A 71,672-nucleotide genomic window follows, 5' to 3' on the forward strand; every position below is an offset into this window, starting at 1 on the left:
ACCTCCGTGCAGAAGCACCAGCCCGGGCTGCCTCCAGATCAGAACTGTCCTCAAGATGGAGGGGAAGGCAGCGTCTTACTCCATCATGGATCTGTTCACTCAACAACTGTTAATGGAATACGCCCCCGCCAGGTCTCAGGCATTGAACTAAGTGCTGGAGACAGATACAAATGTTAAAAAAGCTCTCCACCTCGGTTCTCTGTTTTGGTCTCTCTCTCAGTAGTCAAGGTAACCTCTCCACAGATATTTTTAAAAAGCCCCAAGTCGTATCTCCTTCCTACTTCTCAGTTTTTATTGGTGTATCTTAAAAGGGCGCAATGAGGGGGAAGAAGGAAAGAGCTCTGCCAACTTTGGATCTCTGGGCAGCTTGGACCTCACACCCTCTTGCCAGTCATCCAGCCACAGGCAGGTCTCCACTGAGCCAGAATTGTCAGTTGCAGCTCCGGGGTTGAAACTCAAACCAGTTTTATTGTGTCTCTGTGTGTTCCATGGCAATACCCACCAACACTGTATGGAAGCTTCCTCTGCCTCTGTGAAGAAATAAATAAACCAGGAGACAGACACACACACCACACCACCTTCGAGAGGAAGAATGTAGGTCAACATCTCTGCCACTACTCCATGTGAAACGGCCTATGCTCCTGGCAGAAACCAGTAACCACAAGCCCAGCCCAGCCCCCTGAAAATCCCACCGCCTTCCCAGAGCTCTCAGCCTCAGCGAGAAAAGGACTTTCTTCTTGCTCTGTCTGCTCCCCGGCTGTCTGAATTACATTTAAGACTCCGCTGACAAATGTACATCAGCCTGTGCTCCCACAAGGGCAGCGGAAGCCAAGCAGGGACTCGAAGTCAGCTTCACGCATCGTTGACGGAACCAACCCTGTTCCAATTGCTGAAGTCTTAAGAGCAGCAATGACCTAGAAATTGACAGTGGGGGGAGAACCGAAGGGAAGTAAAACGAACTAACCAGTACACAGAAAACCCGATTTCCTAATACCAGGGGAAAGGGAGAGGAGGCAGAGGGGGGAAGAAATTTGGCCTCTTTGAATCTGCAAATGCAATCTTGGCTCAATGCCATAGAGGATACACAGCAGCCCCAATGTGAGTCAAGCCGTGTTCCTGACTCCAGCCCTACAGTTAAGAGGAAGGCGCCAAGCCTCAAACACAAGAAGGTCGCTCCTCTTTGGGCAGGTTCCTACTGTGGACACAGAACAGACAGCAGCTGCCCACAGTGTGGAAACAACCTGTAAAGCGGTCACGTCTCTTAAGGCTGCAGCATCCAATAAAATGTAATTTAAATCAAGCCTCGCATCTGTTCTCAATCCCATTCAGTCTCTGCTTTCCATCAGCCTTCGGACAATCTCTGCAATTACGCTCGTTAACCCGTATAGCCCCGGACACTTTCCAAGCTGCTAGATATAGACCTGTGTTCTCCCCTCACAAATTGACCTCAGAGGGAACAAATGCTCTAGTAAAGGAGTGTGAGACATTCAGACTCCCCTACACACACTAGCAGGTAGTGTTCATTTCAGAGGGCTCTCTCTGTGTGCCCTCCTTCTATCCTGTACCACCTGCCGCAGCCCAGATCACATTGCAGGGATACAGTGGGCAGCATGAATGAAACAGTGGCCAACTGATCATTTGTACACATATCAAGTTCTCAAACCCAAGCCATGTCAGGAAGGCAGGAGGCAGAACTCAGGGAGCAGCACAGACTTGGTCACTGGCTGTCAGACCATTCCTATCACACATGGTTTGCATTCCAAGCATATGCTTGAGTTATAAAAGTACAGCAGTCTCCCAGGGGAATCAAACTTCAGTTTTTTTTTTTCCCCTTCCCTCAACTACCCCAGTCCCACACCTGCAGGCCTAAGGCAGTCAGTGTTATCATAGCGCCCTCTGGTGTCCCCATGACAAATTGCCATTTAATGCCACTGGAAGCCAAACCCAGAAAACTGGGGACTTGAGTAACCATGTGGATTAATTTAACTGAGGGGACTGGAAAAATGAGGTTTCAATGACAATCCAAACCCAAACGAGGGCATCTTGAAACAAGTGGCTTCAGCTGAGGACCGTGGGACGGTTTGGGGAGGAATTTTCACATTGCCTTCTGAAAAGTTTGAGCTCTCTTGCAATGTGATAGCTGAAGAAAACAAAGACTGCAACTTGAAAATAAATATATTCACAATCTGTAGTCACATTCTCCTGACCACCCCCACAACCTTGGGAGTGCCCAGGAAATTCAACAAGTCTTTAAAATGTCACAGTGTGGAAGCATCCGCAACATAACATGAACACAGTACACTCCAAAAAAAAAAAAAAAAGATATCCTTTGATCAAAGTGTCCTCCAAATCTCCACGTCAACTGGCTTATTTGTCTGGAGTCTCCTTTTTCGTTTTGCTTCCTCTGATCCAAAAGTTCTTAAAAATATACCAATGTTTGAGGAGACTAAGAAATCAATATATGAACTTTCGGTAGCATCCATCTGTATACCTGTAAGCATGTTGGTTAGGGGCACACTCAGGGTAGAGGCGGTGAGTGTAATTAAAAAGGGTCTACTTGGTAGTTTGAAATGCATAAATATAATAAAACTCAAAGATATAATTCTGTGCTAATAGTCACGAATCTATAGATTATTTTTTATCAGTTTTAAGTAAAAAAAGGTCATCTGCTTTCAGACCTGAGTGTATAAAGTACTAAAATGAAGACTCCATTGGTCTCTAAATGCCAGCTGGATACTTTCGGGTGGGGTATTAGTAGAAAAGAATTTAAGGCAATCCAGTAGCTAAGATATTTCCAACTAAAGCTTTGTCTTTCAGAGCATGCTCTATTTCCTTCTCTTCAATCTTCAGAGACACCTGCAAGGAAGAGAAAAAGACTTTTTGTGGTGGGGAACTCATAAAAACCAAGTTTTTATTACAGAAACCTTTACTATGTTAAACTTTTCTCACAAGAGTCAAGCAAGTTAAACACTGCTTTTCCAATAACATGGGGGGAAAAATATCTGATTCATACTATAGCCCTATCTTCACACACCTTAAATCCTACCCAACAAACAAAAAAAAAAGTGTTTATCTAACTGTGATCATTTTTAAATCTTTACTTTAGAAAAATATAAGCTCTTCAAAGCGGGACAACTAAAAGCAATGTCACAGAGAAGCAGTTCATTGTACCTTTGTGAAGCGGGTTTCCTTGTTTTTCTTTAATCCGAAGATGCCTCTGGCCTCCAAGAGACCTGAAAGTGACAAACACTCTGACTGGGCCACAGCTGCCACCTGCTGTTTGCGACAGACGTTACTATAGGCTTCGTGTAACTGGAAGGAAACAAGGGAAATCGAATGTCGTTTAAAAGCCCTCTCTCTTCTAACTTTGTAATCTTTTAAAATAAGGTAAATCTGGGTTTGCAAAAGAGTTATCTGAATACCCCAATGCTCTCCATTTTCAATAAAATCCTTGAAAATGCATTCTGGAGGTACCGCCAAAAACCTACACTGTAATGCAAGGAGGAGGCTTTATTGTGTTTCACAGGGAGAGGCAGAAATAAAGGGGAGAAGATTAATGGTAAAGTCTCAACCATAGCCCAAGGGAAATAAAAGTCAGCTGCCTTTTACATGATACCAGTACTTATTCTCACCGTTAAAATCCATTTTTAATTCACATCAGCTGCAGCATCATAGGCCTTTAGGAAATTATCTGCTCTGCAAAGCAGATTCTCCTCTCCACCCCAGCTCCATCTGCTGAGATTCCTGACTAACCTTCCCCAGGGTGACCTCTTTGATTTTCAACCGCCTGGTCAAGAGCAGCAAAGAGCAGACCAAGATCTTCTGCTGGAGGGGGAAGGAATCTTGTGCTCCTTCTCGGCTCAAAGTCATTCTGGTTCCATCAACTTCCGAGATGACTTGTGATATGTGAATGACACCAACCCGCTTGGGAACCAGTGACTCAGAGAGTGATTTACCTATCAAGTAAATAAATCAGGATTAATTCGATTTTTAAAATATTGTATTTTTACAATTAAATATGAATCGAGACAGATGATACTAAGTTTTAGTGGAAGGAGAGGTTCCAGTTCTGTAACGAAAAGTCAAAGGATGAGACACAGTGCGATCCTCAGGAAGATGCCAAAATGTGACATGACTCGGAAAGTAAGGTTATCATCTTTCTGGGCAGAACGGTGAGCTGTTTTATCCTGTATGATGCAATTTAATGTCAAAAAGATGAAATCTACCTCAGGAAAGAATAAGGACCAGACAGAGAACTAATGTAAGGTTCCTAATATCTCAAAGGCAAAGAAGGACAGAACCTTGAATCTAAGATGACTGGGCCTGGTCATTGTTAAAGGCTGGAAAAATTACCTAATATTTCAAAGCAAGTGAGTGGCTAAACGTGGACAGTCCTAAGTCCTCTTGATAGCCTTCCCAAATGACCTTTGAGGTTTGGTTCATTTGCCCAAGCCAATCTCCAGGAGAGCAACAGTTGAGAAAATGTCATTGGATATTTCAGCAGATAGCACCATCTCAGAGGCCGGAGGTTGGGAAACTGCCAAGGAGCCACAGAGGACTGTGGCCTCATTGTCTGGATGCAGGAATGGCAAGACGGAGGAGGATTTGCTCTGTAACAAACTTTGCCTCATGTTACTTCCTGAGACCAAGTCAGTTGTCCCACAGGAGTTTGCTTCGATTGTTGTTGTTCAGCCGCTAAGTCGTGTACGACTCTTTGCAACCCCATGGACTGAAGCACGCCAGGCTTCCCTGTCCTTCACGGCTTCAATTCCATGATCACAGACAGGATGCTACCGAGCACTAAGCATACTGGAGAAACTGGAGTTCAGTGGTCAAGAAGCAGAATCTCACAAAGCTGAGAAGAATTCAGGTTTAGTCTTACTCCCTATCCAATGGCTGAGTCTCTTCACAACAGTTCCAAGAAGAGATCACCTACCCAGCTTGTGTCTGAGTCTCTTCAATACTGGGACACCCCCACTGTGTCAAAAGACCAGTTAGTGCTCTTTACTGGGAAGTGCCTTTTTTTTTTTTTTTGGCTGCACCACGACGCATGTGGGGTTTTAGTTCTCCAACCAAGGATCAAACCCACACCGCCTACGCTGGAAGTGCGGAGTCTTAACCACTTCCCTGGACCCACCAGGGAAGTCCAGGAAAGTGTCTTCTTATATTTAGTTAGTCAGTCTCCCTGTAGCTTTCTAAAGCCATTAAAGCTAACCACATCTACCAACGGTTAAAAGACAGGAATTAGATTAGTTTAATAATTTATGATAAGAAGTCACAAATTCTTTTAGTTCTGTGTGTGTGAGTGGTGCTCACCAGGTCCACTGATAAGCCTAAATGTTACTGGTAGAGGAAAAAAGGAATGATGTAAAAAGTTGAAGAGATACCAGTATCTAGTCTGTGCATTGGCAGATATTACCTACTATCAGTCAAAGCACTGTTTGGCTACTTCTGAAATATTTTTATTAATCTTCTTTCAACAAGTTGATGATAAGGAAGAAACAATCAAATCAGACTGTTCTGTTTCTAAAGATTAACATTGGATATTAACCACAAGATATGCAGTTCATGGCCATTTTACATCCTCTATAGCTAACAGGACAAGGCTGAGGGAAAGGAAAACTAATTTTGTCGTTTTTGTGAAAGCTTGCAGTTTACTGTAGCAATGCTATCTTTGTATCGCCACCCTCTGAGGTTTGTTGAAAGTCTAGCGATATCCCAAGCTGAACTAATTCTTTCCCTGTCTGACTCTTATTTCCTGGGCTTTGCTTTCACCTATATCAAGACCTAAAGTGCACTCGATATAAGTACCCAGAGAGACACTGATCCAATCTTAGTGTCTAGTTTTCATTCCTAGGACTTGGAAAGAAAACAGACTCTGTCCCAACTATTCATGTAACACCCTGGAGAACCCATTTCCAGTAATGCGTGGATTACAGCACTGGCAGGCAAGACTGAAATAAAGTAGATGAAATTGATGAAAAACACAGACACCCATACACAAATGGATAACAGGATTTAACTATGCTCATCTCATCTTTCCATCTCTTTCAGAAAAGTAAAGCTTCTAATTATAAAGGAAAAGGAAACAGAGATAAACTACTCACATTCAGAGGGTGGTTTGAGGATAGTCTGACTTTTGACATCTGACTCTACGATTTCAATGGCCCTTCTGTAAAAAAAAAAAAGTATTTCTAGAGTTAATTTAGGCTGAGCCAAACCAAACACCACACCAAACCACCAAGCCCCAAAACAGGCACATTAACACAAAGCAACATGTTTTATAATTTTAAAACCCAAGAAAACTGGATTATGCCTCAACTCCAGGGGACTTAATTGCCTCGAAATAAATCATGGACGAGGGAATCTGAGAAACTTCAGCACTACTCGATTTCCTCTTACAGAGGCTGAGTAAGTCATCACACATTGAGCCAATGATAATATTTTGGACAAGGAAAACATGTCATGGATAGAAGAGAGGACATGCAGTGTGGGTGACTGACTAAAGAGAGAAAGCACCACCCATACACTCCAGCCCTAAAAGAGGAGCCCGCAGTTATCTATACATAGGCTATGTGTAGGCTAAAACCACACCGGCCTACATGACTCTTGCTCATAGCTGCAGTCTTTATCCAAGTAGTTTGCTGACTAGGAAGAACTTTCAAATCCAGGATCACACCATCTAGCAAGAGGAAGAGCTCACTCTCCCACTGCTCTCTCCAAAGCACTTTGCCCACGGGAAGCCATACACCAGACCTGGATCTTCTGCATGGCAGTAGGGGGAGGTTGGACCAGCGGGCCAACACAGCAAGTGTCATTTTAATGGACCCAGTGTCCTACTGGGAAAGAAGAAATTTCATCAGTCAGCACAGAGGCCTTCCCCAGCAGGAGGGGCTGGGGGATGGGAAGGGGGAGAGAGAGGTCTGGAACACAACTATGGGGGACCACCAGCTGGAGGAAGGGGTGCTCACAAAAGCAAAGGAAGGGGCAAAAAAAAGTCTCAAGGCAAGGATGGTTCAGGTCCATAAATAAACCTGCTTGAGACCAGCTAATGGAAAAGTAAACTGGAGTCTTTTTTAATACAAATGTAATTAACCAATCTATAATCACCACAGGGAGTGCCAGCAACATCTCATTTGTTTCTCCCTCTGTAGGTAATGGACTGATAATGTTTCAGACATTAGCACGGTGGAAATACAGAGCTCCCCACTGAGAAACAAGTCCTCCTTTCTGAACGTAAAAAGTGGCAGAACGGAGCCTCTTAAGCCACATTCATTTGAGTTACACGAGACAATTAACAGCATTTCTTCTTTTTTAATAAAAGCAGCCAACAGTGCCATAACTCACCTGCAAATATCAAGCGCTTTGCGAACATCTCCCGAAACAGCAGAGACTTTGCGGGCGCAGAACTGAATGGCAGCATTGTCTAGGACCTGGTCATTAAATGCCTTTGGACAAGACATAGAAGTTTACAGTTGAAAGTACACAGCTCCTCTTCTGCAATTTAGGTCTCAGACATGAGTACTTTCACACTTAATTCTAAATTTGATTGACCAAGCTTTAGGGTCTAAGAGATGCCTTTTCTGCTTAGGAATGGGAATTTCATACATTGAAGCATTTTGTAGGAATGTGGTAGAGGTTCACAAAGGGGAAAAAAGCAACTGAAACTTAAATTACCAAAACTACACTATACTAAAATCTACTTGGTCGTTTGTAAGAGAAAGTGCTTTCTTGGTCCTATTTTTTAAAAAAATTTTTTGGCCAGACCATGAGATATACAGGATCTTAGTTCCCCAACCAGGGATAGAAGCTGTGCCCCCCCAGCATTGGAAGTGCAAAGTCTTAGCCACTGGACCGCCAGGGAGGTCCCAGGTCCTTTTTTTCCTTTTTTCTATTTCTTTTTGGCTGCGCTGGGTCTTCATTGCTGCGTGGGCTGTTCCGTGGTTGTGGCAAGCAGGAGCTACTCTCTAGTTGTGGTGCATGGGCTTCTCATTGAGGTGGCTTCTCCTGTTGTGAAGCACAGACTCCAGTAGTTGCGGTTGCCAGGCTCAACTGCGCCAAGGCTTTGTGGGATCCTCCCGGATCAGGGATGGAACCCGTGTCTCCTGCACTGGCAGGCAGATTACCACTGAGCCAGGGAAGCCCCCTCAGGTCCTATTTTAAGACTGTTGCATGTGTGTTAGTCGCTCAGTCATGTCCGACTGTTTGCGACCCCATAGACTATATATAGCCTGCCGGGCTCCTCTGTCCATGAAATACTCCAGGCAAGAATACTGGAGTGGGTTGCCATTTCCTGCTCCATGAGACTATTAGAGAAGCATTTGAGTGACTCCTCTCTTATGTTTATTCCAATACTGAAGCACCCAATAAATGGAGCCATGGGTGGAAATTCACACAAAAATGTTCTCACTATGGCCCACAGGAATGCCTTGTTTAGCAATGGAGTCAAAGCAAAATATTTTAGAACCATTGTTAGGTTTCCCTTTCACAGGTGATACAAGAAACAGACACCTTGGTACAGTGCTTGGCACTCACCTGATTCAGTCGATCCTGCAAGATGGTGGCTATCTGATTTTTGGTATAAGGTGGGAAGTTCAACAGCTGTGGCTTGCATTTTTCTCTAGCTTGAAGCCTCGGCAGAATTCTGTCTGTGAGATCCAGAGTATTAGCAATACCTGAGGAGGAGATATGTAACACTTATCATCAGTGGTCAAATCATCCTAAAAGGAAAAATAAACCTTCTGAAAGCTGAATAAAATTTCTAGTCATAATCCAGCATTCCAATTGTTGCTTCCCACTTGTCCCCAACTCTCAATACTCATTAGGTAAGATGTACACAATCATTGAAGAATGTTTTTTATTTAAGTGTTCTTTATTTCTTGGCTGTGCTGGGCCTTCGTTGTGGCATGTGGGAAGAACGCTCTATTCAAATTAGGTTTTAAATTTTGACTACTAGCAGGACCAGACAGTCCCAAAATTGACTGTTGCTGAAATGCAGTGTTATGTCATTTCTATTCAGAGTTAACAAAACTGATTTGATTTGTGAAAGTCGCTCAGTCGTGTGTCTGACTCTTTGCAACCCCATGGACTATACAGTCCATGGAATTCTCCAGGCCAGAACACTGGAGTGGGTAGCCGTTCCCTTTTCCAGGGGATCTTCCCAACCCAGGGATCGAACCCAGGTCTCCTGCATTGCAGGCAGATTCTTTACCAGCTGAGCCACAAGGAAAGCCCTGATTTGATTAAGTTCCCTACTATTTTATAATAACTTTCTTTAAAAAAAAAAAAAATCTTCTTTTATTTATTTTTATTCTTTTTTGACTGAGCTGCACAGTATGTGGGATCTCAGTTCTCTGACCAACTCATGCCCCCTACCGTGGAAGTGTGGAACCACTGGACCACCAGGGACGTCCCTATAGTAACCTTATTATGGTAAGAAAGCAGAAAGCTGGTGTAAGATAAAGTCATAGGTGACAATTCCCTGGAAGTCCAGTGGTTAGGACTACTCACTTTCATAGCCAAGGTTCAACCCCTGGTTGGGGAACTAAGATCCCACAAGCTATGTACACGGTGAAAAAAAACAACAACAACAAAACTCATAAGCCGAAGAGATCTAAAAAAGAAGTCTTTAGAACCACCACATAACATGAACAATAGAACACTAACCAATCAGCACCAACCGAGAATTGCTTAGCCAGGGCCATTCAAACAGTGTGTACAAGACATCCTGCCCTCTGCTGTCCAGCTGATCCATCTCGTCCAACACCAACACACTACAAAGAAAGAAACAATGAGGATCCATGTTCACCTTCTTAACTCTCCAATCTGTTTGATGTGGACTGACTCTAGGTCACATTCCTACAGCTCAAACCAGTTTGAAGGTAGTCATCTACCCCATTTGGTAACATACAGCAATGAGCTTAAAAACATTTTCCCCCAATTTGAAATTAGAAGGTTTTTCTTTTTTTCTTTTCTTCTTTCCTGTTAAGCTTATGTAACTACCTCTCAGAGAGAAAATATAGGAAATGTTCTTTTTATGAGTAAACTGATAAATTCAAGAGACGAGACTGTGAGTTTGTGGGCAACAGATCTTGCAGACTTTCACAAAGCAACATGCAGCAGAGCAACGCTTACATCATGGGGCCCTTCTCTGCAGTCATATGGTTTTCCAGTTTCCTCATCATGTCCTTCCCAGCTGGCCTGGATACTTCTTCCTGACAAATCTCCTGAGCAATGGCTGGGAATACAGCCTGGGCACTCCTCAAGGACATGCAATTCAGCACGATAGTTTTAAAGCCTTTTAGTTCCTTCTAGAAAAATTGCAAACAGGAAAGTTAGTTTGGCCTCGGATAAAATTCTGATGGAATGTGATGTGTCTTTGAGGGTTAATAGCATATAAGAAAATAAGCTCCACTTTCATTTGGAAAGATTTTGACAATGAAACTTAAAATGTCTTATTTGGGGGAAAACTGCAATCCCTGAAGTACTTCCACTTTTTCTTAACCCTTAATAACCAGATGTCATTTTAGCAAGAGCATCATATTTCAGACTCTCAATGTACCTTGAGGTCTTGCAGAATTCGGCTTAAGCAGGCAGTTTTTCCAGTTCCAGGAGCACCAGAAAGATAAAGACTTCCAGCTTTTCTCCCACAGATGTGTTCCCTTAGGAAATTCCTGATGACATCCATCTCCTTTTCCCTGGCAGGCAGCTGATCTGGGACAGCTGTAGTCAGGACCTGTTTCGCTTGCTGGTAGCAAGTGCCTGTGCCAGACATGAAAGGACAATTAGCCACAACAGAGGGTACCGAGAAGACCCACCGCCTTTCACTTGGAATCACCAGCCTTGGTTACGAGGCTGCACTAACAGCTGCCATGAAAGAACCAACCCTCTTGCTTGAACAGTCTCAGACATGCAGATTCTTTCTCCGGCGGACATCTCTGCTCAGAATCGGTTGTGAGGTCCTGACCTTTCGGAACTGAGGAATGTATTTTGTTTGGGTGAACTCTGGTGCGTTCTCTTTTGCTAGGAGACTTCGTTGTCAGCTGATTGTCAAATACCAATCTGCGTCCCTTTGATGTCTGTGAGCGAGGAGGACCATTCTCTTTCTTGCCTTGCTTTGGTGGAGAACAGGGAGATAAACGGGGAGTGTTGCACAGGTTGTCATCACCTGAAACATTTTAAAATCAGAATGGGTCACTTATAGCAGTGGACAGTAAAAGGATTTGGAAAGATCTCTGCATCCGCCCCTCAAAAGGGGGATGAATTTCTACCAGGGTCAGAATCACCAAAATAAAATGCCTCCCATCCAGAAGCAAACATCGGCCACCAGATGGCACCACTGAGTCTTACTAGTTGGTGGAGGTTCTAATGGGAGGAAATTCTAGGATTGCTCTAAAACAGGGCTTTCCAACCTAGGCATCATTGATATCTTGGACCAAATAATTTTTCATTGTGGGGGACTGTCCTGTGCACTGTATCATAGTGAGCAGCATCCACTGTCAGAGGCATCCCCTCAGTTATGACAACTAAAAATGTCTCCAGATACTACCAAATCACCCCTCATTAAAAATAGATGCGCTAAAACAAGAAAGGGAAAAAAGAAAACTTAAAACAAAGAAACAAGAAAGGATTATCAACCACAAGAATTGTCACCTGTTTCTCATAAGTTCACAACCACTGAGGCAAGTTTCAAAATACTATATAACGAACAGTGACACTGATAGAATCAAGTTCAGTATTAAGGAACTGAAGATCAGCCCTATCAAGTAGTTCAGAAAGTGATTTCAAAAGTAGCTTAACTCTGAAGTTCAGTAAGCAGTTAGCAACCATTCTGAAAATAACCAAAGGGAATAGAATCGTCTTAACTGTACTTAGAAAGCTGTTTCGAAGTCATCTTATTATTAAGAAAGAGGTTGAGAGCTACCGGTTAAAAAGTACTCAAACAACGGCTATCTTACCCAGACGTTTTCTGGGGCTAAGAGGCAGAATTTTTGCACAAGAAGAACGCAGGATAGCCTGGGCATTTGTCAATTCTAGTTTGGTGTCACTGGAGCTTTTAGCTTTGTCCACTGTCCGAGATGGTTTCTTTTTTGGAAAACTGATTGTAGCCTGTGACTGGGAACGGGTTCGAGGCATGATGGCAGCACAGCTGGGTACAAAAAAAGGAACAGGACATCCAGTCAATATGTAAAAGTGAAGGAAAAATAATTAACATGGAACTTAAACCAATGATCAACACTCATTTCATAATCAGATTATGTTATGACAATACTTTAGCATTTAATTCTGCTTCATATCCAAATCTATGCAACAAGAAATACCTTGTCTACCTACTACACATAACGGGCTGTCATAAGTATTTTAGGTATTTACTGAGCTTCCCTTGCGGCAGCTGGTAAAGAATCCACCTGCAATGCGGGAGACCTGCATTTGATCCCTGGGTTGGGAAGATGCCCTGGAGAAGGGAAAGGCTACCCACTCCAATATTCTGGTCTGGAGAATTCCATGGACTGTATAGCCCATGGGGTCGCAAAAAGTCGGACACGACTAAGCGACTTTTACTTTCATTTAAGTTTTAGAACCATTTTAGAGGTAAATACTATTATCCTTTTCTTACTGATAAGAAAACTGAGAGGCAGCGAGACCCAACATCATAGCAAAGTAAGATATAAGACCAGGTATTCTGGCTCCAGAACCCAAATTTTTAACCACTCAAGCCATGCAATAAGAAGTTGATCTTAATTGGCGCCTATAGCACTTCTAATTCTCTAGCTCCAGGCCCGGGGTAGATCATTATCACCATTTTAGCGCAGCAGCCTCCCATACTTACAGGCTTCCCCAAGTCCCTATTCCGTCCAACCTCGGCCCCACATAATCCCAGATGTTCGGGGAACATCGCCCTCCTATCGCACTCAGCACAACTGTTAGACCATTCCGAGGGTGCATTCCTCGCTACCGGACCCCGACCTCATCACTTTCCAGCGATCTGAGCTCTCCTCCCGCGGTCCTTGCCCCAGGCTCTCACAAACTCCGCCGCCCCCAAGGAGAGGACCCGGGCCTCCTCTCCTTTCCACCATACAGGGCTGCGTCACCTCAGTGCCGGCTCTTCCTCACGTCTCCGGCAGACAACTTTAGGGACTGTCCACAACAAGCTGCTGGATAAACCCCACACAGCAGGAAAGCCCAGCCACGCTCGCGCCAAATCTGCACAGCCGCAGCTTTCCCGCCTCCCGCCAAAGCCCGGCCACGCTTCTGATTGGGTGTCGCCAGAGCGCAGCGCGCGCCTTGGAGGCCGCCCCCTCCTTCACAGCCAATCAAGCCGGAGGGTACGCAACCAATAAGAGAGCCCCAGGTCTTAGCGCCACCGTGAGACCACGCCCACAGGTCCGTGTACATCCGGGGCCTCTGCGGAAAGACGCGCGGTTGCGCCGAGGCCGAGTGAGTCCGGCTGGCCCCGCCGCAAAGCCCGGCGGGGGATGTAGTCTTTGCAGCTCGCGACTGGATTCCCACGCCCTTTTTTGGTTCTCGTGCCCTTTCTCAGTGTTGCACGTACCCATTTTCATTATCCTAATGGACTAGACCCTGATGCTGGGAGGGATTGGGAGCAGGAGGAGAAGGGGACGACAGAGGATGAGATGGTTGGATGGCATCACCGACTCGATGGACATGAGTTTGAGTGAACTCTGGGAGTTGGTGATGGACAGGGAGGCCTGGCGTGCTGCAATCCATGGGGTCGCAGTCGGCCACGACTGAGCAACTGAACTGAACTGAACTGAACTGAACGGGCTAGATTTTCAGAGAGCTACTACATAATCATTTAATCAGTTCAGTCGCTCAGTCGTGTTCGACTCTGCGACCCCGTGGACTGCTGCACTCCAGGCTTCCTTGTCCATCACCAGCTCCTGGAGTTTGCTCAAACTCATGTCCATTGAGTAGGTGATGCCATCCAACCATCTGATCCTCTGTCATCCCCTTCTCCTCCTGCCTTCAATCTTTCCCAGCATTAGGGTCTTTTCCAATGAATCTGTTAGCATCCGGTGGCAAAAGTATTGGAGCTTCAGCTTCAGCATCAGTCCTTGCAGTGAATATTCAGGATTGATTTAAGATTGACAGGTTTGATCTAACTGCAGTCCAAAGGGACTCTCAAGAGTCTTCTTCAACACCACAGTTCAAAAGCATCAGTTCTTCAGCACTCAGCTTTCTTTATGGGCCAACTCTCACATCCATACATGACTACTGGAAAAACCATAGCTTTGACTAGATGGACCTTTGTTGGCAAAGTAATGTCTCAATGCCTACCATTATTTGGGCAATTCTGGGTGCCAGGTTTGATGCCAAGTGCTTTACTAATGCTCAACACTGCAAGGCACAAAGCAAATCTGCTGAGGGTTAGAGGTCACAAAATTTTTGGTGGCTTTGAGGGCCTAGGATCATTATTTGGTACCAAAGTCAGTTTCTTTGTAAAGTTCTGCATAAATAACACTGCACTTCACATTAGCCCCCTTTTTTGTGTTTCAAAGATGAAAAATAGGGCCAGGCCTTTGCTTTTATTTTGTTATAGATAAGAATATGATATTCTGTGTATCTTCCCATCACTAGTCCCATTGATCCACACAATGTGGGGAGTGGAGAGAATTATGGCCCCTTAATTTAAAAATATTTTTTAATGGCTAAATACAAGGGTTTCAGGACCAGAGAAGACCTCTATAGAAGAGGCAAGCTGAGCTTTTAATGAAAAAATATAAATTAGAGCAGTAATTTACAGGCCAGCTTCCAAAGCTAATAACCCAGTTAAGCCTCAGGCGCCATTAAAAACCAGAACCCAATTCTAGGTGATGGTAAGCATTTATCTCTCATCCTTCTATATCAAATGAAATAGAGCAATAAAACCAAGTAATAGGAAAACAACAATATTACAATCAAGTTAGTTGTAGTTGATTCATATAGGGTATAAAAGCCAATACTTATGTGTATGTCAGGCTTTGAGCTCTGGTATTTTACCTATATCACCCTATTAATTCTCATAGGAACCCCTTGAAGTTGTAATTATTTCCATTTCACTAATAAGGAGACAGAAATAGAGAGGTTGAGGAGATATGCCCAAGATCACACAACTAGTGAGTAGATGAACTGGAATTCGAACCCAGGAAGTCTGAAAGGAGATCAAACTCCTAACCACTTAAAACATCCAAGGAGTAATAGACAGAAAGTCAAAGTTGCTCAGTCATGGCCAACTCTTTGAGACCTCATGGAATTCTCCAGCCAAGAATACTGGAGTGGGTAGACATTCTCTTCCCCAGGGACTCTTCCCCACCAAGGAATCGAACTCAGGTCTCCCACATTGCGGGCGGATTCTTTACCAGCTGAGCCACCAGGGAACCCAATAGACAGATGCAGGTCCTATAGCAGAGAGAGGGCAAGGGAACACATTTGAGGAAGGCTTTCTAGGAGATGAACACTGTAAGAATGAAGGGTATAGGCTGCCACAGATGGCGAAAGTGTTACCATAGAATTGAGGCTTTTTTACCAGCTGGTATTTCTGATCTCTTAATAGGGCAATAGAACCTAGGAAGCAACTTCCATTGTTGATATTTATTTCTATAACCTGGGCACCTAACAATTGTCCTTCATAACCAACGGTAACAAGTGCCCAGCAAGCTTTTAAGGGATGGTGGTGAACAACCTACCTATCTTAATTACAGAGGGAGCAGAAGAACCCATGAGTACTTAATGTGCATACTGGAGCCTATGGAAGCATCCACCAGGAAATACAGCACTGGTCCAATGCCGGGGTCCAGCCCCAGTGGATCCAGGGAATTCGAAGGGTGGATGGAGTCGGCGAGGAAAAAACTTATTTATTAATATAAGATTAGATTAGGGAGAAATAGTGTAGTAGGAAAATTAAGTGGAGAAAGAAGGCTGAATAACTTGGTTTACGTGGGAAGCCAATAAAGTTCCAGACAAGGAGCTTGTACCATCTACGTTAGGCCACTGGCGTCCTCTTGAATATCGGGGGGTGCCCCGCCTTGGGCTCCCCCTCGCGTGGATCTTAAAAGCCGGGACAAGTGAGTAGACATGGTGAGCCTCCACGGCCCAGATGGGAATTCAGCCAGAAATTAGAGAGGAGACATGGGTACCAGTCCAGCGACTGGCCCCATCCTCTATTGTTCAGAAGGCCTTTTATACTTTTGATAAAACATGGAGATCAATGGGTAACACAAAGTTATGCAGCGTTAGCAGCCTCGATTCTTATCAAAACCACGCTTTTCTCTCTGCATACCTAGTTGTATACACAAATCTTAGGTAATTTACATCATCGTCCAGCCAAAAGGGCCAATTAACATTTTACAGCCTTTTTTCTGATAAGGGTTTGTCAACCAGAAGACTTATTTGTGTTGATCTTCCCAAAGTCTGGTGCCACTCTCAGAAAGCACTAAATAAAGTTAACATTCTTACATAGCAAAGATACAACAACTTATAACAAGTAAAAGGAGTACAGTGATTTATAACAAAAGAAAAGTAATTAACTCAAAAGTCTAGTGTTGCTAACATCAAAACTACTATATATCTTTTTCCATATCCCATTTACATTGATTAACATCCTCCCAGGTGCCTAAAAGATAAAGAATATGGAGGCCTGGCAGCCGTCATTGAGTCAACAGTGAAAACCCTCTACCAATATGATTTTTAACTCTTTAGCAAAGGCTCTGTATCTTTAAGATGCTTTAAGCTTTGTGCCTCTCGCGGCTGGGGGGCTGTAAGCAATTCACAAGCTGTAAGAGGTCCAGGGAACCTGTTAGGCAAGCTAGAGAGCTATCAGAGGGGTTTAACTGAAACATCCCTTTCAAATACAGAGGACTAAAGCCCTGATTTGACTTTTTTCAGAGAATATCAGAAGAGCAGAGTACAAAAGCCGGCAGATTTTTTCGTTTTGGGGGTACATGCTCAGGAAATTCCAGGGGGAACCCCTGAAACCTAATTACGTCCTTGAGTTTTGTCAGGCTTCCTTCCTCATGACCTTGTCACAGGCGGGATTCCTCACGCTGGCTTCCAGCAGTCCAAGAAAAGCCTACAAGAGTCAGGGACTACTGGGGAAGCAGGCAGAGAACTGCAGAATGTCCAGGTTGAAAGGTCTCTGAAAGGATACCTACTTGAAACTCTTTCCAGTACTCCAGTAGTTATGATGAGATACCATCACAATGTTTCTTGCTTCTGTGCCTCTTCTGTGCTGTTTCCTGTGTCTGAATGTGTCTGATGCTGCTCACCATCCTTCCCTAGCTAATTACCATAAAGACTCTTAGTATACCTCATAGGTTTCTCCTGGTGGCTGTCCTGCTCTCCTGCTAGACTGTGAGCTCCTTGGAGGCAAAGACCATGTCCTATTCATCCTCATACTGTCAGTGTCTGGCACAGAGCTAAAATATGCAATCAGTGCTTGCTGAATGAATGGAAAAGACATTCCTGCCAAGCGGCTATCCATCTTTTGTGTGAACATTTTTTGTGTTCAGACAGCATACAGTCCTTTAAGTCTCACACCTGCCTAAACCTAGGAGTGGAGAATGAATTGTGTGTAAAATGATCCAGACTGGGCTCCAGTGATGTCAGAGACAAAGCATCTCTCCATCATTATCCTCCAGGGTGATGAGATCCTGAGGTTGACACTTTGGTCCTTTTAACTCTGTCTGCAGAGTAATGGGGAGTCAGAGACAGGCAGCTTCCTTACAGTAACTTGCAGTTTGTGGCTGGGCTGGGTCAGGAAACACTGAAGTGACACTTTCGCTGTAAGCAGGTATGCCCCGGTAATAACTAAAAGTGGGACAGACTAGAGTCCTTATCACCTGCTAATCCACACACAGTATTATGGGGGAAGGAATGAAATCACACAGGAAGAACCTGTCTGGCATTCTTTTGTGAGTCTGTGCGCATGTCTTTGCGTGCCCTGGTGGGTGTGACTAGCAATACCATCCCAAAAGGACAGAGAGAGCTGATAGGAATTTAGAAGTTAAGGGTCATTTAGGCAAGCTCCATTTGAGATCTATTCAAAGGCACAGGAGGAACAAGGACATCAATAAATAGGTAGTTTATTAATCATATTAATAACAATGATGAATCAAAAAATCAAGAATTCGGCCTATCTGGCAAATATGGATGAAAATGAAAGGAGGCCCTTTCCCCCCCTCACTCCCTCCCCCATAGGTTTTTATATCAAAACTATGCGAGTGACTCATCCACACACCCGTTATGAATCAGTCCAGGAAATAATTCCAAGGCCTCTGCTAGTGATGAAAGTACAGGTTAAGCTCATTAAATCCATGGTGATTATGTCAGCTGACCACAGTAAGCTGAGACTGTCTGGTTCAATTTCGACACCTAAAGCCAAAGTTCAAGGAAGTCAGCTAAGGTTTCAACTTAAAAAGGAGTGAAGGAGAAAAGCCAACATCTACATAAAAAAACCGACACACAGCCTGTGTTCTGCCCTCACCTCTTCTTCACACCTCACTGTGAGAATCTACCACGCGTACAGGCGGAGAGAACCATCAGGGATAGAGAGACAAGGCCTGGGGGATCTCCTTGGGCTCCCTGAAACCATGGGCCAAGGAGAGTTAGGTGGCAAATACAAATAATGACCAACTCTCAGAATCACCCGGTCAGCTTGGCGAAGTGGAACTAAGTTTCCAAACACAGCAGGAGAGGAGGAGGGAAAATTCTCAGGAAGCTGCAGGTGCTTCTGTCCAAGTGAGTGTTTCTACTGTCTCAAGGGGACCTGGAGTCAAACACCTGGAGTCAAACAACACCCCCGAGACAGCAGACTTCTTCCCACTCTCTGCCACTACTTGCGGCAGTATCCCAGACAAGAGTACACAGTTTTCAGGTTTTTTGTGTTTGTTTTTTAGCAAGGTTTAATTAAACTGCACGGCATCCAGCAGAAAGAAATGTACCAAAGAATCCAACCTGAGACCAGATTACACATTTGGGGCGGGCGGGGGGCGGGCATCAATGCTACGTGGGGAGGGAGTACTTTAATCAGAAACAACGCCAAAATAAATCATACAATAAATTATTTTTTAAAAGAGAGAAACTGATCGACATGCAAAGATGGACGCACACATACACATACATGCTGTTCACACACATCACTCTAATCTTGCATTCAGTGTTGACGAGGGCTCCCGTGCTGGTTGCCATGGGAAAAGACAAAGGTTAGACATGAGAAGAGAAGGCTCAGCCCCTCTGCCACCAGCGGAATGAGGGTCAAGACAGTTAAGAGAGGGAACCCACTCACTTGTCAGAAACAAGAATAGAAAGAAGGAAACAGCAGTTATCAAGGAAGATTTAATTGCTTCAAAGAGGGACAGAGGAAGAAAGCACAGAAATCTAACACAAGTAAAGGCACAATGAACGTGGAGTTGAATGGAACCAAACCCTTCCTTCGGTAAGTTATCCTTTATCTTGTTTTTGTAAGTGTTTTGAAGGTGGTTGTCGTTTTGCTTCATTCTGCTTTTAAGAGATGAGTCCTGAAGGCAGAGTTGTAATGCCTCCCATTCCCTAAGTTAGGGTGGCACCCAGAGAACCACCATGACCACGTGGAGCTGGGGACTGAGATTCAACAGGGAAAGAAAGCCTACAACTGGAATGTCAGGAATCTGATCTGTAGTTCACTGTAGGTTGGGTTTCCAGAAGAACAGACAGCTCAGTGTAGTGCCATCAAAGGGCCTCAGCCGCCCTTTTCTCCACCCCCAGAGCTCTGCAGAAGGGAAGGACCCTGGAGTCACACTTCTCCCCCACTCCCATAAGCACGCAGCCTACAGATTATTTCAAGTGATCAGGAGAATTAAAACACACCCCAACCCTGAGTTGCTCTGTAGCAAGTCTATTTACAATTTTCTCCCACCTCTCCCTGGAGGTGAGTCTGGGTTTCAAGCTGGGAAGCTGTGGGGTGAGGGGACGCCCTCAGTGCAGTGGCCAGTCTCCTCGCCTCTGCCAGCCGAGAGAGCTGGTATACTTTCTGGAGGCCGGAGCCTCCCATCTGTTGGTGGGATAACCTGAAGTGCTCTCGCTCAGCGGGCCCAGGCAGTGAAACTACTGGGGGCGCTGTGGCTGGAGGAAACCCCCACCAGAGAGAAAACCTGGAATATTAAAGTGCTGTGATCCAGGTTTGGGAACCAGAGATGAAAGACACGGGGACATCAAGCTCATTGAAAAACCTGGAGGCCACTGGCCTGTTTCCCAGAAAGGGCGGTAAGAAACAACTATTAAGTTTTTCCCACTCGAGAAAAACAGCATAAAACCAAACCCACACAAGGGCTTTTAGCACAGCTTCCTGATGCTTAGCTGGGCAACATCTCTTCCTTCCAGGAAGGAATAAGGAGGTTAATGGGACTGGGCAACAGCCTCAACATGAGACCACCCAATCTTCCACTGAAGAGACGACATTCCCACAAGCAGATTAAGAAGAGCAGTTTAAAAGGTGAGAAGTTTTAGTGCTCCTATAGCCAGCCCACCTCAAACCTATATTACAAGCTTTTTACAGCGTACAAAATAGATCAGTAACTATGAGGCTCACATTCCCATTCTTCAATAGTAAATATACATGATAATAAATCTGTTATTAACAGAGGGACCAAATAAGGTATAAGGCAAAGACATTTAAATAGGTACTGTGTCATCAACATGCTCTGTGGAAGAAAATCCAGCTGACTAGATCTAGTCCCAGGCCTTTTCCCATGAGGCCAAGAAACTGAACGTACAATCCATACCCACATGACACAGTCCAGATTCTGGGGAATATGGGGGGGCAGCAGGTCACGGGGGAGGACGAAGGAGCCCCAATGAAAACCTGGGGTTTGGCTTTTATGTGTAACGCTTATTTCAATGCTCTGTGTTTGAGTAATGGGGGGTAGCGGGGGAAGGTAACACTTTGATAACATTGTACAAAAGGCATCAACTCCCATTTCAAAAATAAATGGGAAGACTTCACAGTCCAAGTTCACTAGCCGGTCAGTGTCTGCCCAAAACTCTGCTGTGGTGTCGAGTCCTGCACTTTCTCCTTTGCCCTCCACTAGCATCCCCTCTCTCAGCTCCCGTGGCTTCAGGATGCCAGGGATACTGCTGAGAGGTAAGTGCTAACAGATGTGAAAATAAGAATTATAAATAAAAGAACAATTAGGAAAAGTGTGGTGACAGGCCTAATTGTGGTTTGCCTCAACAGTCAGAATGGTCCAGGGCATGGCAAAGGACAGCAGACCCCAGACAAGCAACCCAAGTTAAGAGCTCTCTCATCTAGCAGTGGGAAGACCTGGGTTTCACTGGGTACCACGAAAAGACCCTTAGTTTGTGATCCAATAGATTGGAAAGTCCCTAGGACAGTTAAAGCCTGTGACGTATCTGGTGAAGTCTTCATGGACTTTTTCCCATTCGTTCCAAACAACAGCATGGTTCCTCTGCTCTCACTCTAAGCTCTGAGCAGCCTCTGCACTCAAAGGCTTGAGCAAACCACACCAGCTGGATGTGGAGCTCCACTCTGCTGTCAGAGAAAGGCAAGTCCCTGTACCATGATCTAAGCTCAGGTCCTACCTAGACTGCGAACCTCCATTTTCTCTGGGCTCTTCAACTAGGACTTGGAAGACGAAACAATGTTGCTGGCTGCCACAGAAGATCAACTAGATCAAAGCACACCTCACCAAAGTCATTGTGCTTCTTGGCACAGAGGAATCGGACTCCCCCAGAAGCTTCCTCATCTGTTTCTACTCAGAAATGTTAACCTATGCAGGCTTGTGGCTAAATGGTGAAGGGAATGGGAAGAGCCTGCTCAGTCAGCTGGGCTATGAATTTCAGAGCCGGTGGGCCTTAGTTAAAAGTCTTCACAGCCCACAGAGCTGGACCTTTCCACAAGGTGCTTCACCCTTCCCTCCTTTGTCATCCTGGGGGCTCAAGCTTCTGAACAGGACTGAAAGGGCCAGGGGCTTCTGGAGCCAGGCAGTAAAAGACTGAGGCAGCCTCGAGGTCAAGGTTAAGGCCAAGGCCAAGGTCCTATTTTCCTATCTCTCACTAGAGGTTTTAGGGATTTGAGAATCCATAATGAATGAATGAAAGGGACTTTTCTCTTGAAGGGATAAGGTGGTGAGAGAACGACAACATCCCTCAGCCTCAGCACCTGCGGAAGGGGAGCAGGGAGTCCCAGGGTGCTTCCACCATGGCCCCTGATCCCTGTGCTGCAGAGGAACTGACTAGCTCTGAAAGGATGCCCAATTCATTTCACCTTCTCTTTTCATTGATGTTTAGTTCAACTGGTTAGTATTTAGAGTTTCTATCCAGCCTATTTCTGGGTATGGGCGTGTGGTGGGGATACAGCAAAACCAAAATACCCTTAAAAATAGAGATCCATTTCCTTGCCTATGCTCCAAACCTGACCTTTAAAACAGATCATTTCCCTGCAAACTCCTTTCCTGTTTCACTAAAAATGCCCACTCCCGGAAGTCCTGGCCATACCAGCTTCCTAAAATGAAGAAATACAATGTAGCCATCAAGTTCCTCTCTCCCCACCCCGATACACCCCGATACAGCGGGTAGGAGAAGGTGGGAGGACCATTCTCCACCCTACCCCGACAGTGAGTTCATTCATCACGACAAGGCACCTCTCCCCAGAGGAAAGCAGGAGACACGGAAGCTGCTTCCTCATCTGGCCAGCAGGGCTTGCTAGAGGGATGGGTGCAGGGCCTCAGGCCCTGCTGTCAATACAGAGAGTCCGGTCACCAAGTCCATAGATGAGATGCATAGATGGAGGTGAGTTGGGAGGGCGCTTGAAGTCTAGAGGTTGGTTGCACTGGAGAAACACATCAGGAGCTGTCATGCAGGTTTCAGGGGAATGGAAGGGACCATCTGAGAAGAGGAGAGGGTCCATCCTTTTCCTGAGGAGCAGGACCAAGCCAGGCTTCACCTGAGAATGGGGGGCAGAGGTGGGGCTCCACGGGCAGCTGAAAAAAAATAAAATAAAAACCACATACATAAGGTCACTCACCAGACCCAGAATCACCCAAACATTCCTAAAACGAGAGACAGACAGGCTCTTTGAGCTATCCTTTAAAACCTGGGATGAAGTTTTGTCTTTTTAAGAAAATGCAGACAAGAAGCAGCAAATGTTAACTTAAGAAAAACACAAATCAATTCTATAGCCTACATAATTATGGAAGAACTTCCTTGACTCTCTTCTTACCTCGGTTTGTTTTGCTGGGATATATCCTCTGAAAGTGTTTATACTCTTCTGGAGCAGGAAAGTCTTCGACTGGATGGAAAGAATATTTTGACTCAAAATCATCTGCAAAAGGAATAGAGCATTAATTCCTATCACCACCTAATTAATTCCTAATTCTGCCCTGGCTCCCATACGCCTCGCTGCTACTCCTAACCCTTCCTGACACACTGAGAGGGCCTGCCTTGCTCAGTAAACCCATGAGGATGGCAACAGTATTACTCTCCATGCCTTGAATGCAGAGTGTGTTCAAAGACTCTTTACACTAAGGAATGAGTCTTTGAAATGGTTCTTCACATCTTTCCACAAACTGGTTCTTTACAACTTTTGGTTTGGATGTTTCCAAACCAGGCACATCCCAGTAAAGGAGACCAGCTGTTTGCCTGGGAGGGGAAGGAAATTATAATTCTGTTTTAGTAACATAGTCATCTTAAAGACTATCACCATGGGAAACCAACTGAACTGAATCCACAAACTGGGAGAAATTAAGCTAACCTGGGAATATCTGTCACCAGCTAGTGAGAGATTTTGATCAGGTAATTCCTTTTCGGTCAGGCTCCCCTCAGGGAGCTCTGTAACACAGCTGGGAGAGCCATGGCATGGCCTCTGCTCCCACCTCCCATGGCTCCTCTACATGAAAGCTCAAGTTTCCTACGGGTGTGACTTGATCACATTCCACAAGGCATACCTTCTAAGCAAAAACCCTAGTCCACTTAATAGGAACAGACCAGAGCAGGAGCAGAGAAGAGGTAATCATTAAAGAGTCTACAGTGCGCAGGCTAAAATGGACCGTGAAGATTTTTCCAGACTTCCTCAACAGTTGTTGTTCAGTTGCCCAGTCGTGTCCAGCACTTCGCGACCCCATGGACTGCAGCACACCAGGCCTCCCTGTCCCTCAACAGAGGGTCTAACAATACCTGCTGGACAATCTTTACTTGGTGCTTCATTACAGACCTAATGAATCAGACTCTCTCAGGTGGAGCCCAAGATTCATTTATAACCTTGCAAAAGTGGACCTGATAACTCTCGTCCCTTTAGTCAATCTCCTTGTTTCACAGATAAGGGAAGTGAGGTCCAGAAAAATGAAGTGACTTCTTCAAAGTTACAGAGCTAGTCAGTGGCTTTGGATTATCAGATAAATGCTATGCATACAATGTTCTGTTTTCAAAGGTCCAGAAAGGAGCCTTTCTTCCTCGGAGAATACGAAATTCCTATCTCTATAATCCTGAAGAGGATACAGTCTCGGACCTAAAAGCTAACCACAAATAATGAGCCTTGAGGAGCAAGAGAGTGGCTTCAGAGATAGCAAAACACTTGCTGATTTTACTTTTAATCTCTTCCAAAGCAGTCGAGCTGAGAATTCATCTAAGGAAAGCAATGTATGTGGGTGGGAACAGAAGTCTGAAGGGAAGTCAGGAGAGGAACCGCAGTGAAGAGGGTACCATGCCCACTGTGCAGTGGCCCCTGGAGTCAGTGAAGTCCCTTAGGAGCTATGAGACCAATACTGCTAGCTACTCACCCAAGAAAGATCGGACAGTGGTGATGGAATCTCTGTGACCATTCCTCAGGGGCGGCGGTGGCGGAGGAGGCCCGGCTGGCGTTCTTGAGGGCGGAGGTGGGGGCTTTCCTCGGCTCAGGGGTTCTGACCCATGCACTCGGTATGGTGGGGGGGGAGGGGGGGCGTCCCTGGCACCATTTCGGATCATCGGTGGCGGGGGTGGAGGAGCTGCGGTTAGAATGGAAAGCAGTTAGGCTTGGATGCAGAGACGGTGAAGGGCAGAGGGGCGCGAGAGGCATGGGCCAAAAGAGCACCTCGGTGCCTTCCCGCAGAGCCAGCTTCTGGGAGCCTCTGGGCAGCACGTTGATGTCACACCCCCTCCTCTCAGCCCTGTTTCTTTTTCAAAATTTTTACTTTCTTTATTTGGCTGCACTGATGCAGTATGTGAGATCTTAAGTTTCCCTGACCAGGGGTCGAACTTGTGCCCCCCGCACTGGAAACACAGAGTCCCAACCACTCTGATCGCCATGAAGTGCTCCTGTTTCTTTAGCACCATCACATTCTTCCAGAGACAAAGTTCAGAATGAATAGATGACCCTTTTTCATTTCACATGACAGGTCAGGCAAGAACTCTACTTATTCGTGATGATTTCTTCTTGGCTTTTCCACGCCTGCCTCCACAATTCAAAGTCAGGGCTTTCTCACTTTTAGCCGGTTCTACTGCAAAAAGCCTCTCCATTGTTTTCCTTGCTTCTGATCTCTTAGCCTTCCCATCCATTCTGCATACCAACAACTCACTAATCTCCCTCAAATACTAGCTCACACTTTTCCAAGGGCTTTGCATTTCCTACCTCATAAAGTTTCAAATCCTTAGCTTCCACAAGTATCACCCCACGATCTTCCTTGCTTACACAGTAATCTACCACGTGGGTAACCTAATCTCGCCTTCGTTGTTTCCTTCCTTGCCTTCTAGGTTGAACTGGCACCATTCATCCACACTCCCAATGTTACCTCTGTCTCTCTCTACTACTCTACTATGTTATATTATAATTATTCATTATATATGCTTCTTTCCCAGGATACTGTACATTCCTTAAAGTCAGAGCAGTGTCCATTCATCTGAGTTCCCAAGCTCAGCCAGATGTATAGCAAATGGTAGGTATTTAATCAATATTTGCTAAATAACCTGAATTACCTATGCTTTCCTCTTGTGACCAGTCCTTACTATCAAATCCTACCTATCCTTGAAGGTTTAACTCAATTCCCATCTTCTCAAGGCTTTCTCAAAGGAATCCACTCTATTCTGATTCCCTCTATTGTTCCCTGACAGCATTTATAGACTATGTCACTTATTCCAGCACTCAGTAGTACAGACTAAAATGTGTGTCTTTCAAATTATGTATAACAGTTTCATCAACAAAAGTTACATATTTCCAGTGACAGGCTCACTGCTCAAAAAAAAAAAAAAAAAAAATTGGGAAAGCCTCTTTAGAATTGTCTTCAAATCCAGACAGATCCATAAATATTATTATATGATGGTCATTTCCCATTTTCTGAGGTTGCACCACCAACAAAAATATTCATAACTATGTCTGACTTTTGGCCATTTCCAAATATCAAATTCACCCTTAAAAGTCAAAAATCTGCCATCAAGCATTAGATAATATCAAAAGCATGCTGGATATCAGACTTCCCTGGTGGTCCAGTGGTTAAGAATTGTCTGCCAGTGCAGGGAGGGAACACAAGTTCGATCCCTGGTCCAGGAAGATCCCACATGCTGCAGAGCAACTAAGTCCACACACCACAACTACTGAGCCGGTGAACTAAATCTTTAAAACTTGTCGTAGCCAGCCCTGTACAAGTATGTGGCACTATCCCCACTGCATTGCATAAATGAAGAAACAGGGACCCTGGCTATTTATCTAAGGTCGCAGATCTAACAGACCCAGAACACGCCTACTCTTTCATAGTAAGAAAACTGCTACATACTGCTCTTCATAATTACCACAAGTATTAATTACCTCCCCAACAAATGTAAAACCCAGTGAGATGGAGGTATGTCTTTTGGTACCTAGGCTATGCCCAATAAGAAGTTGTTACTTACACAGTATATAGAGAGACTACTTTGCTTAACAAATAACATTGTCTTAATAATAAGAGTATATATTATTCCTCCTGAATTACTGTCAGAATGTCGATAGAGTAACTGTAGTTAAGCATGAAAAAGTAATGGGTTGATGCTTATAGACAAGGAGTCTGGCACTGTAGGCCCAGTAAATGTCAGTTTTAGCTTCTCACAAAACACACTCAGAACGTAAACTCTCCCTCAATCTCCAAGGTCTGTGTAAGCATGGACAGTGTCCATTAGAGGTAATAATTAAAGAGAAACCTCCTTAACACCTCCCAGCAGATCTCTGAACCCTGTTTTCATACCAAATCTGCTCAAAGCAAAGCTCTTTCAGGTCATCTTTAAAACATTTCCCTCATGCTCAGATTTCTTCAGTTCTGTTCAGTCACTCAGTTGTGTCTGACTCTGCGACCCCATGAACTGCAGCACACCAGGCCTCCCTGTCCATCACCAACTCCCGGAGTTCACTCAAACTCACGTCCATCAAGTCGGTGATGCCATCCAGCCATCTCATCCTCTGTCGTCCCCTTCTCCTCCTGCCCCCAATCCCTCCCAGCATCAGAGTCTTTTCCAATGAGTCAACTCTTCGCATGAGGTGGCCAAAGTACTGGAGTTTCAGCTTTAGCATCATTCCTTCCAAAGAACATCCAGGACTGATCTCTAGAATGGACTGGTTGGATCTCCTTGCAGTCCAACAGACTCTCAAGAGTCTTCTCCAACACCACAGTTCAAAAGCATCAATTCTTTGGCACTCAGCTTTCTTCACAGTCCAACTCTCACATCCATCCATGACTACTGGAAAAACCATAGCCTTGACTAGATGGACCTTTATTGGCAAAGTAATGTCTCTGCTTTTGAATATACTATCTAGGTTGGTCATAACTTTCTTTCCAAGGAGTAAGCGTCTTTTAATTTCATGGCTGCAATCACCATCTGCAGTGATTCTGGAGCCCCAAAAAATAAAGTCTGACTATTTCCACTGTTTCTCCATCTATTTCCCATGAAGTGATGGGACCAGATGCCATGATCTTCATTTTCTGAATGTTGAGCTTTAAGCCAACTTTTTCACTCTCCTCTTTCACTTTCATCAAGAGGCTTTTTAGTTCCTCTTCACGTTCTGCCATAAGGGTGGTGTCATCTGCATATCTGAGGTTATTGATATTTCTCCCGGCAATCTTGATTCCAGTTTGTGCTTCTTCCAGCCCAGCATTTCTCATGATGTACTCTGCATGTAAGTTAAATAAGCAGGGTGACAATATACAGCCTTGACGTACTCCTTTTCCTATTTGGAACCAGTCTGTTGTTCCATGTCCAGTTCTAACTGTTGCTTCCTGACCTGCATATAGGTTTCTCAAGAGGCAGGTCAGATTTCTTAGGGTCCTGGAAATCTGTGTCTACCCAGACTCCCTGGTGGGGATAGGGCAAGTAAAGTAGACAGCATCAGCCAGGCTCAAAAGGACACCAGTGAGGCTGTGAGCAGGTGGCAGTGATGAGAGCCAACCTGGACAGGCAAAATGGAGCATGACGAAGAACCACCTGCTTGGTATGCTTAGCTCAGGGACGGTAATCCTGACCAGGTTCTGCTGTTTGTCACATCCAGTTTTAAGACTACTTCAAGTGACAGAGCTGGAATCCAATGACCTCAAGAGACAAGCAGTGTGTAAAAGAAACCTCAGGGTGGGAAGACCAACTTTTGTAATCCAAGATAAACCTAATTTTGAGTGAAGCATAATGTTATTGATTCTTTTGTTTTAAACTGAAGCAGGGCTTCCCTGGTGGCTCAGATGGTGAAGAATCTGCTTGCATTGTGGGAGACCCAGGTTCGAACCTTGAGTTGGGAAGATCCCCTGGTGTAGGGAATGGCAACCTGCTCCAATATTCTTGCCTGGACAAGTCCATGGACATAAGAGCCTGGCAAACTATAGTCCATGGGGTAGCAGAGAGTTGGACAGGACTGAGCACACAGACATAGCTGATTTACAATGTTGCACTTACATCTACTAAACCCAACCTCCCACTCCATCCTTGATTCTTTTCAAAAGAAAAAAATGCCCTTCAAAATAGTGTTTTACTCTACAGAGGAAAAATTCAAAAAGAAACTTTATGGACCAATAAGAAGGGATATTTTCGGTCTTTAAGCACCCTGGGCAAGGCAAAAGACTCCTTTGCCTTTTTTTACATATTCTTTTGCCTTTTTACATATTCTTTCAAATGTAAATCATTCATAAAGAAACAAAAGTACATTATAACATGTTAGCATTATCATAGTATGATTAATTAATAGAAATAAGCCTATGAAAACTACCCAGAAGCCCTTTGCATAAAACCACTAAACTCACCAGCACACCACAGTTTATAAAGCACTTCTATGCATCCTTTTATTTACAACCACCTCTGAAAGTACTATGAATATCATTTTACAGATCAGGAAACAAACTCAGAAATCAGAGTGATAGGCCCAATCTCACAAACAAATGGAGCCAATACTGAAAAGATCTCTGACTAAAATATCTCAATTTTTTTTTTCAGAGTATCATTTTTAAGAACTGTTGCTCTGGTTACTGATGCAGAAAGTAGGCTGAGGCCTATGGCAGGCTTCAAAGTTGGTGATGGCTAATAGAAGAACAAGACTCATAACTTCACAATATTCTACAGAAATCACAAAGAAAGAACTGAGAAGTGGGAAGCAAGAAGTCTACAGACATTTAAAATGACTCAATTCAACCCATGGAAATTACATTTTCCCCTGCTTCTATTCCTGGTTGGGTTTAGAAAGATATGGGCTCTGGCTCAGATAAAGGGTCATTTAAAAAAATTCTTTAGTTAAAATTTTTTTAACCAAAACTTTGTAAAATCAAAGGTCATGTTGGGACTCTATCCTTACAGCTAAATCCAGGGAGACACAGAGTTGGCCATGTACTAGGCTCCTGTGTGACCACCTGATGGCCAGGCCCCAGAATAGATGTCTCTGTACTTAGTCAAGCAGCATACAGGTTAATGGGCCTTTAATACATGCTTCCTGGTGACAAACCTCCCTATTCTATGATTTCACCTATACACGTGGGATGTCAAAAGCCAAAGTTCAAAAGCCATTTATGGAGGGTGCGGCTCAAAGCCCAGTGATACAAAAGAATTGTTGCTATTTAGTCTCTTAAGTCGTGTCTGACTCTTGGGTGACCCCATGGACTGTAGCCTGCCAGGCACCTCTGTCCATCGGATTTCCCAGGCAAGAATACTAGAGTGGGTTGCCATTTCCTTCTCCAGGGGATCTTCCTGACCCTGGGATTGGGACCTGGATGTCTCCTGCATTGACATACAGACTGCTTACCACTGAGCCACCAGGGGAGCTGATACAACAGAATATGGGAGCCAAAATTCCTGGGCCTAAGAAGGGCTTCCCTGGTGGCTCAGATGGTAAAGAATCTGCCTCCAGTGCAGGAGACCCAGGTTCGATCCCAGCGTCGGGAAGATCCCCTGGAGAAGGGAGCGGCAACCCACGCCAATATTCTTGCCTGGAGAATTCTGTGGACAGAGGATTCCGGCAGGCTGCAGTCCATGGAATTGCAAAGAGTTGGACACAACTGAGCGACTAACACTACAGAACACTAAGAAGGCTCCAGAGAGCTGTCAGAGTCTCATTCACTCTCTACTTTCAGTCGGGCTATTCTGAAAGATGACACAACTTCTTCCACATTTTCGCTTGATTCGGAGTCCACAGAGCTCACCATCACACCACAGAACCCTTCTCTTCCACCTTTTCAAAGGTTCCTGAATCTTCTCCTCACCCAGTTTGGCAGCATGGTCCTTCTGACAATCACTCCCTAACACACCCCCTTACCTCCCTTGCCCCACTCTCCCTCATGGTCACACATGCCTACAAAACGCTAACCTGGTTAATTACAACTCTGCCCCGACTCAGGACTGGCAGAGACGCAGATAAACACACGTCAAGCTGATGAATCTCACTTGAAACATGTGGCCCCCAAGCTGGAGTGAGCCTTCTGTCTCACTGGTCATCACAGCACACTTCCGTCTCTCACTCACTCACCCGTGGACCCAGATGGCCAATTCATGTCCCCTTTTCTCTCCTCAAATCTCTAACTCCTTACCCACATTCATAGCAGATGTCCATGCTTTCAAACTCACCAAGAAAATAGAACCAAAAACAAAAAACAAAAAAAACCCCACAGAAGAAACTTTCCACATGCTCCCACCACTACACCCACCTACCCACTTGCTTCTTTGCCTATATGCTCAGTCATCCCTCTTGCTACCCAGAAGAACTATCTGAATTCTTACCTAAGGCCAACCCTTGACCTGTGGATCAGATTTCATTCCTTTTTGCCTCCCTGAGGATTACCCAGGCAATCTCCCCTTCCCTACAGGATCATTCCATCAGCGTACAAACAGATGTTGAAACCTCTCCCATCTTGGAGCATGGGGCAGGGGGATCAACCCTCAACCTCACATCCTCCTCCAGCAACCATTCCGCATACCTGCAGCCCTCTCCCCTTACAGCAAACTCCCTAGATGTCTACTGCTGTCTTCATCAAGGTCTCTCGTATTCCTGCATGCTTCAACCCAATCCAAGCAGACTTCACTTCACTCTCTCCTCCGCACTCCACTAAAACTACTCACAAGGGTAGTTTGTGGATCCTCAAAATGACTCTTTGTGTCGCTGAGACCAGTGTCATTCTCAGCCTTCAACTTACCTGACCCACTTGCGGCACAGGCCCCGGGTGCTCACTGACTCTATCTCGGACTTCCCCCTTACTCTCTCGGCATTGCTCCTTTCTTCCTCACTCCAGGCCCTTTCTCAGCTTCCTCTGCCTTAGTACTCTCATTGCTCCGGCCTCTCCTATATATAGGGAGGACTCATGCCCCAGACTTCTCCTCTCCTTTAATGAACTCACTCCCCAGGTGGTCTCACCCCAGCACGTAGTTCTCAAAATTCTTCAAATTGCCCTCTCTAGCCCACACCATCCCCCTGAACTGCAGAGTCTGAGAGCCAATCGCCAATCCATGATTTCCTCTCAGGTCTCAAACTTGACATTCAAAACTGAACACCTAGGACTTCCCTAGTGGTTCAGTGGTTAAGAATCCACCTTCCAATGTAGGGGACTCGATCCCTGTTCAGGGAACTAAGATTCCACATGGTGTGGGGCAAGGAAGCCCTTGAGCTACAGCTAGAGAGAAGCCCACGCATCACAACTAAGACCAGAGGCAGCTGAATAAATAGATATTTAAAAGCAAAACAAAAAAAAATGGAATACCGATCTTTCCCCAAACCTGCTGTGACCCACCCATACACCATAGCCAGTTCACTGCCCTAGCCTCCTATGTGCTCTCCTTGGCCCCTCTGTCTTCCTGTGGTCTTTCTCAGCACAGGGTCCAGTGACCTTTTCCAAAGGTAGATCGATGCCACTTCCACGTTCCCATCCTCCCCCCGACCCAATGGCTCCCCACCTCACACGGAGGAAAACCTGAAGTCTTCACAAAGTCCTCGGCTACTCTTTCACAGAATCTAACTTTCTGACCGCCACGTCCTGCTGCTTGTCCCCTCGAGTGTCCTGGTCTTGCCACAACGGTCTCCCTGCTGTCCCCAGTCTCAGGGCCTGAGCATCCGCTGCTCTCAACGCCCGCTTAGTGCATTCCCTCAGTTTCTTCAAGTCTTTGCCAAACTGTCACTTTATCAGTGAGGCCTTCCCTGACCCTGCTTTTACCCTCCTCCCCGCAATTTAAGTCTTTCCTCATCCCCACTCCAGTACATCCCATCCCCTTTCTCTGTTTCGTATTTCTCTAAAGCATCTATATACTATGTGTTTATATATGTATTTTTGCTTGTTTTCTTTATACATACATACATATATATATATTTTTCCTATTATTTTCCTCAGTGTTCAGAACAGGATTTTTTGTCTTTTTTAAATTTATTGCTGTTTCCCTAACAACAGAATCTGACATGTAAAAAGGCACTAATAAACCTGTCCAATGAGTACTCACTTCAGTCACTGAAGGAGAGCTTTGGTGAGAAGGGTGAAAAGGAAGAGAGACTCAGTCTGGATACGAGAGGAAACACAAGGTACTTCCAGGCACTTACCTGCTCCCCGGCTCGGGGGGTCACGGGTTGGGGGAGGTGGCCTATTACTCTGTGAAGAGGGGGAGGCTGAGGTGGGCGGAAGAGGCGCCAGGCCTCTGGCAGGCCCTGGAGTCTTCCTATGCAAAGAATTGTGTCTCTGTGGCAGCTCAGGGGCTGACTCATTCGTGGGGCTGGAGGGTCCGTTGGGGACCCCAGGAGGCTGGCGGTAAGGCGGTGGAGGAGGAGCCAGAGACTGGCCACTTGGTCCTGATCTGACATTCACAGGAGAAGGAGGCGGCTTGACTGGGGGTGGAGCAGAAGGTCCCTCTCGAGCCGGGTGAAGCCTCTGTCCAGGCGTGGGCGGCAGGGGTTTCTCTCTGTTGTAGGCCGCGGCTTTGTTGCTGTGCATAGGCAGGGGCGTGGGGGGGGCGTTGGCACGCCGCCCCGGGGGAGGTGGAGGAGGGGCAGAGGAGCTGTGCTTCATCCCGGTACTGCTGGTGGGATTGGGCCGAGAGAGGTCCGGTAACGAGGGTCTCTGTGTCCGGGGCAGCTCTGGGAGTGAGGCCCGGCTGCTGTCTGTGTCATCTTGAGGACGCCCGCTGGCTGTGGTCCCTGGAGGCCTCGGGGCAGCAGCTCGGGAACTGGGGACTTGGAGGGCTGGCTTACCAGCCAGGTTCTCTGCAAATACAGCAGACAGCACCAGGTCAACAGAGCCAGGCGCAGGGTGGTGAGTTATCTCCGTGTCACCCTGCCTCCTCTGTGCAACCTGCATGGCAGCAGGTACGGTTCTGGGTTTTAACCCGGTTTCAGGCTCAAGGTCCATTAACAAATACTACTGCTGCAAGTCGAACGCACTTTCATCGAAGCCCTCCGCTTCTGCTTTATTCTACTCTGTCACTCCTCCCCCGCTCCCACTCCTCTTTGTCGCACCTCTACCATGTTCCTGATTTCCAGGGGTCCCGCTTGGGATCAGTCAAAAATGAACACACTTAGCAAATACCCTAAGGAAGTCCTTACCACATACCTGAACTGTCCTTGGCTCCCACAGGGCGCAGCTTCGGCACTCCTCCTTGGAAGAGACCTCCCTTGGCCTGCAGGGCAGCTGCTCCAGAACCGTAACCACCACTGCTTCCTTTGGGTTCTGGAAAGCACACCATTGGGGTTGTCATTTCACGTGTGCTCTGAGCTGGTGACCAAGTCATTCCTGAGGAGAAACCCGTCCTTCTCCCTGGGCTTTAATTTGCAAACCGCCACTGCCTTTGTCCTTCCACTGAAACAAAAAGTGAGCCTCTCTGCTCCACAGCTTCAAGTAGGCATGGGGATGAAACTCTGGGCTGTGATGAGAGAGAGTGAAAAGAACGAGAAGCCTATCTTCCTTTATTTAGGGCAGAGGGGTAACCAGGATGAAGAGAGTTCTCTAAGCTCTCCTCTCCAAGTCCCAGATGATCAGGGGCTGATGGCTCTGGGACCTAGGTGTGAGCCAGCTCCCCAGAGGCCCTCCAGCAAGAACACTTGCAGCAATTATAAAATCATTACTGGCTTCAGCTTATCGGTTTTCAGGACTGTGGTGGTTTCCTCAGAGAAAAGCCAAGAATGTGCCCTAACAAGCACGAGAGATAGAAGGAGACGGGAGGCTTAAGACCCCAAGAATGTGTCTCAAAGGTCAAAAAGAAATTTCTGAGGCATTCAAAGGTACAGATGAGAAGACAGTCACAGAACACCCTAACACAGAACTCCCACCCAAGATCCAACAATAAAAATGACAGCCAGGCCGAGTCTCCAGGTCGACCCTGGGGTCCTGGCGGTTCGCACGGCAATGCGCTTAGACTCACTCTCGAGGATGGGCGCGCTCCGATCATTAGTGTTGGTCACCTTCTTCAGCTTAGTGCCCTTGCAGATGTCCTGTAAGAGGGCGCCTCGACCCCTCTGCTCATCTCTACTCAGCTTGGGCGGCTCGGTGTTTGCCTGAACAAAGAGGGAGACAAAAGTTCACCCTCAATATCCTCTTCATCACAAGTTCAGGATAAGTGTCTTTGGCAAACTGGATTCCATGCAATGCCTGTCTAGCCTGATAAGGTACATGTGCCAAATGACACCCTTCTCACACCCTTCTCTCATGCTGTCCCTTCAGTGAAGGGATAGCTCTCCCTCCTGTTTAGAGGCTTCTGATAGGAGGCCTGCACCAATACTAACAGAGTACCTATGTGCTAGGCTTGTGTCAGATGCTTTATCTGTATTGTATCATCATCATCAATCAAACATTTATGGAGTCCCTACTATACCAGAAGCATTGTGCTAATAATAATAAGCACATTACTTTTATGATCTCATTTAAACCTTGAAATAGTCCTATGACCAACTATAATAAGAACACAAGGACAGACACCTAGATTAATGGAACAAAACAGACACTCCATAAGCAGGTCCAGATCTATATAAGAAAAAATAAAAGTATAGTTCATCAGTGCAGAAAGGATAGGTTATTAAATACAAGGTGTTAAAAACTAGTGGTTAATTTTCTGGAGGATGCACCATGGGGCATGTAGGATCTTAGTTCCCTGGCTAGGGCTCAAACCTGAGCCCCCTGGAGTGAAAGCTCAGAGTTCTAACCACTGGAATGCCAGGGAAGTCCAACAAGTAGTTAATTTTCAGAAAAAAAATAATAAAGTTAAATACCTACCTTAGGGCTTTACTCTGGCTGAATTAAAAATTTTAAGTGTAAAAAAATAAACCCACAGAAGTACTATATGGAAAAAAATAGGTAAGGGGAAGGACTTCTTATCAAGACAACCAAAATACTGGAAAAGACCAACAGATTTCTTTATTACAGATTATTCACTTAGGAATATAATAGGCAGATAACACACTGGAAGGAGAAATTATCAGTGACAAATGTAACATATGATAGAAACAAAGGTAGTGCTCTAAATCTATATAGCATTAACAAACAAGATGACTCAGAAATCAACAGGATAATAAGCAAGAAAGATTATGAACAGTACTGAGGTTTCCCAGGCGGCTCAGCAGGTAAAGAATCTGCCTGCAAAGCAGGAAATGCAGGAGACTTGAGTTTGATCCCTGGGTCGGGAAGATCCCCTGGAGAAGGAAATGGCAACCCACTCCAGTATGCTTGCCTGGAGAATCCCATGGACAGAGGAGCCTGGTGGGCTACACAGCCCACAGATAGGATCACAAAGAGTCAGACATGACTGAAGCGACTTAGCACACACACATGAACAATACAGGGTAAAGAAAGTCAAAAGAGCCAGCAAATATGAAAAGAGAAAACCTTCGACTATAACAATAAAAAAAATGTAGTGTAAAACAGTATTATTATTTACCTACGATATTGGTTAAGGTTAAAATTACAAAAAGAGTTTGTTAGCTTTGTGAAGGCACTGCCTGTATAGCGCCTGGCACACTGAAGATGTTAAAAAAAAAAAATGTACAGAACAAAAATCTGCCCTATGGTGGTCACAGGATTCAGGAAAGTCTAGCACAGGACCTCCCTGGTGGTCCAGCGGTTAAGACTCCGTGCTTGCACTTCCCTGGTCATGGAACTAAGATCCTGCATGCCACGTGTGCGTGCCTGCGTGCTCAGTTGCTTCAGTCGTGTCCAACTCTCTGTGACCCCATGGACTGTAGCCCTCCAGGCTCCTCTGTCGATGGGATTTTTCCTGGCAAGAGCACTGGAGTGGGTTGCCACACCCTCCTCCAGGGGATCTTCCCGACCCAGGGATCAAACCTCCTGCGTCCCCTGCACTGCAGGTGGATTCTTTACCCACTGAGCCACCTAGGAAACCTACATGCCATGAGGCACAGCCAAAAAATAGCACAAAAGTCTAGCACAAGAGTTCTACTTCCAGAAATTAACTTGAAGAAAATAACTGGAGCAGTGCACAAAGATAATAACAGGAACAAACAGTTTATAATAGCATAAAGCTGAAAGTAATCTAAAAGTTCAACCAAAAAGAACAACGAGAAGGATGCCAGTTAAGCAACTTCAAGTGCCTACCTTCACCCTTTTCTGGCTAAACCCTCTACTCATCTTTCAAGATTCAGCTCAGTATCATCTCCCCCCAGAAGCTCCTCTTATGGCTGCCTCCTCTCCTTCGACCACTGGTGAGGTGCCCTTCTTATGGCCCCATTTATCTCTGCATAGCATGGATTTTGTCTGTCGACTTATCTGTCTCACTCATTATACTGGGGGCCCTTAAAAGCAGAAACTGTTTCATTTCAGGTTGACAGGATCACAGATGATTTTTATCTGCTTCTTTTTGCTTATCCGTATATTTCCCCTTTTAATTTTTAAATAAATTCGTGTGGAGTGTCAAGCAATATATAAACTCTTATATGGGAATTCCCTGGCAGTCCCACGGTTAGGCATTTTCACTGCTGAGGGCACAGGTTCAATCCCTGGGCAAGGAACTAAGATCCCACAAGTCAAGTGGTACAGGCAAAAACAATAAAAAATGTTTTTTAAAAAAAAATGAAAATTAAAAAGTATAGAAAAAATTAAAGTATACAGTAAAATTAGGTGGCTTTTCTAAACTGTAGTCAGCCAAGTCTCTGACACACACTAAGCCCCCAGTGAAAAGGCTACGAGGGAATGAAGAACAATGCAGCGCCGTAACCTACAGGCCACAGGGATCCAAGGATAACTGTGGATCTTTGAACTCTACTCTATCAAGAGCAGTTCTGCTTTTACCTACTTTACTTATTGGTCTTCCACATAAAATTTCATCTGAAAAGGGGATCCAGGGCTTCTCTGGTGGCTCAGTAGCAAAGAATCTGCCTGCCAAGGCAGGAGACATGGGTTCAATCCCTGCTCCAGGAAGATCCCACATGCCTCTAAGCAACAAAGCCCGGGAGCCATAACTGTCGTGCCAGTGCTCTAGAGCCCAGGAATCACCACCACTGAGCTCACGTGCCACAACTACTGAGCCCTCGAGCCTAGAGCCCATGCTCCCCCAGAGAAGCCACCTCAGTGAGAAGCCCGAGCGCCGCAACTAGAGAGGAGACCCTGCTCACCACAACTAGAGACAAGCCCACGCAGCGATAAAGAGCCAGCACAGCCAAAATAAATGAGGTTTTCAAAGGGGATTCACACATATTCTCCAACAAAATGTCTAAAACCCAAAACTTACAAGAAAAAAAAAAACAAACAGAAGTTGGCAGGCCTGAGTTCTAGTCCTAGTGCTGAAACAAACTAGCTAGGTAAGTCTCTTTTGGGGCACAGAGAAAGGACACACTGACCTTTATGTCACCAATAGTTTAACAGGGGAGAAACACTGATGCCACCTGCTCAGAGCTCCACTTAGACTGAACCAGGACAGGAAAGCCAAGACGAGCCATTATGGTCCTAAGAGGACTTCTCAGGAATCAGAACTAATTGAGGAAGACAGACTTTACTTATTCAGTCTCCATCTTCCCACACCATATGTCTTACACCAGGAAGCCCTAAGTATGCATTCAGGTTTTGGGATAGCCGAGTGGAAGGACGACCTACCTGATGAAAAGTGGGAGGTGGAGGAGGACCGGGGGGTGGTGGAGGAGGAGGAGGAATTGGCATCCTTGCCCTTCGTGCAGTTGGCACTGCTCTCTCTCCGTTTTAATCTGCAGCTTTAGGTCACTCATATACCTGCAAGTGAAGCAGAAATAAATTCAAGAGAACAACTTTGCCCTGAGAGACACAGAGTACCAGAAGAACCAGAGGCCCGGGCATGACACCAGAGAAACTAGACACTCATCTCCTAGGCGCACTGGGATCCAGTCCTGGGCTTGGTAAATCTTTTCCGTAAAAGGCCAGATAAAAACAATACTTTAGGCTCTGTAAACTGTCTATGGTCTCTGTCACACATTATTCTTTTGTTTTGCTTTGACAGCCTTTTACATTACTAAACTTCATTTTTAACAGTGGTTTTAGGTTCACAGCAAAATCGAGCAGAAAGTACTGAGTTCCCTTATAACCTCTGTCCCCCCCAGCCAAACATACAGTACCCCACTATCTACATCCTGCTGTGGTACATTTGTTATAACTGATGAACCTACACTGACACCTCATAATTGCCCAAAGTCCATAGTTTACATTAGGGTTCACTCTCTTTAATTAAATCATTTAGTTCTTTTTGGCTTTGCTCTGGGTCTTCGTTGTTTCCGGTGGGCTTTCTCTAGCTGCAGTGCTCAGGCTTCTCACAGACGTGGCTTCTCTTATTGCCAAGCACAGGTTCTAGGACACGCAGGTTTCAGTAGCTGTGGCTTGTGGCCCTAGAGCTCAGGCTCAGTAGCTGTGGTGCATGGGTTTAGTTGCTCCAAAGGCTTGTGAGATCTTCCTGGACCAGGGAGTGAACCCGGGTCTCCTGCATTGCAAGGTGGACTCTTAACCACTGGACTACCAGGGAAGCCCTAGGGTTCACTCATGCAGTTGTACATTTCATGGGTTTGGATAAATATATAATGGAAAAGCCCCTGATGCTGGGAAAGACTGGGTGCAGAAGGAGACAGGGGTGACAGAGGATGGCATCACCAATTCAATGGACCTGAGTCTGAGCAAGCTCCAGGATATACTGAAGGACAGGGAAGCCTGGCACTCTGCAGCTCATGGGGTCGCTGAGTTGAACACAGCTTAGTGACTGAACAACGAATAATGACAACTGTCCACCAATGTAGCTGGCTCTGCAGGTGGTGCCAGTGGTGAAGAACCCACCTGCCAATGCAGGAAACCTAAGAGACATGGGTTCAATCCCTGAATTGGGAAGATCCTCTGGAGGAAGGCATGGCAACTCACTCCAGTATTCTTGCCTGGGGAATTCCAGGGACAGGGGAGCCTAGTGGACTACAGTCCATGGATGGGGCTGCAAAGAGCTGGACATGACTGAGTTGCACAGCACACACATAAACACCAATGTAATACCATACAGAACCATCTCACTTTGCTAAAAGTTCTTCTATGCTCTGCCTATTCATCCCTCCCTGCCCCCATCCTTTGGACCCCTGGCAAGCACTGAGCTTTTTAACGTCTCCCCAGTTTTGCCTTTTCCAGAACTGTCACACTGTTGGAATCATCCAGCATGTACCTCTCTCAGATTGGCTTCCTTCACTTGATAAGATGCATTTCAGTTTCCTCCATGCCTTTTCACGGCTTAATAACTCATTTCTTTTTAGCGCTGGATAACATTCCACTGTCTGGATGTACCACAGTTTGTTTTATCCATTCACCTCCTAAAGGACATCTGGGTTGCTTCCAAGTCTTAGCAATTATGAATAATGCTGATATAAACATCCGTATGCAGGGTTTTGTGAGGACATAAGTTTTTGACTCATTTGGGTAAATATCAAGGAGTAGGACTGACGGATCATATGGTAAGAGTCTGTTTTGTAATAAACTGCCAAAATATCTTCCGCAGTGGCTGGATCAATTTGCAATTCTCACAAGCAATGGGTAAGAGTTCCTACTGTTTCATATCCTTGCAAGAATTTTGAATTTTGGTCATTCTAATAGGTGTGCAGTCCTGTTCTAATTTGCAATTCCCAAATGACACGTGATGTTGGAATCTTCTCAAATGCTGACTTGCCATCTATATATCTTCTTTGATGAAGTGCCTGTTCAGGTCTTTTGCCCACTTTTTAATTGGGTTGTTTTCTTATTGTTGAGTTTTAAGAGTTCTTTATATATTTTAGCTAATGGTCTTTTATCAGCTGTACCTTTTGCAAATATTTTCTCTTATTCTGTGGCTTGTCTTTTCATTCTCTTGATCTTTACATTTTGAAAATGTAAAAAAATGTTCTTAGTCATTGTGCCATACAAAACAGATCATGGACCAGATCTGACTCATGGGCCAAAGTTTACTGACCCCTGATACAGTCATATGACTGGAATCTGATAAGAGCATAAATACTATGTGCAAATTTAACCCATCAGTGGCTGAACACTTAAAACTCAGAAACTATATGGCTGTCTACCTGTTAAGAGTTTGTAAGTGTTCCTCATTTCACAAATGAGACTAAAGCCAGGGGACTCTTACCCTAAGACACTGAAGTAGGGGGCAAAGATAAAACCAAAACTCAAGAACAATACGTCCAAAAAGTCACTCCAAGGAAATCCCACTTCTTGAACCCCTCAAAATCAAAGCCAAATAACTGCAGAGGTTTCATTCTAAACTCTTTTGTTATAGGAGTGAACAAAATCTTTCTGTGAATAAAGAACACTTAAACACTTCTCTCAATGCCCAGAGAATGATAAAACGGCAAATATTTCGGAGGTTCTATAAAACCAAGAACCTTTGTAGGTAAGTAAAATTTGATTAAAAACATGACTGTGAATGTCTTCAAAATCCCAACTCCTCCCAGTGTAATGCCAATAAAGGTTGTCCGCCCAACAGAACTTTCTGCTCCAACCACAAAAACCTGGACACTACTCTGGCTGGGTGGCTCCCGTGGGGAGTAGTGTCTGAATTCACTTCAAAGAACAAGCAGCTGGCTCTCCTCTAAGGGGACTACCTTCTCATTTCTGGTTTCAAAACTAAGTCTAGTTTTCCTTTCCCAGGAATCTAACATACTAGACTTGAGAAATTGGTGAAAATAGTAAATGCTCATAAGCAGAACATCCATCACAGAGTGTGGGGGATGTTAAAATGAAAGAAACATATGGAGAAGAAGAAATAAACTTTCTTCTATTGAATTCTCTGGGATCACTATGATCATTCCCCTTAGGTCCCCATAGCCGGCATATAGCCAGCAGCCTAACAACAGGGAAAATTATAGTCCATTCAGAAACAAACACTGTCAACTAATTCCAGTCACCTCAGTTTCTGCCTTTTCTGGGCTTCCCATTTTACTTACTTTGGCCATTGCCACGGCTGAAACTGTCTTCTAGAATGACCTGGAAAAGAGGTCCAGACAAGTCCCTAATTCTTCCCAGACCCACAAGCTGATCCAACCTACGTGCTACGAAATAAGAAATAACCTGAAGGGAACCTTAAATCTGATAGTGAGTGTCACTTATTAGGCAAAGCAGTAATTCTCTAGCAAGGCAAAGCTTTTTTTAAAGTCACCCACTGCAAAAGACCACTAATACATTACACAGTTAAAGATACCTTTTAAAATCAGCTCAATTCAAACTCCAATTTCAAAATAGATCCCTCAAAAAAATCACTTTTGGGAGTCCCCTGATGGCCTAGTGGTTAGGATTCTGGGCTTTCACTGCCATGACCCGGGTTCAATCTCTGGTCAGGAAACAGGTCCTGCAAGCCATGGAGTGTGTGTGTGTGTGTGTGCGCGTACAGTTTTATCAAGTGACTGTCTTTAGCGCCGACTTCCAGCAGTGGCTCTCAGCTTCCCTGCTGCCTTCACAAAGACGGCAAGCATGTCACCCTCCTGTCAGGGACATGGAGTATACAATGATGCCCTCTACAGTAAAGTATTATCACTCCCATTTTACAGGTGAGAACTCTGAAGTTCGAGGAGCAGGGGTCTGTGTACACAGTAGGGTAAGAGGCAGACCGACTGAGCTAAGGGCAACGCCCATGATCACTCAGGAGGAAACTGCAGAGTAAGGACTCAAACTCAGGTCTCCACATCCGTTTCTACCTCACTCATCACTATGAAACAAATCTCGACTGCAAGTTGGTTGGGTTTAGCAATCTTCCATTATTTTTCCTAAATAAAAACTTAACTCACTCCAGATTCCTATCTTAGTGATAGAATACAACCAGATCTCTACATTTTCCCAGAGCAGACCAATTTATACAAATTTAAATTAACCCAACTTTCCTTTCCCTGAAGATTCCCCAAAGAAGTGTTATTCAAACCAATTCAAGATGGATACTACAAGCACTAACCCAATGCAGAAGGTCTGCTTTGAGAAGTGCTTTCAGTTAAGAACAAATGAAGCAAAAACAATTCATAAAGCTTTATAGCAGAAAGACAAACTTTAGTGACTAACGTTGTTTAATCAAAGGACAAATTCAGGTCTTCTGGAATCACTGTCTATTGCATTTTTAAGAATCTAACACTCATGAAGTTAAACAAAAAAGAAAAAAAGTTCATCACAGAATTAAGTCTTTCCTTTCTGATCTATTAAATTCAAACTACAAACCTCACCATCTCTGTTTTTCAGAGTCCCTGATTTTCAGAAAAATTCTCATTCCTTTCTTAATCCCTTCCATCTTAAAAACCATGATAAAATAAGCTTTATACATCCTCAGGAGTCAGTTTCTTTGAAATAAAGATCAGAGAGCATTATTTTAAGTCTTCTTAATGTCAACTTTATCTCAGAATTCAGAGATAAGTCTCTATAAAACTCAAGCAATGCACTTTTTAAAAAGTGCTTTCTTTTATTCCTCAAAAGACAAAACTTATTTTTCTATTCAATTTCCAAATATTCATACATTTTAGGAGCAGGAAGCCTCCTGAGGACAGAAACAATGATGCTGCCTTTTAATTTGATGAATGAAGAGTCCAATTTAGCTGCTTTCTTCATATATTTAAAATGATCTAAGAGATATTGTAGTTACCACTACAATTTGAGGCCTTTATTCAAATGGTATTCTACTGTTATAAAACTGAGGTTTCGTTTACAAGTTATTTTAAAAAGAAAAAATAATTTTTAAAAATCTAAATCTTAATGCCATCCACTTTCATGCTAAGAGACCTCAAATAACAGTACTTTCCTTTGATCTCAACTTTGATTACACAGTAAATGACAGCTTTTGTGCCAAAATACCCAACAAAATTCCACAGGGGGGAGAAAAAAATGACCCTGAACATTTTTAAAGTAGGCTATCTCCCTCAGGAAAGACTCAAGGGCCTTAGTTTCACCTTACAACACTCAGTCATATGGATAGGTATTTAAGATGTTAACAAGAAAATTATTCATTTATTTTTTGGCCACACTGCACAGCATGTAGAATCTTCATTCCCTGACCAGGGATTGAAGTGGTACCCTCTTCACTGGAAGCACAGTCTTAACAGCTGGACCACCAGGGAAGCCCCTATCTCACCTTTTTCAATACGTGTTTGATTCTTTAAGATCCTAGTAAGGGCTCCCCTGGTGGCTCTGTGGTAAAGAACCTGCCTGCCAGTGCAGGGGACACAGGTTCAATCTCTGGTCCAGGAAGATCCCATGTGCCATGGAGCAACTAAGCCACCCACAACAAAGAATTATCCGGTTTAGAAATGTGAATAATGATGAGATTGATAAACTCTGTTCCAGTGGCTTAACAAGACAATTTTTTAGCATCTTGGACCTTACATTCTAGAGGAAGGAAACAAGGAAACAAATATAATCTCATATATCAGTGATAAAAAGAATGGAAAAACGAGAATCATAAAGGCGAGTATAGGAGCAGGGTACAGTGTTGTTAGATGGGCAGGGGCAGGGGCTGGGGGCCTGCCTCTCAGAAGTGTCTCCATGAGCAGCCAAGCCCTAGGAACATCTGGGGAAAGCATCTTCCAAAAAGAATTAACAAACATCAAGGAGACAGAAATGAGTTTGATGTGTTAGAGAACTAAACGCCAAGGTAACTGGAACAGAGTGGGAGAAGAATGGTAGGCGATGAAACCTGAGACTTTATAAGCCATGCTCCATATCCTCCAATTAAAAATAAATAAATAAGAAGCCATCCTCCAAATCCAATAGTAGTATCCTTCTCTGGACTTCCCTGGTGTACAGTGGATGGGACTCCACCTGCCAATGCGGGGGACACAAGTTCAATCCCTGATCTGGGAAGATCCCACATGCCACAGGGTAACTAAGCCCAAGAGCCACAACTACTGAGCCCACGCACCTTGAGCCTGTGCTCCACAACAAGAGAAGCCACCGCAAGGAAAAGCTCACACACCACAACTAGAGAGTAACTTCTGCTCACCGCAACCAGAGAAAGCGATGAAGACCTAGCTCAACCAAAACAAATAAATAAAAATTTTAAAAAGTAGTATCCTCCTCCATCCAATATGCCTATTATACCAAAGAAGTCTAAACAAACCAATAGCTTCACATCCAAAGTAAACAAGTTCCACCAGTTATCTCATGCATTAACCCCACAGACTGTACCTCATCTCTCCTTGGCTTGAGCACAGCTAGGGACCTAGGTACTAACTGGAAGCCTTCCAGGGTTAAAAGTTCCCTGCTGGGAATTTGCTTACCCGTCCACCTTCAACCTTGCACCTGAAAAGCAGCAGTCTAGGGAAGCGTGAGCTCACCGCCACAGTGGCACGAAGGCATCCAGTTCCCAAGCCACAGAACCCCACATGGGAGAAGAGCCAGGAGCTCCCCGAGAGGATCCGCATGCCACTGCCAGAGACTAACAGCGGGAGTCAAACAGGTTCCTCTAATTATGCAAGAACTGACATCAACAGAGAACTATGAACACGCCTCCACGTGTTCTATGACAGAATACCGTAGAGTTTCCACTAAAGCAATTTTGGTTTCTCTAAAACACAAGGAAACAGACTAGAGTAACTTTCTTGTTCTACATCTTGTACCACCCTCCCCTCCTCCGAAAGCTTTATATAATCTAAAAGTAATCTACAGCCCTCTTCTCTCAGTGGAAAAGGTGTTCCCTCTCCCTTGAAATTCAATTCAGTCAAACCTCTGGTGAAACAGATTTTTATCATGTATGGCCATGGAAGTAATTAAAATTCCAAAGTTACTCCATGAAGGATAAAAAATCATCTTTCCAATGGCAGGCATTGTCCATCAAGGAAATTTAACTATGCAGCAAACCTGATTGATACAACAAGTAATTTAAAAAAAACCTCTTTACATCAACGATTTTTCACTGTTACAAGCAGCACACAATCCTGGAAGAAAAAAGGATGGAGGCAGAAGTGCACGCGCGTGTGTGTGTTTAGTTGCCTAGTCGTGTCCAACTCTTTGCGACTCCATGGGCTATAACCTGCCAGGCTCCTCTGTCCACAGGATTTTTCAGGCAAGAATACTGGATGGGTTGCCATTTCCTCCTCCAGGGGATCTTCCAACTCAGGGATCAAACCCGTGTCTCCTGTGTCTGCTGCATTTCGGACAGATTCTTCACCCACTGAGCCACCGGGAAGGCAGAAGAAAAATACATAACTTTATGATGATAATCTTTCAAACAATTTTTCTAATAAGAATAAAATTATATATCCCCAAATGCAGCCTTTCCCCCTAATAGGACTCTTTCCTCTTGTCCCAAGTTATTTTTCAAAATCCTGAAAAACATAAATTCAGAAGCCTACATATGCATAGACTACTTGATGTGGCAAATATCAGGCTCCACAGGTTATGTATGATTCCCAGATACAGGGCAACTTGGCAACCAAGTCCTCTCATCTAAAAGGACCACAAATCAATGAGAAGTCTACTCTTAAGTTCAATTAAATAACCAGTTGTGAAGAATGGCTTCATTAAAAAGATGGCTAGCGATAACTAACACAACAGCAACTGTAAATACAATGCCTGGAAATCATCATAAACAGAAATGGTAAGAAACAACCTTACCAAACATCCCCAGCCCCCACCACACCCCTCAAAGCTAAGAGAAAATCCTACTATTCTGAAAGCAGCGAAGTATTGGGAGGGTTGTTGTAGTTTCAGTCGCTAAGTTGTGTCAGATTCTTTTGAAACCCCATGGATTGTAGCCCGCCAGGCTCCTCTGTCCATGGAATTCTCCAGGCAAGAATACTGGAATGGGTAGCCACTCCCTCCCGCAGGGGATCTTCCCCATCCAGAGATCAAACCCTCATCTCTTGCCATCTCCTGCACTGTAGGGCAGATTGTTTACCACAGAGCCACCTGGGAAACCCATTGGGAGGGTGGCGGAACATACATAGAAAACAGTCCATTGCAGTAAATCAGTTCTAGTTCAGAGTGCTGTAGTGCTTTAAAACACAGCCAGGGGGCTTCCCTGGTGGTCCGGTGGTTAAGAATCTGCTGTTCAATACCGGGGACTCGGGTTTGATCCCTGGCTAGAGAACTAAGATCCCACATGCCTCAGAGCAACTAAGCCCGCACACAGCAACCACTGAGTCCACACTCTCAAGCCCATGTGCCACACCTAGAGAAAGCCCGAGCGCCACAACTAACACCTGAAACAGCCAAACAAGTATTTTAAAAATAAATAAACCCACAGCCAATGATCAATCATCAATGAGATGATAATGCTTTATTTTTATTATATATTTTTTATTTTTGGCCACGTGACTTGTGAGATCTCAGTTCCCTGACCAGGGACTGAACCTAGGCCATGGCAGTGAAAAGCCCAGAATCCTAACCACTAGGCCACCAGGGAATTTCCAAGACAGTAACACTTTAGATTTCACACTGTTTTTGTGACTTTGTTCACCAAAACTGTTTCAGTGAAATTTGTAAAAATCTATTAGAGCTGTTTCATCTTAGAACGGAAGATGTCAGAGCTGCCACGGCTTCCTCAGGCTGCATTTAGCTACTAGGAGCCACAGACTTCCCATATCTGAGAACTAGGGTACTAGGCCTCTATCTACAACATCACTAAGACAGGTACTCATTTGGCCCCTGATCTCCAAGTGAATAACCACAACCAAGAAGCAGCTGCAAACCCCTCATTTCCAGACGCTTTACATACTGATGGTAAAAGATACAAGAGTTTTTCCTGGTAAGGCCTAGGGATCTATAACACAAAAAGAAGAGAATGTGCCCTCTCGTACTGTCAAAATTAAAAACAAACTTCAAATCACAGTACATCTCCAAAAATGATGCTGCATAAATCTAAGGCAGATAACTAGTAAATCTGTTTTTAAAGCCTGAGTCAATTTTCCATTCCAAAACAACAACAACAACAACAAAAAGATTCCTGGATTTGGACAGTGAAATGATGCAGAGTAGCTCAATGTTCGTAACTAATATTTCCTCCCCACCCACACATCCCAGGAACCAGTGGGTTTAGAAATGGTGACTTAAAAAAATGGAGTCACACAAGGCCAAAGTTATTACCATTTGCCAGTATTTAACTTACAGAAGAGAGGAGTTAATCAGATGAAGGACACATTCTAATTTAGAAATCCAGACCAAAATCCAGACCAAAGCTAGACAGACTAAAACACAGTCAGAATACAAAAGCAACTCAGGATAGCAATAAATGGTTTAGAAGGTCCTTCTAAAACAGAGCTTTCAAACTTTCCTGAAGAAAAAACACATCCTAGGGCATGTTTAATAAACATACACACAAAGATTTCTGGGCCCTAATCCAGACCTACTAAAATCAGGAAAAAAAAATTTAAGGCATAAATTTTTTATGCCTTAAAAACAACATAAAGACAGATATCAACAAAATTTTGGAAGCTGGACAGCAGATGCACTAGTGATAAATAACTTCACAGAAAGGAAAAAACCAAATGCCCGCAGTGGAAAGAACCAAGCAGATTTCTACCAGAGAATCTCTGAAAAGGCTCAGAAACTGGAGGCATCCAGAATGTCTGGAGAAAGGGGTGTAGGAAGGGCTAAAAGAGAACTGGTTGAAGTCTGTGTCACGTACCTGTGGCTAATTCATGCTGATGTGTGGCAGAGGCCAACACAATATTGTAGAGCAATTGTCCTCCAATTAAAAAAAAAAAAAAAGACAAAAAGTCTGTGTAAGAAATAAGATTCTTCTATCCCCTCTGTCCCCACCCCTACACTGCCTGGCAGAAGATGAGAGAAGCTGAACCAGAGGGTCTCTGAACCAAGGGACCAGTGATAGCTAAGGGCAGCTGAGCCATACTGAGAACAAATGGGGATCAAGCGAGTCTAACTTGTCCTCAATAATGAGACCTCTCCCCATCCCCGGCTCTCTTCTCCCACTCAGCTCCAAAAACACCTGCTGCTGGGCTAATACTCTCCAGGCAGAAAACCGGAGCAGTCCTCTCTGAGGAAAGTGACCAGTGCCAATTCACCCTAAAATGGTGCCCACCACTTGATGAGCCAGGGATCTGCACTCAGCGTTTTAGTGCCCTATCCTTAAAAATGAACAGATAGCCAAGAATTATTAGACGTTTCAAGAGAACCTCTCACATGAAAGACAGGAAGCAAAGTAAATAAGCAAAACAGAATTCCTGACAACATGCAAAAAAATTCATACATAAAATTCTGAGATATGTATACCTATGGCTGACTCATGTTGATGTATGGCAGACACCAACGTAATATTGTAAAACAATTATCCTCCAATTAAAAATAAATTTTAAAAAATTTGGAGAAAATTTCTTGGAAACTAAAAAAAAAAAAAATGATGGTAAATATTTAAAATACAAGAGCTGGAAGGAAAAACTAAGGCTGTCTGAAAACTGAATGACGGAAAAAAATGCACAAGGGAAAAAAAACTGAGGGCTAGTCTAAGAGTTTCACCATCTGGATAACAGGGATTCCGAGAAATAGGGAGGACAGAAATAATTATCAGAGAGAGAATACATTCTAAGAGATGATAATACAGGAAAACTTGACAGATGGAAAGGGTGAAAGTGTTAAGTCACTCAGTCAGGTCTGACTCTCTGTGATCCACAGACTACAGCCTGCCAGGCTCCTCTGTCCATGCATTTCTCCAGCTAAGAATGCTGGAGTTGGCTGCCATTCCCTTCTCCAGGGGATAGTCCCGACTCCAGGGATCGAACCCAGGTTTCCCACACTGCAGGCAGATTCTTTACCATCTGAGCCACGAGGGAAGTAGATGGAAATAAGCTGCAGACTGAAATGGCCCACTGAATCTCAAGCATGATGAATTTCCCCCCGCCCCTGGCCATACTCTACAGCTTGTGGGATCTTATTAGTTCCCCAACCAGGGATCAAACCTGGGCCCCCACTAGCAGAAACATGGAGTCCTAACCACTGGACCACCAGGGAACTCCCAAGCATGATGAATTCTAATATCCACCCCAAGGCACATCACTGCATTTCAGAATACCAGGGATAAAGACAAGACCCTAAATGGGACTAGTCTGGTGGTCTAGTGGTTAAGAAACCGCCCTCCAATGCAGGAGGCAGGTAAGACAAGACCCTAAAATCTTTCAGAGGAAAAAACAGATCCTATACAAAGAATCTAGAATTGAATAGCACCAAATTTCATAATATTATTATTGAAAGTTAGAAAACCACAAAGCAAGGTTTAAAATTTCCAAAGAAATATGATCCCCAACAAAGTATTTTATATCTAGTCAAACTATCAACCAGCATGAAGGTAGAAAACAGATGATTCAGACAGGCAAACCCTCAAAAAATGCACCCATCCTATAGATCTTTTTCATAAAGTCTCTGGAAGAGACTCCACTAACATGTTTAAATGTGCTGAGAAGAGATACTTCCATCCAAGGTTAGGGATGAATTAACGACTGATACTTAGTAAATCAAGCAAAATAAAGGAAATAAGACAGGAAAAAAAGGCAAATATAATACTTAAGGGAAAATATATATATATAAAGAAGGAAATATAATCATAGTACACCGTCATTATATTGGATGCTACTTTTTTCTCTTCTTTTGATAACACTCACCTCTACTCCCTTCTGGACTCACAGGAGAGGAGGGAGGCTGGAGGTCTGGGAACTACTTTTCCTAGAATCCCCTGTCACTGGGTTGTGGTTTAAATCCCATCCACACATAGCATTCACTCAAGATCGAGAAGATAGAAGGCAGGCAGATGCCATTATTGGTCTTCCAGGAACAATGAGCAGGTGTGTAGCCTCTGACAGATGACAGACATGTGGTTTGCAGCAGTTTTCAATATTCTGTAAATTGGCTGCTTTGGTGTTTAAGGCAGTCAGGATTATTAATGACTGCAGTTTCTTTCAAACCCTGCAAGTGGCTTTCCCTGACCTATGCTCCCCTGGCCTTTCATGATTTGATAATCTGTGAAATACCAAGAATGGTTGGTTTTTTACTTGAATCGTGATATATGATATATAATATCAAAACATATACAATATTGATTTATTCAAGATAGTGATATATATATAATGCAGAGAGCAGGAAGGGTTGTGCATGAATAGCATCATAAGAATGCAAAACTCAAGTGTCCACAGCAGAAACTCAATAGATAATATCTAAGAATGGAAAAATCAAGACATAACAGTGTAAGAATACTATGTAGAAACATGAATATACATCAGAAAAAATATTAAAAGTATTACTAAATTATTAAAAATATTAAAAGCATTCAGAGAATAAGTAATGGAGCAGCTCTTTAAGTACTATAAGACTTACAGTACTATTTGACTCTTTATATATTCTTACTATTTTGATTTTAAATTTAACTACTAAAACCAAAACTCTAACACTGTACAACAAAACCAAGCTTCAGACTACCAAAATTTCCCAAGAAAGGTCAACACTGGATCTGCTACCAATGCAGTTAAACAAAGTAGAAAATCCCAAACAAACCAAAATAATTCATGTCTCAGGCTCAACTGCAATGAAGCAGGCTGCCTAATGTGACCTGAATCTGTGCCACAGCCTGGGTGTAACCAAGCAAGGTTCACCACCCAGCACTCACACCATCACAAGTCAAGTACGTGAGGAACTTCCAGGCCACCATGAGAACTCATAAGCAAAGGTAAGCACAAAAATAGAGGGATAAATCTTAAAACCAAGTACTTAGCCCCCTTTTCAGGTCTTGTTCTCAATTTAATGCAACTAACTGAAAAACAAAAATAACCAACATCTGCTATCAAAATATCTTTACAAGTTGTAAGAAACTGTTAATGAAATTAAAAGACTTATCAAGTAGGCTGAAATCTAGTCACTGATGACAAAAACCAGCTCTTCTCATTCAAGGCTGGCCATCTCATAGGACCGGTACTTGGCTTCTATGTGCATTCCACCATTTGCACAGCACAAATATAAAAGTAGAAAACATATACAGAGAACAGTCAGAGGAAGGAAAATCAGTGATGACAGTCTCCATTAAGAAAAGGCCTGAAAGAAAATTTAAGCAGATGCTCCATAAAACGGTGATCCAGACTTCACATGGAGAGAAGTGTCATGCCTCATTTCAAAGATAATATATTAAGTCCCAACTCACCACAGAACGTCTATTAACAAAGCTGCGACTTTCACTGCAGAAGAGTTTCTTCTCTCCCTCTAATACCCTTAAGCCATTAGATACACAGATGCTCCTTGCTGAAATGCTAGAAAAATCTGCACATTTTCATTCCGAGATCACTAGTGATAGTCTGCAAAATCAGGAGTCTACTTTGAAGTATGAAAACAGGGCAAGCTGATCCAATTACACAAGTAAGTACTAAATCAAAACAGGACCATCTGGGCTTTGAGGAAGAGTACTGTGATTCCTGAACAAAAGTCAATATAAAATATACTGCAGATACAGCAGATAAAAATGGTTTCATATATTCAGAGTTATAATGGCCCTGAGCTACTGATCCTTTTGCATGTCCAGTAAGATATATGCACCATGTTAAGACATATGGCCTAGATGACAAACTATTTTCAGTAGTTCACAAGAAGAACATCTGTGTTCTCTCTCCAGCCCATGAGGCTTAACAAAAAAAAGTCAATAATCCCCAGAAGTGAAGAGGTTTTTGTTTCTTAAATAACCAGGTCTGGCAAACTAGCCCATCATCCCCCATGATCTAAGAACAGCTCCCCAACAATTTCAAAACCAGTTCTCAAGAGGCCCACATTTTAAGTTCTAATCCAGCCACAAGAGTTTAATGGGCAGGATCTAAAAGAAATCAAGACTAAAAGAACAGGCTTTATTCAGGAAATTTTTTTGAAAACATGTTCCACTGTACAGAATTCTGATTCTTTATGATATTGATGATTTCAGCATCAACAATGGTAAACTACTCCCAGTGGAAAGAACTGACAGAAAAAAATTTCTGTTGGAAAGGTTGAACTCAAAATGAACTATGCCATTTACCTGTATTTTTTAAGAATTCACACTCTCTAAAGTCTTGCCTCCTATCTCTCTGCTTCTCACTTCCTAAGGTCCAGACACACCGGGACTCCCTTCAACTCTCCACATAGCCACATTCTTTCCCTCCTCAGGACCTTCACCTTTGCCATTTCCTCCGCTCATCCTTTAGGTTTCAGCCTTAGAAGTCAACTCCTCAGGGACCTTCCCTGATCGGCGCCTTCTCAATGAACTAAGGTCAGGCTTCCCATTTGCACTCTCTACTGTACTGTCGGCAACAGTAATTAATTACCCATTTAATGGATGTTTTCCCCACTAGACCATAACCGCATGAGTGCAAAGGCTGAATCAGTTTTGTTTTCACTGTTGCATCACCAGTACCTACCATAGTGCTTGGCACACAGTAGGAACTCAAAAATTGTCAAGGGAATAAATAACAGGGCCCCCAAAAAAGCAGCCTCAGCAGTTCTAATTTACCCTACAGATATAATCACACATGCAGAAGGCCAAATATATATAGTTTTTCTCTGGAGCATAGTGTGTAACAGCAAAAGACTGGAAACATTAAATATCTACCAGGATAGGGAAGGTGTTACTCTCTTTACTGTTCATACAGAATGACTGATTGCCAAAATAAGTTTTTTAAAAACTGTACATAGAATTAGCGTGTGACACTCATTTAAAAAAATGCAAGACACATATATATTTACTTTGTACACATTATCTCTGGAAAGGATGTCAAGAGGACTTACCTGGTGGTCCAGTGGGTTAAGAATCTGCCTGCCAATGCCAAGGGATATGGGTTCCATCCCTGGTCTGGGAAGATCCTACACGCCTCTGGACTAAGCCCACGCGCCACAACTACTGACCCCTGAGCATCCTAGAGGCCATTCTCCCCAATAACAGAAACACTGGAACATGAAACCCAAGCGCTGCAACTAAGAAAAAGCCCACGTGCAGCAAAGACCCGGTGCAGCCAAAAATAAATAAATAAGACTAAAAAAAGGATCTCAAGAAATTGATACTATTAGCTGACCTTGGGCAGACAAACCAGAACGAAGGGTAGACAAGAGTAGAGGGCAGGCTGCTCAGTGCATACCATATTTTTGACCTTTCAAATTCTGGGCCATGTGAGTATATTATCTATTTAAGAAAATAATATTTTATTATTATTTTCTTAAATAGATATTTATTATTATTTTCTTAAAAGTCCTGTCCTTGTAAGATAGTGACAGCAAGAGTTTAAATTAATCTCATACCTGGATCTTTAATGACAAACACCCTGCCTACATCTGAGCACTGGGAAGGTGGAAGTGGAAAGGAAAACTCACTCTCCACACGTCTCAGACAGCAGGCCCCATAATACACTGTACTCCTTTAGAAAATCCCTTTTTTAAAAAAAAAACAAATGTTCCAACATGGACATATGGAGACTGTTCCACAGTCAGAGGGTTTATTGGGAGGGAAAAAGAAAGAGACTACTTGATTCAGGTTTTCTATGAGCACAGAGAGCAGGCTGATGAATTTGTATGGAACTATTATCATAAATGCCAACTAAAATTACTCAGGGGCCTCAATCTAAATGGAGCTTAATATAAATCCATGAAGTTTAAGAAGCTAAAAAATTTTTGAAAACCAATTATTAAATGGGGAGGAGGACATCCCTGGTGGTACAGTGGATAGGAATCCGCCTACCAATGGAGGGGACAAGGAGTAACTCCCTGGTCTGGGAAGATTCCACATGCTGCAGAACAAGCCCATGCACCACAACCACAGAGCCTCTAGAGACCCCTAGGAGCCGCAACTGCTGAGCCCACGCTCTAGAGCCTGTGCGCCACAACAAGAGAAGCCACTGCAATGAGAAGCCTGTGCACCCCAACAAAGAGCAGCCCCTGCTTGCAGCAAGTCGAGAAAGCCCGCGGCGCAGCAACAAACACCCAGCACAGACTCCCCGCCCCGCCCTCACAAAATTTTTTTTAATGGGGACGAAATCTACACATATTCCTTGTTTATACAGATTTGCCACACTTCAAGACACTCTTCAGGAAAGAAAGACCTGAGACTAGATTAAATACAACTCCAATAATCATATTTGTTACCACAATCAAAGCCCTGGACCAGGGTCAAAACCTCTGGATCTGAACCTGCATATCAGGAACAGAATCCTCTGGGCTAATGAAGGGAGAAGAAAGGTGAATCCAGGGCCGCCAAAATTTGTTTTGAGGTTCTCTCCAATGTTACAGGGCCACTGCCATATACTGCAAGAAATGATCTTCATAATCCATTCCAAGACCTAAAGGAGACACAGTTATCTTCAAATAACCATCTCCTGAAAAACAAAGTGCATCCACTAAGCAGAACACACTGAAAAGAGCATTTACTAAGTAGAATTAAGTATTTAGGATGGTCATACTAAATTGTTACAACTTTGCCAAGCCTAACTGGCAAGTGAGAAGCCAATTCCTGGCTTCCCTATTTGATAACATAACCTATTTGCCTCCACAGGCATCAGCCAAATCTTAAGAGAGCTAAGACTGACACAGATATTAGCAAATGCCTTCTTTCCCTACTAACATTGCTTTTCTCCATAAAGCTCTATCCAGTATTTTTAAAAACCCTTTGATAATAATACCAAAAAGTGCTCATGAGTTTAGTCTGTGGCTCCCTAGGCTCAAAGGCTTGGGAATGAGAATGAGGTGAAAAAAAGTCGGAAACACTCTCTTCCCCTCAACGCCTTGGACTTTCAAAGCTAGGCAAAGGCAATGATTCTCCATTTAATCACCAGATGAATAAGAACCAGATTTGAATTTAGAAGAAACATAAAGGAGTGTAAGAACATTCAGTAAAGAGTACCGCCTCCATTTCCTCGCAGAGAGGCTCTCAGGATCTGCCAATGAACCTCACTTTGACATGGAACACCCCATCTACTCTAATCCAGGCCACATCCCCCAGGAGACAGTCAACCGGAACTCTGCCAACTTCTGCTCGGGAGCTGTGTGCAGAACAGTAGCAACAAGAGCCTACTTTGAGAAGGAGATCAACAATCACACTCAGGAAGAAAAGAAGTTATTTGGCACAGGGAAGCATGTTGCCAAAATGTTAGTCACAGCTTCAAGGTCCCGGTTTGTGTTTCTGCAACTATTCTCTGCTTTGACAGAGTCCATTCTCTGGCCCAGGAAACCCAGCTCAGCTTCTGTCACCCTCTCCCTCTGAAGCAGTAAAGAATTCTTTCAATTTGGTGGTATCAAACTGTGACACAAACAAGACATCCACCAGAGACTAAAAAGGAGGGGAAAAAAATGTGCAATTTGCTGTTTTCCACTTGGGACTGGCTCCAGCAGAGCAACAGAAACACATGGCAGGATAGGAAAAACGGAAAACCATTATGTGAAAGAAGCAGGCTACGCTAAAAGTCTGCCCAGAGCCTCCCCAACTTATTTCCAAACCTTCTTAAAAACAAACCAAAAAAGACACACTGTAGGCTTAAATGACAGCAAAATATTAAGCAAGTTTTTAACCCTCAAATAAGTGTACAGATAGGTTACATCCTGATAAGCCCATCATAAACTGAAAATACCATTAAGTCGAAAATACATTTAATACACCTAACCTACAGGACATCAGAACTTAGCTTAGCCTAGCCTACTTTAAACATGCTCAGAACATGTACATTAGCCTTCAGTTGGGCAAAATCATCTAACACAAAGCCTATTTTAAAATAAAGTACCGAATAGCCCTGGTTTTTCCAGTAATCACATATGGATGTGAGAGTTGGACCATAAAGAAAGCTGAGCGCTGAAGAACTGATGCTTTTGAATTGTGGTGTTGGAGAAGACTCTTGAGAGTCCCTTGGACTGCAAGGAGATCAAACCAGTCAATCCTAAAGAAAATCAATTCTGAATATTCATTGGAAGGACTGATGCTGAAGCTCCAATACTTTGGCCGCCTGATGGGAAGAACTGACTCATTAGAAAAGACCCTGATGCTGGGAAAGATTGAGGGAAGGAGAAGAAGGGGATGACAGGGGATGAGATGATTGGATGGCATCACTGACTGGATGGACATGAGTTTGAGCAAGCTTCAGGAGTTGGTGATGGACAGAGATGCCTGGCGTGCGTCCATGGGGTCGCAAGGAATTGGACACGACTGACCAACTGAACTGAACTGACTGAACAGCTCATGTCACTTACTGAATATTGTACTAAAAGTGAAAAACGGAACAGCTGTATGGGCACAGGATGGTTATAAGTGTATATCGGCTGACTGTGAGCTGCGGCTGTCTGCCTCTGCTCAGCATCATGAGAAAGCCAAATACTGATAGCTCAGGAAAAGATCAAAATTAAACATTTAAAGTACAGCTTCTACTGAACGCATATCACTTACACACCATTGTGAAGTTGAAAACTCTAAGTCGAACCACGGTTAGTCAGGGACCATCCATATGTACTTCATACCTGCAGTTCTTCCTGGGGTTGGGTTGCTGAAACAACCTGAACCAGCAGCCCATGATTTTCAGAATTAATTCAGTGCAAAGGGAACAAAGATTCAAGTACACCAGTTTACTCTCCCAAAGAGCCCAAGACAGACTTCCCTGGTGGTAACAGCGGTAAAGAATCCACCATGCAATGCAGGAAACACAGGTTCAATCCCTGGTCCGGGAAGATTTCACATGCCAGAAAGCAACTAAGACCCTGCACCTAACTAAGCCAGAGAGCTGAAACTACTGAAGCCCACATGACCTAAAGCCCGCCAAAAGAGCCTCCAGAATGAGAAGCCCTTGCTCCGCAACTAGAAAGCAGCCCCTGCTCGCACCACCTACAGAAAGCCCATGTGCAGCCAAAAATAAAATAATAAATACATAATTTTTTAAAAAAAGAATATATCAAAGAGCCTAAGAAGTCAAGAAAGAACATCCACCAAAAGGAATAGAACTCGTCTCTTCCCTCCTAAAAGCCATCAGTAAAACCTGAAAACCCCACAGTTCTCAACACCTTCCACTTGCCCCTGCATTTCATCTCCGTGCTGACATCACCTAACTAATCAGTACCAACTAAGATAAACACTACTCTGATACCAAGTGTGAAGCAGAGTTAGAAACTGCCCTCTCTTAAGCTAATCCACGTCAGACTTCAGAAATGCCAAGACTTTCAGGAACATGTCTAAGCTGAACAAGTTCACCTATGCATCAAGTGTTTAGAGTATTACACCGAAAGGAAAACCTAGAACAGTCAAGATGTTAAAGGATTAAGAATAAAGAAGCCAAAATTGGCCATGAGCACACTGGTCCAACAACTGGCAAAAAGGGCCGAAGGACTGAACCAAAGCAAAAGGTTCAACTACCCAAAACTATTTTTTAGTGAATTCTCAAAGAGTTCATGAAGCAAGTGTTTGTCAAGAGTGAAATACTCTGGTAGCTAGAAAATAAAATACTGCATTCTCCCACATTCTCCATCAGTTCTCTCCATCAACCAACCTCTTTCATCTCCAATTCTAACTTCCCCATCCCCGTCTTGACGGCAGCCAATACAGTGTAACACAACAATATGAAATTTCTGGCTACTAAAAGTTGACAATAAGAAAAGTTTAAAAATTGGACATGTATCAAATCCAAACCAAGTCTTCCCAGGCACAAGGCACAAAAAAATGGAAAAGGTTGAGAGGAAGAAACTGGGAACAACGTATCTTCTAAATATCAGTATCTCAGTCTTATTTTCAGGAATCACTTCTTTGCAACCACTTTAAAGATCCCATTTGCTTAACACAATCTTTTAGACGCAGAAAGGGATCAAACCAACAAACCAACATCTCCAGTGGGGGGGGGGGGGCCGGGGCGGGGAGACAAAAACTGATCTGCCTCAAAGTTACTTAGTAAATCCACATGAGGGCTAGAACCGTCCTTATTCCCTGAGGTTCTCTGCTGATGTGTAGAAGAAAGAAAAAAAGTCACCCAAAACATGCAGTAAGTCACTCAGAAACAAACACAGGGCAAAGATAACAGCGTGAAAAGGAAGGTGGATCCTAGGGAGGTGGTGGAGGCCAGAATTAAGACTTCACATCATTCCAACCTGAGCCCTCAACTGCAGATCGCGCTCCCTTGCGAACTTCAACATTTATCAATCCAACCTTAAACTCGATTCTGATTTCTTCGCAACTAACGTTCTCAGATTCCCTCCAATGTAAGCAATTTCCTCAGTTACCCCATAACCAGTGGTTTTCACTCATCAATCCCCAAATATCACAGCGGCCTCCTCATCCGGAGCATCCTGTTAATTACCTGTTCCCAACAGGTCCTCCCTCCCCATCTCCCTTTTTGCGCACGGTTACCTCGTCCCTAACCCCAGTCGCCGTCTTACTCACCTCACCCAACCCTTCAGGATTCCTTATTTCCTGTCTCAACAACCTTCCTTCGCATCTCCCAGTTAGCGCTCGCCCCACACCGATTCCCGACCACTCCTCCCTACTTAGATTCCCCACGCCCCCTTCTTCTCAAGGTTCTTTAGACCCAGCCTCCAATCCCCCTCCCCTTAGGTCCCGCCCCCAGGACCCCTCTCCCCCACAGGCCCCTCCTCCAAAGTCCCCTCTCTCCCTTACAGCCCCGCCCCAGTACCCCCTCCCCCGGTTCGCCCTCCCATTCAGATCCGCAGGTCATTTCAGAGACGGACCCACCCTCCCTGGACCCACCCTTCCCGACCTGGCCGCAGAGGCTCCGGGAGCGACTCCTTCGCCACCTCGGCTCTGGCTCCGTCCAGTCCTGCTTGCCCCGCGGCAAGCTCCCCTTCTCGCCGCCGCCGCCCCTTTTGCCAACCCGGAAATGGATCTGCTCCCACCGTCCCCAGCGTCCGCGAACAAAATGGAGGAGGGGGAGAAAGGAGGAGGGAGCAGAGGGCGAAGAGACGCTACACGCATGCGCACCTGGAGGGCCCGCCCTTGCCGGTTTACGTAAAGGCGGAAGCGGTCGGTGGCCGCCATCTTGGGAAGGTCGCAGGAATGTTGCTTAGCAGCTGCAAAGCAGGGTTTGCAACTTTGGTTGCAATTAGAATCACCTGGGGAAGAGTTGACTAAATAGTGATACCTGAATTCCACACCCAGAGATTCTGATTTAATTGATCTTGTCTGTGGCTAGGCATCGGAACTTTTAAAACTGCGCAGTGATTCTAACATGTTGCTGAAGTGAAGAATCACTGAGCTGAACAGAGTTTCAAATAATATATTTTTCATCTTCTTTCCGCGTGCTCACGCGCACACACACACCATAAATGTCCTTTCCTAATTTCGAGTTAACGAAGAACCCGCCCTAGTCAACCTTGCAAGGGCTCAGTAATCAAGCTCCGGTTGTCATGGCAACGGGGAGGCAGGCCCTGCTAACTAGTCACCCGTTAACGTCATCTTAGCTGCTTAACCCGAACACCTGTGAACATCCGTCTTCACTTTCCCGGGCCTCGGCTTCCCCAGTTTCCATGGCTGGGGGTTGGTGCTGCAGACCTCCTGCTGTTTGGGTCGGAGGTGGTGGGTGGGTGGTGCGGGGGGGCGGTGGGGAAGGAATCCTTTGCCCTCTCTGGCGTGCCTGCTGTTAGCTCTGTTAGCTCCAACTAAGGATTCCTCCCTAGTCCACCCACAAGAATGCTTTTCCACTGCAGTCAAACTCATTGCCTCAAAATGTTCTTTGGGTCTCTCCATCACCGTTATTTACGCTGAATCTGAAGTAAGGAGACAGAATTGGCACTTAGTTCTCATTTCTTACCATGTGCCCTTGGGCCTCAACTACGCTATCTGTAAAATGGGTCTAATAGTGCCTGTCTCGACTGTTTCATAGGGACTTCCCTCGTAGCTCTGTTGGTAAAGAATCCGCCTGCAATGCAGGAGACCCAGGTTGGATCCCTGGGTCGGGAAGAGACCCTGGAGAAGGAAATGGCAACCCATTCCAGTATTCTCGCCTGGAGAACCCCATGGACACAGGAGCCTGGTGGGCTACAGTCCATGGGTTGCAAGAGCTGGACACAACTTAGCGACTAAACCACCAACAACTGTTCCATAGGGTTGTTGGAAAGCTAATGAGATGAATGGGAAAGCACGTGATAAACCAAAGGTTGTTATTATTTTTGTTTTCCTTCTGCCATGAGTAGTGCTGGGCACCACCCACTAGTCAAGTAAATGTCACAACATTCATTGAGTACCTGATGTGGGCCAGGTACTGGGCTAGGCAGCAGAGGATGGCTACAGAGGTGACTAAGACAGAGCCTCTGCCCTCAGGGGACTCACTGGATGCTGGGCAGACTGGCATGTAAACAGCTGGCTGAGATACAAGTAGGCATATGATTAGTGCCATGGGGACATATGGGCAGAGGGACCTCAGACAAGGGAGTGATTACTCCCTGCTAGAGAATGGGAGAAGTTTTCATAAATGGCTTTGAATTCAGCCTTGAAGGAGGAGCAGAGTTTTATTACTAATCAGAGAAGACAGGGAACACATTCCAGGCATAGGGATCAGTAGGTGCAAAGATAAAGATTACATAAGGTTTGTAATCCTGTATGCCTGAAGGCGGGGTGATTGGGCAAGACACATGGTAGATTTAAACTCCCAGTTCTTCAGCCTCATCTCTACTCTGTCCCCTCCCCACTCACTATACACTGTGCAGACCTGCTTTCTAGTGCAGTGCACCCGGTGCTTCCTCAAGGCCCCTGTGTTCATCTCTACTCTGGCTTTTCGGCGTTTTTCAGGCTTTGCCCAAATACCACAGCTAATGTAAGCCCACCATTCTCTATTACATCACTCCATGATAAGAGCAGCCACTGGGGTGCAATGCAGGAACGTCTCAACTAGGCTTGGAGAAATAGGTGTAGGCTTCATAAAGAAAGTAATTTTTACCTAAGTAATGCCCGATGGGTAAGTAGGGATTGGCCAGGTACAGACAGAGGGAACAGCATTCAGGGTGCAGGAAGAATATACACAAAACAAGAAGCATGGCCCATTGCAAAAACTGAAAGCATTTCCAGGTAGTTTAGAGCTAGAACTTATAGGAAAGGCAAGGAATTTGATCCAAGAAGTAGTCATAACATCTGAATTTATCAATACTTGCCATGTGCCAGGCACTGTCAATTATAACATCACATGTCGTAACTCATTTATCCTCAGGATAACTTTCTGAGGTAGGTATTATTACCTCCATTTTACAGAGAAAGAAACTGAGACACAGGAAAGTTAAGCATCTTGCCTGAAGACACATACCTATAAAGCAGTAGAAGTATCTCCAGCATCTCTGCATACCAAATGACCCCGCACACTCCCAGATCCCAGTGTCCTTTTATTATAACAAATATAATTCAACTTTACTATCCCCAAGTGAAATTAACAGACAATCTAACCTATCTGATTAAAACAAAACAAAACATGATTTCAAAAAACAAATCAGGACTTCCCAGGTGGTCCAGTGGTTAAGAATCTGCCTGCCAATGCAGGGCACATGGATTCGGAAAGATTCTACATGCCATCGGGCAGCTAACCCTGTGTACCACAACTACTGAACCCACATTCTAGAGCCTGAGAGCTGCAATTACTGAGTCCCCGAGCCGCAACTACTGAAGCTCGCATGCCTAGAGCCTGCGCTCACAAGAAAAGCAATGAAAGCCCGAGCACTGCTACGAAGACCCAGCACAGACCAAAAATAAAATAAATAAATCTTTTTAAAAAATCAATATAAAGCCCTGACTATAAAAAAGAAATAAGAGGAAGGCATTTCAGTATGTTAACACTCAGGTATCACGACACTGGAAGGTGCATAGTGAAGTAGCTAGATGCTTGCACTCATATCTGGAATCACTGAGAATGTGACAGCAACAAATGCAGGTTGACCTGGGGGTGTTGTGTTGGGCAGTGCTGTCATTTACAATGTGCTTTTCCCCAATAGCGAACAACTCTTGTTAAAGTTCTGAACAACACAAAACAACAGAGCAGTTACATTCTTTTATGTTTACTTATTTAAGCTTCGACGGGTCTCAGTCGTGGCACGTGGTATCTTCGATTTTCCCTGCGGCATGTAAGATTTCTTAGTTGCGGCATGTGGAATCTTCACTTCAGTCATGTGCGACTCTTCGAGACCCCATGGACTGCAGCCTGCCAGGCTCCACTGTCTGTGAGATTTCCCAGGCCAGAAGACTTAAGTGGGTTGCCATTTCCTCCTCTGGGGGATCTTCCCCACCCAGGACTTGAACTCTAGTCTCCCTCAGCTCCTGCACGGGTGTGTTGGCAGGCAGATTCTTTACCACTGAGCCACCTGGGAGGTCCTGTTCTGACAATATGACAGACTGAGAACCTTGGAGACCTTCTCCCTAAAAACAACTAAAAATCCTGGATAAAATGTTTTTTAACTCTTAAATGCTTCGAGGAAAAACTCTTAAATGCTTTGAGGAATGTCGGGAGCAAACTAAGTGAAGGCAGGGGGACATAAAGAGAGGTAAGAGGAACACTGAAGCAGGTGCTTGCTCAGAGGACACTTGCCTGACTACATGGCTTGAGGTTTTATCAGTGTCTTGTGGGGAAAGAGAGCATCCCAGGAACTCTTCAGCAGGGATTTTAACAGGAGATTCTCCCTGATAGCTCAGTTGGTAAAGAATCCACCTGCAAGGCAGGAGACCCCGGTTCAATCCCTGGGTCAGGAAGATTCACTGGAGAAGGATAGGCTACCCACTCCAGTATTCTGGCCTGGAGAAGTCTATGGACTGCAAAGACGGACATGACTGAGCCACTTTCACTTTCACTCCTTCATATAGATGGGATGCCAAAGGACTACATCCTCATAGTTAAGATGAACCAGAAATAAACCTGTCCCTTCCTCCCTTGAGGGGCTTCCCTGGAGGCTCAGACGGTAAAGAATCTGCCTGCAATGCAGGAGACCCGGGTTTGGTCCCTGGGTGGGGAAGAGCCCCTGAAGGAGGGAACGGCAAGTATTCTTCAGTATTCCACTTCAGTATTCTTGCTTGGAGAATTCAATGGACAGAGAAGCCTGGTGGGCTACGGTCTAGGGGGTCACAAAGAGTCAGACACAACTGAAGCCACTTAGCATACACTTCCTCCCTTGGGTGTAGGGTTAATGAAGATAGATTCCAGGCTCAGATGATAATTAATAGATTTTTCACATAGAAGTTTCAGTAGGACATTGAAAATCACATGAATAATTCTTGGTTGTGCAGAATGGTTCCTTGTATTGCCAAAATCTAGCATCCCTAACCCTGTTCACCAAACACCATAGCACAAACGTATTGTGATTAAAAAAAAAAAGTCATCATAGGGAATTCCCTGGAGATTCAGTAGTTAGGACTCTGTGTTCTCACTGTTGAGGGCCACGGTTCTATCCCCAGTGAGGGAACTACAATCCCACAAGTTGTGTGATGCAGCAAAAAACAAACAAACAAAAAATTAGCCACCCAAGATTTCTAAAATGCCGCTATAGAGAACCACTGCCCGTGAAGGACTTTATTATCTGTCATGAAAAGTTAGATTTTATCCCAAGGGCAAGAGGAAAACCATTACAAGGTTTGAGTTGAGAAGTGCCCTGACCCACTTAGCCTTCTAGAAAGAGCTCTCTGACTAACGGCAGCATATGCGGTGTTTAGTCGCTCAGTTGTGTCTGACTCTTTACGACCCCATGGACTACAGCCCTCCAGGCTCCTCTGTCCATGGGATTCTCCAGGCAAGAATACTGGAGTGGGTTGCCATGCCCTCCAAGAGAGCTTCCCAACCCAAGGATCAAACCCAGGTCTTCCACATTGCAGGCGGATTCTTTACCATCTGAGCCACCAGGGCCGCTCTTGAGAACTGCAGCATAGAGGATGAATTAGAGGAGGCCAGGCTAAAAGCAAAAATGTAGACGTCTCAGTGAGAGATGATGGATGCCTGCATTGAGTGGCAGCTGGACACAATTGGGCACAAAGACCTTGAAGACAGGGCTGCTTGTCTGCAGAGCCCAAGGCCTCGAATCTTAGTTCTCCCCACTATTGAATAGGGTGAGGCTTTGGGCAAGTTACTCAACTTCTACCAGCCTCAGGCTTCCCATCTATAAAGTGAGATAAGACTAAATGAAAGGACTTCCCTGGTGGTTCAGTGGCTAAGAATCCGCCTTCCAATGCAGGGGACACAGGTTAGATCCCTGCTTAGGGAACATGCTGAGGGGCAAGTAAGCCGATTCACCACAACTAAAGATCCTACGTGCTGCAAGTACTGAATCCTTGGGCTCTAGAGCCCACGTTCCGCAACAAAAGAAGTTCCTGTGTGCTGCAACAAAGACCGGGGTGGGGGCGGGCTGAGCGGGTGGGCGGGGCGGGGGGGAGAGTGAGACTAAATGGAATGCTCCTGAACCATGTCTGCACTTGGAAAGCACTCACCAACTGTAGCTGTGATCACTATGAAGGTATCAGTGGTAGAGATAGTGAGATGTCATTCTAGAGATATTTATGAAGTGGAATGTGATGGTTGAAGAAGGGGAGAATTCAAAGATGATTCCCAAGTTTCTGGTTTGAACTCTTTTGTGCAAGTGATGCCAATACTTAGGCAGAGAGTCGAGGAGGAAGAAGAGGGGTTGGGGCAAGGAAAAAAGATTAGGGAGACTAGGTGGGTGAGGGAGGGAAAAGAGGTTCTTTAGGCCACGGGATGTTTGTGTCTGGAATTTAGAAGAGCAGTCCTAGCAATCTGGGACTCACAAACTGGTTTAGCTAGTCTCCAAGACAGCCCCTAATGACCCAGGACTCCACATGTTCACTGAATCGGGGCTGGCCTGTGACTCCCTTAATACAGAAGAAGGAATGCTGTACCAGGCCCATAATTAAGCTTTAGGAAGACCTGGAAGCCTCCAATCTTGTGCATCCACCTTAAACTCCCATGTGAGAAATCAGTTATTCTGTCGTAGAGACCACCCGGAGGGGGAGGCCTCCACATGGAGAGAGAGGACTAGCCATCCCAGCATTCCAGCTGTTCCCACCGCATATGAGATGCGTAAGCCAGCCATCTCGGACATTCCGGCTCCAGTCACCTTCTGACTGCAGCTGACTGAGACACCCCAAGGGGGATGGCAAAACTACCCAGCTGAGTCTCCATTAACTGGAGGGTCATAAGTTTAAAATGGCTTTAAGTCACTAAGCTTTTGTTTTTTAAAAAACATTTATTTATTTATTTGGCTGTGCCAGGTTTTAGTCATGGCACTGAGTATCTTTGATCTTCACTGTGGCATGAGGGAGCTTTTTTTGAAATAAACTTTATTTATTTGTTTGTTTTCGGCCGTGCTGGGTCTTAGCTGCTGCCTGGGGTTTTCTCTCGGTGCAGTGAGCAGAGGCTGTCTCGGGTCGTGGCGCGCCTGCTTCTCACTGCGGCGGCTTTCCTTGTTGCAGAGCATGAGCTCTAGGGTACACGGGCTTCAGTAGCTGTGGCACCTGTGTTCAGTAGTTGTGGCTCCCAGGCCCAAGAGCACAGGCTCAGTAGTTGTGGAGTTTGGGCTTAGTTGCTCTGTGGCTTAAGGGATCTTCCCAGACCAGGGACCGAACCCATATCCCCTGCATTGGCAGCTGAATTCTTTACTAGTGAGCCACCAGGGGAGCCCCAGCATGTGAACCCTTTAGTTGCAGCATGTGGGATCTCGTTCCTCAAGCAGGAATTGAACCGAACCTCCTGCGTCGGGAGCTTGGAATCTTCGCTGGTGGACCACCAGGGAAGTCTCATAAGCCACTAAGTTTGGAATAGTGTGTTATGAAGCAGTAGATGCTCAAACAGAAATAGACTGATGAAGTCTAAGCCCAGATGTATCGAAGGAAGAGAAGAGGGCTTAGGACAGAACCAAGGAACTCCTCATGCAAGGACCAAGCTGAGGGAGAGAGCCAACAAGGGAGGCTGAGAAGGATAGGACAGAGGGAAATCCTGAGAGTGTAGTGGCCAGAAGTAGCAATGAGCGTTCAGGAAGGAAGAACCATCAGACACATCGAACGCCGGGAGAGGATGGTATGATAAGCATCTCTTGGGTTTGGTAAAATGGGAGTCAGTGACAAGAACAGTTTCAGTAAGTAATGAGGGCAGAAGTCAGATGTACTGGGTAGAAGAATGACACATTTTGAAGAAGAAAAGGACATTGTTGTCTAGTCACTAAGTCGTATCTAACCCCATGGACTATAGAGTCCACCAGGCTCCTCTGCCCATGGAATTTTCCAGGTGAGAATACTGGAGTGGGTTGCCATCTCCTACTCCAGGGGATCTTCCCCACCCAGGGATCAAACCCGCATCTCTTGTGTTTCCTGCACTGGCAGGCAGCTTCTTTACCATTGTGCCGCCTGGGAAGCCCAGGACACAAAGAGCAACAAAACCGAACTAGAATTTACACACACATTGACCTGGAAGAATCTCACAAGCTTAACACCGAGGGGAGAAAGTTGCTGAACGTTATATCTGGTAGGACAGTATTTAAATCAAATTTGAAAATATATCAATACAAAAATTTGTAAACTCACTAATAGAAAGACAAATAACCCAACTTTTAAATGGGCAAAGGAGGGACTTCCCTGGTGATCCAGTGGTTAAGACTTCACCTTCCAATGCAGGGGGTGCAAGTTCTATCCCTGCTCAGAGACCTAAGATCACACATGATTGGCAGCCCAAAAAATCAAAACATAAAGCAGAAGCAATATTGTAACAAATTCAATAAAGACTTTAAAAACTGTCCACATTAAAAAAAAAAATCTTAAAAAAAAATGGGCAAAGGGCCTGGTAGTAGGCTGATGAACAGCATTCTGCCACAATCCACGATCACCCAGAATTTGACCTTTTTTGGAAATAAAGTCTCTGCAGATGGAATTAGTTGAGGCCATGCTAGATTAAGATGAAGTCATCCCAGGGACATCCGTAGTGGTCCAGTGGATAAGACTCCAAGCTCCCAGTGCAGGGAACCAGGTTCAGTTCCTGGTTGGGGAACTAAGATCCGACATAGTGCAACTAAGCCCATGTGCCATAACTAAGATGAAGTCAAAATAAATAATTTTAAAAATAATTTTTTTTAATTGAAGTCATCCTGGATTAGGGTGGGCCCTAAAACTACTGACTGGTGTCCTTATAAGAAAAGAGTGTTCAGAGATACTCACAGGGAGAATACCACATGAAGATGGAAAGAGAGATTGGGGTGATGTGTCTACAAATCAAGCAAATAAGGTTCCCATGACACAAAGCCATTGTTACCTCTTGAAAGTGTACATTTGAGTGGGGTTTAGTGTAATCACAATTTTGTACAGCCATCACTAACATCTAATTTCAGAACATTTTCATCACCCCAAAAGGAACTCTACACGTTAGCAGTCTCTCCCACTTCCGCCCTCTTCCCAGCCCCTGGCATCCACTGTCTGTCTCTATGAAACTGCCTATGCTGGAAATTTCATATCAATGGAACCACACAGTATGTGACCTTTTGTGTCTGGCTTCTTTCACTTAGCATGTTTTCAAGGTGTACCCATGTTGCAGCATGTGTTAGCATGTCACTCCTTTTTGATGGCCTAGTAATATTTCATTTTATGACTATACCACATTTTAGTTTACCCATTCATCAGCTGATGGAATTGAGTTGTTTCCACTTTTTGACTATTGCTAATAATGCTGCTAAGAACATTCTTATATAAAGAGTTTCTTTTGGGGGTGGTGAAAATGTTTTAACTATACTCTCATATAAAATAAAATTTTTTAAAAATTATAAAATAAAATGTTCCAAAACTGATTGTGGTGATGATTGCACAACTACATACTTTAAATAGTGGCTGTGAATTACATCTCAATAAAACTGCTACTTCCCCCTAAATGCAAAACACTATGCTGTTTTGAGATGTATACATATGTAATGAAAGTTTACAGAAATGCATAAAAATGATACCATGCTCAGAAAAGTAGTGGCCTCTGGGGTGAAAGGAAAAGGGTGTGACTGGGGTAGGGTACCAGGGATCTCAGGTGTAGGATAAGATTTCATTTCTTAAACTGAGTGGTGGAGACTGGTGTTCATTATATTTGTCTTTAAACTTTTTGTATGATTGAAATGTTACACAACACAGTTAAAAACTTTTGAACAAGAGTGAGTGGTTGGGATACACAGGATATTTGCCAGATGTAAATATCAGTGCATACTAACTGCAAAGTGGGGGCATGGGCGGAAGGGTATCTTTTTAATGGAGAATTCTGGCAGTGTCTCTTTAACCACAGAGTCAACCTCAGCCACCACTAACAGGGGCCAGATGGACACTATTTGCCTCCTGGTGTAATGCTATTAACAACATCACCTACAAAGTATTCTTCCCTAGAATATTTAAGCTCCAGAAAACCACTAGAACTATACGGTCCAATCTAGGAGCCGATGGTCACTGGTAGCTGTTGATCAATTAAAATGTGATTAGTCTGCACAGACATAGAGAATAGGCTTGTGGTTGCCAGGGGAGGTTAGGGTCAGGGAGGGATGGACTGGGAATTTGGGGTTAGTAGACTATTGTATCGGAGAAGGCGATGGCACCCCACTCCAATACTCTTGCCTGGAAAATCCCATGGACGGAGGAACCTGGAGGGCTGCAGTCCATGGGGTCGCTAAGAGTCGGATACAACTGAGCGACTTCACTTTCACTTCTCGCTTTCATGCATTGGAGAAGGAAATGGCAACCCACTCCAGTGTTCTTGCCTAGAGGATCCCAGGGACGGGGGAGCCTGGTGGGCTACTGTCTATGGGGTCGCACAGAGTCGGACACGACTGAAGCAACTTAGCAGCAGCAGACTATTGTATTGAGAATGGATAAGCAATAAAGTCCTACTATATAGCACAGGAAACTATATTCACTATTCTGGGATAAACCATAATGGAAAAGAATATTTTAAAAATGTGTATATATATATATATGTATAACTGAGTCACTTTGCTGTACAGCAGAAACTGACACAACACTGTAAATCAACTATACTTCAATTAAAAAATAAATTTTAAAGTGATTAGTCTGAATCCACATATGCTGCAAGTAAAACTGCACACCAAGTTTCAAAGACTTAATACAAAAAAAGGAAAGTAAAATGTCTCATTAATATGTTTATATTGATTACAAGCTGAAATGACATTATTTTGTATAGTGAGTTAGATAAAATATTGCAATTAACTTATCTGTTTCTTCTTACTTCTTTAATGTGAGTACTAGAAAAATTTTAACTACCAACATGGCTCACATTATATTTGTATTGCACACTCCTCTCTAGACAGAACCAGTAGCTTAGACTCTACAGAGGGGATGAAGATACAAGTAAACAAGAGCGTGGGGAAAACAATCAGACAATTCATGTATTTACAAGATACCTGTCTAGACTGAAAAGTCAATGTCATCTAGAAAAGAAGCTATTCTAGATTAAGAGGCTAATGAGATCTAACAGCCAGATGCAATGCATAGACCTTGATTACATCAGGATTTTTTTCCCTAAACTTTTTAAAAGATTTATTTTTATAAATTTTTATTTAGTTAGTTAGTTAGTTTTGGCTGTGCTGGGTCTTCGTTGCTGCCTGCAGGCTTTCACTAGTTGTGGTGAGCAGGGCTACTCTTCATTGCCGTGCACGGGCTTCTCATTGCAGTAGCTTCTCTTCTTGGGGAGCACAGACTCTAGGCACCACAGGCTCAGCAGTTTCGCCACGAGGACTCAGTAGTTGCAGCTTGCAGGCTTAGTTGCCTTGCAGCAAGTGGAATCTTCCCAGACCAGGGATCAAACTTGTGGCCCCTGCATTGGTGGATGGACTCAACCACCGGACCACCAGGGAAGTCCCTTAAAGATATTTTTGAAACAACCTGGGAAAAAATATAGACTGAATATTAGCTGATATCATGGAACTACTGTTGATTTTCTTAGGTGAGATAATGGTGTGGTGGACATGTAAGGCTTATTCATCCTTATTCTTAGAAGATTCTTACTAAGGCTTTTAGGAATGAAGTGATATTAACATTTGCAACTTACTTTCAAGTAGCTTGGCAAAAGAAAAAGTGTGTGTGTGTGCGCCTGTGCATAGAGAACAAAAGCAAATTTAACAAAACGTTAATTATAGAGTCTAGAAAGTCCGAAGTATTCATTGTACTAATCGTTCAACTTTTCTGTGTCTGAACTCTTTCTTGATGAAAAGTTGAAGAAACAAGACAAAATAAAATAGGAACGAATTGGGGGACTTCCCTGGTGGTTCATTGGTTAAGAATCCTCCTTGCATGCTTCCCTGGTGGCTCACATAGAATCCGCCTGCCAATGCAGGAGACAAGGGTTCGATCCCTGGTCCGGGAAGATCCCATATGCCTCAGAGCAAGTAAGCCCACGTGCCACAACTGTTGACCCTGTGCTCTGGAGCCTGGCAAATGCAACTCCTGAGCCCTCGTACTGCAACTACTGAAGCCCGTGCTCCACAACAAGAGAAGCCACTGAAATGAGAAGCCCTCTCTCTGCAACTAGAGACAAAGCCTGCACAGCAATGAAGACCTATCACAGCCACAAATAAAAATAAATCAAATAGAAATTATCTTAAAAAAGAATCCTCCTTTCAATGCAGGGGACTCAGGTTCTATCTCTTGTCAGGGAACTAAGATCCGACATGCTTTGAGGCAACTAAAGTTGCACGCCACAACTGAACCCATGCTCCACAACGAGAGAGGCTTCCTGTCGCAGTGAAAGATCCTCCATGATGCAACAAAGATCTCAAGTACCACAAATAAGACCCAATGTAGCCAAATAAATTAAATAAGTAAATAAGTTTTTCTTTAGTATTAAAAAAAAAAAAGGAATGAATGGAACACGAGGATGTAGAGACAATCTCTTCAGGAAGTTTGGCCTAGAACAAGAAACAAGAAGTGAA

General features: G+C 44.3%; 2 protein-coding genes across 5 annotated transcripts; both read right to left on the reverse strand.

The window, feature by feature from the left end:
- Nucleotides 1-2,160: 2,160 nt before the first annotated feature.
- CDC6 (cell division cycle 6) lies at nt 2,161-13,251 on the reverse strand. Its single transcript, XM_040245437.1, has 12 exons — nt 13,092-13,251; nt 11,958-12,148; nt 10,886-11,167; nt 10,562-10,761; nt 10,135-10,310; nt 9,667-9,773; nt 8,536-8,675; nt 7,348-7,448; nt 6,108-6,172; nt 3,754-3,956; nt 3,172-3,312; nt 2,161-2,856 (listed from the first exon to the last, which is right to left on the reverse strand). The coding sequence occupies exons 2-12, from the start codon at nt 12,133-12,135 to the stop codon at nt 2,767-2,769; spliced, it is 1,683 nt and encodes a 560-aa protein (XP_040101371.1). The 5' UTR covers nt 12,136-12,148; nt 13,092-13,251; the 3' UTR covers nt 2,161-2,766.
- Nucleotides 13,252-18,061: 4,810 nt separating this feature from the next.
- On the reverse strand, nt 18,062-59,662 carry WIPF2 (WAS/WASL interacting protein family member 2). Of its 4 annotated transcripts, none has more exons than XM_040245440.1 (8): nt 59,538-59,662; nt 38,463-38,594; nt 34,786-34,918; nt 33,978-34,094; nt 32,975-33,631; nt 24,768-24,974; nt 23,213-23,314; nt 18,062-22,973 (listed from the first exon to the last, which is right to left on the reverse strand). In XM_040245440.1, exons 2-8 carry the CDS (start codon nt 38,523-38,525, stop codon nt 22,933-22,935), a joined length of 1,320 nt encoding a protein of 439 aa, XP_040101374.1. In that variant the 5' UTR covers nt 38,526-38,594; nt 59,538-59,662; the 3' UTR covers nt 18,062-22,932. The 4 variants fall into 4 exon arrangements, with proteins under 4 accessions (XP_040101374.1, XP_040101372.1, XP_040101373.1 ...); XM_040245438.1 differs by having other exon boundaries at nt 59,501-59,662; XM_040245439.1 differs by lacking the exon at nt 59,538-59,662 and adding an exon at nt 50,432-50,556.
- Between the last annotated feature and the right edge of the window lie 12,010 nt (nt 59,663-71,672).

Source organism: Oryx dammah, unplaced genomic scaffold (genome assembly GCF_014754425.2).
Source record: "Oryx dammah isolate SB20612 unplaced genomic scaffold, SCBI_Odam_1.1 HiC_scaffold_8, whole genome shotgun sequence".
NCBI lineage: Eukaryota > Metazoa > Chordata > Mammalia > Artiodactyla > Bovidae > Oryx > Oryx dammah.

Coding starts and splice junctions, on each gene's coding strand:
- WIPF2 (XM_040245440.1), bottom strand. CDS start 38,525: ATGCCAATTCCTCCTCCTCCTCCACCACCCCCCGGTCCTCCTCCACCT. Junction 24,975..32,974: donor CCCCCCGAGCCGGGGAGCAG/GTAAGTGCCTGG, acceptor TTCTAACCGCAG/CTCCTCCACCCCCGCCACCG. Junction 22,974..23,212: donor TCCCAGCAAAACAAACCGAG/GTAAGAAGAGAG, acceptor ATTTTTTTTCAG/CTGCCCGTGGAGCCCCACCT.
- CDC6 (XM_040245437.1), bottom strand. CDS start 12,135: ATGCCTCGAACCCGTTCCCAGTCACAGGCTACAATCAGTTTTCCAAAA. Junction 9,774..10,134: donor GCAGAGAAGGGCCCCATGAT/GTAAGCGTTGCT, acceptor CTTTCTTTGTAG/TGTGTTGGTGTTGGACGAGA. Junction 6,173..7,347: donor AAAGCGCTTGATATTTGCAG/GTGAGTTATGGC, acceptor TTTTTTTTACAG/AAGGGCCATTGAAATCGTAG.